This window comes from Lithobates pipiens, unplaced genomic scaffold (genome assembly GCF_037356315.1).
Source record: "Lithobates pipiens isolate NorthernLeopardFrog02 unplaced genomic scaffold, aLitPip1_a1.2 Scaffold_23, whole genome shotgun sequence".
NCBI lineage: Eukaryota > Metazoa > Chordata > Amphibia > Anura > Ranidae > Lithobates > Lithobates pipiens.
The window spans coordinates 169,769,232-169,837,197 of NW_027507785.1; the positions used below are offsets into that span (position 1 = coordinate 169,769,232).

A 67,966-nucleotide genomic window follows, 5' to 3' on the forward strand; every position below is an offset into this window, starting at 1 on the left:
GGGCCCACCCCCACCACACAGTGGTGGAATGCCAGGATCCCGTCGCAAGTGCGACTGTTGTGACCCTGGTAGTTCCGCCACTGCTACAGAGCTTTGCCTCTCCAGGGTCTGATGGGAACACACCTCTCCTGCCTTCTTCACCATTGAAACAGTGTCATCAGTAAAAGAACATGCCTCAATGGAGTAGAGGGCAGGAGAGGTGTGTGCCCGTTGGCTCATCTTTGGTACAGCTGAGCCAAGAGACCCAAAACTGTTAATTAGAAGCATGGCCAAAGCTTTTTTGGTCATACTCCTCTTACTTTTGTTGTGACCCAGAACCCTCTTATAGCGGGCTATTGCCCTCTGTCAGCTGATGCCACAGAGCCACTCCAGGCTCTGGAAGGATCCCAATCATATTGTCAGGATCCCCCCAACTGGTTTTTAGCGCATAGCCAGTTGTGGCCATGCACTCTCCAGCTTGGGGGTCTAGAGGGGCTTAGAGCCGACTTGGAACAGCTGCAGCATTACATCGATGCTGCAGCATGGAGATGAGTATATATGTTTATTTTTTATATACCCCAAATTTGTTCTTTAACCCCTACAGTGTCAGAAGATCAGCAGCAAGATGAGGACAGGGCAGCCCTGCAGTGAAGATTTCTACAGTATCCAGCAGCCTACACATCATGTGACATTTGTCATTCTCTACAGGGGTGTCAAACTCCATTTCATCACGGGCTGCTTCAGCAGTATGGCTGCCCTCAAAGGGCCGATTGTATCTGGAGTGTGCTATGTTCAGAGTGCAGAGTTTAGGATTATGCCACACACAGAGTGCAGAGTTTAGGAGTGTGCTACGTACAGAGTGTAGGGTTCAGGGGGTGTGCTATGTACAGAGTGCAGGGTTTAGAGGTGTGCTATATACAAAGTGCAGGCTTCAGGTGTATGCTGTGTACAGAATGGAGAGTTTAGGAGTATGCTAGGTACAGAGTTCAGGGGCGCACTGTTTACAGAGTGTAGGGTTTAGGGGTGTGCTATGCAGAGTGAGCATCCCCTCTCCCCCAAAGCTTCCTTGCATCTCTACTCTCTCCTACCTGCCCTGGCTCTACCTCCCCTCTCATAGCTCCCTGAGTAGATGGCTCTGCCTCACCTTGCAGGGAAATCATTCTCTCAGATTCTGGAGATCTGTTCCTGCCGTGAGTGCATGCAGGCATCTATTAGTTCTGGGAGCTGCTAAAGGAAACTGTCCCTTGTAAACACTGAAAGCACTGGAGTGAAAAGTGAAAGCCAGAGGTGGCGGAATGGAGTTCTGCCATGTTTTGGCTGCAAAACTGGGTGCAAGAGCCACATGACAAGGCCTGGCAGCTGGATACTGCTTGCTGGCCTTGTTGTTGACGTTTGTGCTCTACGTCATTAATACTGTAGAAAAAAAAAGTTTTTTAAGCTAATATACAGCTTTAAACCAATAAATGTTTTTTCTCACTGTATAACACATTTGGAAGTTTAATAGTACATTTTTTCAGAGGTCTCTACATTAGGTCAAAAAGAGGGACAACCGAGAAGGAAGGAGGGACAGGAATTTGCTTCCGAAAGAGAGACAGCCCCTCCAAATGATGGACAGTTGGGAGTTATGGCATTACACAAGGGAGAGAAAGAAAAAGAATTCTCAGAGACAAATTTACTACTTAGCACTATTACTGCATTTTGTTTTTGGTAACCTACAGATTAGTGTCATGAGATTAATCTCACTTCAATGGGAAAACTCACTGTGCAATTTATCTCCTAGTACCCGAATTAGCAGAGTTGCATTCATTTTATTATAGCGAGGGCGTGCTGAAAACCTAATAAATACTACTGGACGCCAGTTACCTGGAGTTTTATTGTCTCTAAAGTTCCAAGTGAAATGAGAAACCAAAAATGTTTTCATGTAACAAGAGAGCAGATAATTTGCCCAGATGGGTTTCATTTGCTTTAACATGTCATTTTACAGGAATTACCCAACACATTGCATAGTCATTTTTGTGTTCTCCTTCCGCTGGTCGCAGAGCTGGACATTTTACATTTTTGTTATCTGACACACATTTGTTTCTTTCAAATGTAAACAACAAAGAAGAGATTTATGGAATCCTAGGACAAGGAAAATAAACAACGTTGTTTGATAAGATCACAAACTGTATCTGGATGAGAAGTGTTTAAAGTAAAAGTCCAGTTTTGTTGAGATAAAATAAAACCCCTCCAAGTGCATTACATTTACTGCAAGGATATTAGCCAAATTTCTTGCAGATGCTTAAATCCTCGTACACATTACTACTTTTTTTTTTCGTTCAACCCAGTGGGCTTAATGAAAAAAACTGACCGCTCAGAACAGAGTCGATGTACTAACTATGTGATGTTAGTACAGCTATCTCTGCTGCTGTTCTATTGTGTTGTGACAGGGGGACGGCCCCCTGTCAGAACACTCCGGTCAGCGTTTTCAGCCATTGGCTGAAAACACTGATCGGGAGCCAATCGGCAGACCTTTTTTTGTCATGCCCCCTTTGACAGAAGCCAGCCGAACAGCTGTCTTCTGTCGGACCAGCTGCAGTACACACGAACCGAATGTTGGCCGGTTTTGAACTGACCAATGCCACCTGACATTCGGCCATGTTTATGAGGCTTAAAGGGGTTGTAAACCCTTGTGTTTTTTCACCTTAATGCATTCAATATGCATTAAGGTGAAAAAACATATGGCAGTGACCAACAGCCCCACCCGTTTTAATTACCTGAGCCCCTTCACTCACTCGGCGGAAATGTGTTCTCCCTCTCTGCATGGGGTCCTGGCTCTTGATTGGATAGACTGATAGCAGCGCAGCCATTGCTCCCACTGATGTCAATCAAATCCATTGATGTGGGTGCCGGGGGCAGGGCCAAGTCCGGCATTTGTGTCTATGGATGAGAGTGCTGGACTCAGGAGTGTGCCCGCAAGGTAACCCCCCCAGGAGAGTGCTTCTCCTGGGGGGTTATCTGATAGGAGGAGCCGCGAGAGCCACAGAGGGACCGCTGAAGTCGAGGTTTGGGGCCACTCTGTGCAAAATGTGCTGCACAGTGGAGGTAAGTATATCATGTTTGTTATATAAAAAAAAAAAAGAAGATGAAGCCTTACAATCACGTTAAGCCTCATACACACAATGAGAAGATTGGACGAATGATTGTCCGTTTTTTTTGCATGATAGTCTCATAACGAAAATGAAGAAGTTACTAAAATTACGAAAATTCTAGTACGACAGAATACAATTTCGGAAGTGATTTAATGCATTGTGCTCTATTGTACCGTAATGTATTCTGTCATTTCTGAACATCGTGGTCTTGGTCTACCAATTTTTTTTGGATGAATACTGTAGTGATTAAACAAAAATCGTATAATTTTCATGTTTGTCCCTTAGGATAATTTTGCATGAACTGTCATGATTGGCTCTTGAAAGCTGTGTACTAATGATCAGATTATCGTACGATCGCTTCGAAAGCAGTATTTTTTGTTTAATTCTCTGATCGTGTGTATTAGGGGTTACTGTTGTCTTGTTTTGGAGATACTGGTTTATATCTTATTTAATCACTTGCAAGTGTGCTGAAGAGAGTGTTTTAATGCAAGCCAACACGTGTTGCAATAAGGCTGCACTGACATCTGATAGTAAGCCTTTACAGCTGATTTTGGAGAATTTATTTCAGACGTGTTCAGGCTTGAACATTTTTGTTTTAGCCAATGAAAAGCTAGTTACCAGCAGGAGGAGACGGGTGTTCAAGCTTGAAAAACAAAGTCATTTTCAGATGCTCTAACTGATGTCTATTTGGAAAAAAACACTTCAAAGTAGATCATGTACCTTGTTGAACTTTAGGTGTTGAGTTAAAGGTGTCTGTGTAATCATATGTAAACTCATGGGATTTTGGTTGTTGAGTGTTTTTGCACTTTGAGCTTCAAGCTACAAAAATGCTCAAGTGTGAATCAGGACTAACTTGTGGTGTATGTTCTATAGGGTGACTCCTCTTTGATTTCTAGTGGCGCCCCAATAGGCATACACAAACACTTCTCTCAATGCAACACATGCAGTACTAAACATATGCGTCATCTTGTAATGTATTGGTAAAAGGGAAGTCAGCTGTGTTTTCTGGTCTGTGAATGCCTGTTAAAAGCCCATAAAACACTACTGAGTCCAAGCAACACAATACATTTTGCTGCACCGCAAATGCATACACAATAGTAAATAGGCCCTATGCAGGTTTATCAAACTGATTGCCGATTTCCAGACTACTATATGCCTATGCTGTATAAGCATTTTCTTTAAGGTCTGACACCTCTAAGCTTGTCTACTTTTCCTTGCTGCTACTTCTCCATATGTCTCTGTGGCCCCCAGAAAAGTATCACGATATGTCAGAACAGAAGATGCGTGCAAGAGCTGTGTGGCTGTGATAAACCTGTGGTGTGACTATCGATCAACATAATCACTTGGCGTTGTTTATATACAAAAGCCATGTGATAAGTATGTCCTCACTTGACCCAATCACATTTTTTTTTTTTAATTAGGGAGAACTTTATTAAAGCAAATACAGTTCAAGAGTGGCAAAAAAAGCCGTTTATCTGAAGAGTGACATAACATTGCATAGTAGAAAGCAAGTTAAAATGTTTCACACAGCCAGTCCAATGTAGTGTATACTTATTTACAGTAGCTTCACGAACAGCATGTCCTCATATGACCTCACTTGTTATTTAACCACTTCAGGACCGCCGTATTGCCATTGTACGTCAGCACAATGGCACAGGCAGGCAGAATCACGTACATCTACGTGATTGCCTTCCAGCGGGTGGGGGGTCCCATCGGACCCCCTCCCGCTGGTTACGGCAGTCCGATTCGGTCCAGGAGCGCTCCGTGATGAGGGGATGGCCGTTCGTTTTCGGCCACCCCCTCTGGATCGCTCCTGGCCAATGAGAAGCTTCCTCCCCTGTGTATTGTTTACACAGGAAGGAGGAAGTGATGTCATTCTCCTCGGGGCGGTCTTTTTGACCGGACTACGAGGAGAAGAGTAAAAGTAAGTCTGCACGAACACTACACTGACATGTAGGTACACACAGGCACACAAACCCCCCCCGATCCCCCCCCCGATCGCCCCCCCTCCCCCCCCAGTCACAGTGTCACTGATTGCATTGATCATTTCTTTACTGATCAATGCATTCAGTGTCAGTTGTGACAGTAAAAACTGTCAGGACAGTTAGTGTTAGGTCCAGGGTAGCCCCCTATCACCCCCCAATAAAGATTTAACCCCCTGATTGCCCCTAGAGTTAACCCTTTCACCCCCTTTTGCCAGTGTCACTAAGCGATCATTTTTCTGATCGCTGCATGTGTCGCTAGGTAGCTAGTTATTTTTTTAGGTTCACCGCCAGGTTTTTATATCGCTAGGTACCCCGATATACTACCCAATAATGTTTTTAACCCCCTGATTGCCGCTAGTTAACCCTTTCACCCCCTTTTGCCAGTGTCACTAAGCGATCGTTTTTCTGATCGCTGCATTAGTGTCGCTACAGTCGCTAGGTAGCTAGTTATTTTTTTAGGTTCACCGCCAGGTTTTTATAGCGCTAGGTACCCCGATATACTACCCAATAATGTTTTTAACCCCCTGATTGCCGCTAGTTAACCCTTTCACCCCCTTTTGCCAGTGTCACTAAGCGATCATTTTTCTGATCGCTGCATGTGTCGCTAGGTAGCTAGTTATTTTTTTAGGTTCACCGCCAGGTTTTTATATCGCTAGGTACCCCGATATACTACCCAATAATGTTTTTAACCCCCTGATTGCCGCTAGTTAACCCTTTCACCCCCTTTTGCCAGTGTCACTAAGCGATCATTTTTCTGATCGCTGCATGTGTCGCTAGGTAGCTAGTTATTTTTTTAGGTTCACCGCCAGGTTTTTATAGCGCTAGGTACCCCGATATACTACCCAATAATGGTTTTAACCCCCTGATTTCCGCTAGTTAACCCTTTCACCCCCTTTTGCCAGTGTCACTAAGCGATAATTTTTCTGAACGCTGCATCAGTGTCGCTAGTGTCGCTAGGTAGCTAGGCTCCCAAAAAGTCCCCCACATGTGGTATCCCCGTACTCGGGAGAAGCAGCAGAATTTATTTTGGGGTGTAATTTGACTTCTGCCCATAGCATGTGTGAGCAATATATCATTTAGTGACAACTTTGTGCAAAAAAAAAAAAGTTTTTAATATTCCCGCAACTTTTGGCAAAATATAAAATATTCCATGGACTCAACATGCCTCTCAGTAAATAGCTTGGGGTGTCTACTTTCCAAAATGGGGTCATTTGGGGGGGTTTTGTGCTATTTTGGCATTTTATGGCCTTCGAAACTGTGATAGGTAGTGAGGAGTTAAATCAAAAATTTGCACCCTTAGAAATCCTGAAGGTGGTGATTGGTTTTCGGGGTGCCGTGCGCGACTAGACTCCCAAAAAGTCCCACACATGTGGTATCCCCGTACTCGGGAGAAGCAGCAGAATGTATTTTGGGGTGTCATTTCACATATAACCATGGCATGTGTGAGCAATATATCATTTAGTGACAACTTTTTGTAAAAAAAATTTTTTTTTTTTTTTTTGTCATTATTCAATCCCTTAGGACAAAAAAAATAAATATTCAATGGGCTCAACATACCCATCAGCAATTTCCTTGGGGTGTCTACTTTCCAAAATGGGGTCATTTGGGGGGGATTTGTACTGCCCTGCCATTTTAGCACCTCAAGAAATGAGATCGGCAGTCATAAATTAAAAGCTGTGTAAATTCCAGAAAATGTACTCTAGTTTGTAGACGCTATAACTTTTGCGCAAACCAAAAAATATACGCTTATTAACATTTTTTTTACTAAAGACATGTGGCTGAATAAATTTTGCCCTCAATGTATGACTAAAATTTAGTTTATTCGATTTTTCTTATAACAAAAAGAAGAAAATATCTTTTTTTTTCAAAATTTTCGCTCTTTTTTCATTTATATCGCAAAAAAAAAAAAATCGCAGAGGCAATCAAATACCATCAAAAGAAAGCTCTATTTGTGGGAAGAAAAGGACGCAAATTTCGTTTGGGTGCAATATTGCATGACCGCGCAATTACCAGTTAAAGCAGCGCAGTGCGAAATTGCAAAAAGACCTCTGGTCCTTAAGGTGTTTATTGGTCCGGAACTGAAGTGGTTAAACAAAGCCACATCACACATCAACGGGGTGTTATATGACTTTGAACCAATGCATGTTGCTGAGATGGCAAATGTTTGGCAAAATGTTGCAGAAATCTCACATTTTCTGACAACATTTTTGGGCACACAAGGACAATTTTACTCACCCTACTAGCAGTATACCAAAGGAATCAACACTGGCCCTAGTTTTTTTTAATCTATTTATTATTACAGAAAGAGTGTCTGAAAGCAAACAGCTTCTGCTGTGCTCCATTTTTAGAAAAATGATAATGCTCTGTGAATTCTTTCATAGATGTACTTAGTAGTAGTAACTTCCTTAGCATTTACCCTGAATGTTACTCGGGCTCAGAATTCTGTGTTAAAACGTTTTTTGTTTTTTTTTACCAGAAACCTCACTTACGTTAACTGGAACTAACTCCAGACGTAGGGTCAAGACCAAATACTGCAGGGCAGTGTTCTGCTACCATCTAGTGACTAAAATAACATCATGCAGACAAAAAAATGTAATGTGTTATTTCATGGTATTTTATTATTTAATATTTCTGTTACATGTACTAAAAATTTTCCTTGTAGAAAAAAAAGAAACTTTATTTAAATGGTTTTCCAAGAGGAATCATAATGCTAAAATGTTTAAATAGTTCAGATAAAATTTCATATACCTACTAAAAAATACAGTGGTAGCTTCTAGGAGATTACCCAGGGGTTTCTGCTGGGAAAGTAAAGCGTAGCAAAGAGCTGCTGTATTTATACAAACCATTGACAGTGTTGGGCACTTGCTCCCAGTACTGTCAGTGGTTTATGTAAATGTTTCAGCGGTAGCTAATTTGATAATAGATAGGGGTTCCCTCTGTTAATATTCAGCCGGACAATGACCGAAAGGTTTAACAACCTGCCTAAGCACAGTTCTGTAAACAGTGGTGAGATTAGGGGACTGACATATCACCAAAAGGAAAGCTTCCAGAAAACTGGCACTTATGTGAAAGTGACAGTATGTGAAGGAAAGTAAAAAAATCCCATTTAAAATCTATGCAATTTTTTATACTGGTTAACCGAAAACAACCGCTGAGATGGCCGCTCCCCATCCCTCCACAGCTCATCACTTCAATGAGTGTGGAGGATCAGAGAGGAGAGATGCCGACTGACAGTCGGCAGCTTTCCTCTCGGGGATCTGTGAGGACCGAGCCATCGGCAATGTTCGGTGACTCTGTTCTCCGTACAGAGATGGTGGGGGACCGAGGTAAGTATTAATAAAAAATAAATAAATACTCTTTTATTTGAACAAGCTGAAGTTAGGATATTGGCTGCCATGCATAGCTGCACCAACCTTTGCACTCTTCAGTTTTAGTAAATGTAACCCCAAACAGTCAACAAATACTTTTTTTTTTTTTATAAAAGTCCAATTGTCATGGATAGAGTAAATATTTGTTTGCCAGCAGAAGGGAGCCCCTGAGGATGTGATTTTCTGCAGGACAACTTCCAGAGAGCAGAACCTTGGATTTCCTGGTAGGCAACAGCTGACAGTCTACGTAGGTACAGGGGAAGCATGCAAATTGGAGGTAGAGTTATGGTCAGATGACTGGGCAGAGGATTGAAGAAGGCAGCGGACAGAAGGAAGGAATTAAAAATCAGTTGTAACCAAGAATAACTGATTTCCATACGCAGGCTGTGTGTCAGGGATGTGCCTGGGCACACCCTATTCTCTAGGGTTACTAACCATGCAGCATCTGTAAAAATTCCAAGACTACACTGGCTCCTCCTCTATGCTGCCAATGGGAACAGCACTGTACCCACCCCCTTCCCCAAGGCACCTTATTTGACTTTACAACAGGATAGCCGGCAGCAGATGGAGGAGCCTGTAGCATGGGGCAAACTTCAGACTACCCAGAGAAGATAAGCTGGCCAGAGGACAATGTAGTCAGTGGCTTACCTTCGTTTTTTTTTTTGGTCTTCAAAGGTAACATACAGCCTGCTTCTCCTGGATGAAGGACATAATCTGAGATCTTCCACATTCTGCTAAACCTCCCTACTCATTAACTCCTTACTAACACAGACACAGGCTCCTCATCTGCATGACCACCTCAGATGTCTGTGAGCTGCTGGGGCACTACAAGTCTCAGCATGCCAGCAAATGAGAGGTGGCAGCAATGTGTTACATTAGGCTGACATTTCTATGAAAAGTGCTGGTGTGTGTGTGTATACTGTATACACTATATTACAAAAAGTATTAGGACACCTGCCTTTACACGCACATGAACTTTAATGGCATCCTGTTTGTAGGGTTCAATATTGAGTCGGCCCACCCTTTGCAACTATAACAGCTTCAACTCTTCTGGGAAGACTATCCACACAGTCTAGAAATGTGTTTATGGGAATGTTTTACCATTCTTTCAGAAGTGTAGTTGATGTTGGATGAGAAGGCCTGGCTTGCAGTCTTCACTTTAATTCATCCCTAAGGTGTTCTATCGGGTTGAAGTCAGGACTCTGTGCAGGACAGTCAAGTTCCTCCACCCATGTCAATATGGGCCTTGCTTTGTGCACTGGTCCAAATAATTTGGTGGAGGGGGGTATTATAGTGTGGGGTTGCTTTTCAGGGGTTATGCTCAGCCACTTAGTTCCAGGCATCAGCATACCAAGACATTTTGGACAATTTCATGCTCCCAACTTTGTGGGAACAGTTTGGAGATGGCCCCTTCCTGTTCCAACATGACTGTGCACCAGTGAACAAAGCAAGGAGCAGAATCATTAATAGACAAGTCAAACTAGGAGCAGGAAATCAACAGCAGATACTAGACACCAGCGATGTGTTGTTTTTTTTTTTTTTCAGATTAAGATAGGGCGGCAAGGGGTTATAACCACTATTGGAGTTTATTGCTGTGTAGCTGTTAAGAGGATTCAATCTCTCAAATTGATCACCGATGTCACCAGAAATGAAAGTGGGAGTAAATCCAAAATTCAGAGTTGCCACCAAAACAGAACTACAGGGGAAATATTTCAAAGGGGAAACTTATTCCCATTACAGCTGTCTAAAGGGAGATTTCCCTCACATTGGAAAGATTATAATCTCATATAGAGTCTACAGGTCAGGAAGGGAACACAATTCTCCCCAATAAGACACAGATGGCATAGAAAAATCTGTGACATTCTAGAGGCTTGATCTACCCCCAGCTCCACTTTTGGTCCCAAATAAGTCCCTTAGACCCTTTTAGGTTGGACACCACTAACATAAATAGGCAAGGGTAATAATGAGCACTGAAGGGGATACCCACAAAAAACAAGACATACACAAAGGTTATTTGATAAAATATTTGTTAGACTAAAGAAACACTTAATGTACTAAAATTGAGAAACTACAGTATAGCACCAGTCTACTCTATAGTGCAGATGAGGTCACTTATTCCCAAAACATTGGTGATTGAATTATCTTATCCTCTGAGAAATGTAACCACTTCTTAGCAGTTCTCATTTGCAACATACTGACATCTATGTGATGTTAATAAGATGAACATCAAAAGATTAAATCTGTGTAGTTCTAGAATCCCCGGAGTCAGATTCAAACAAACCGGCCTTGGAAGTTTTAATGTGATTGGTAAAGAAGGGTGGAGGGAAAAAGAAAGCGAGAGAAAGAAAGGAAAGAAAAAGATATCGGGGCAAAGCAAAAGTGAGAAATAGATGAATAGAAGATGCCACCTGCATGCCCATGTTATCTCACTCTCTGGATGGTTGCTGCGAGCGATTAAAGAGAATTTAGAGTACAATAATCTAAACAAAGGCGGGGTTGCAGGAGAGATTTGTATGATTCCTCCATCAACACAGACAGTGCTGAAAGGAAAATAGCTCCTGCCGAGCAATTGTCTGGCAGGGGGCAGGAGAAGACAGTGATTACTGCTAGCTGCTATAGCAGCTGCTAGCGATAATCCTAAGTGAATCCAGCAGGTTCGTTGTACCCAAGTTGATGGATTGATCAACTTGGTACTTTCAGCCTGTCCACACATGGTTTGAATCTCGGCCGGTTCCTGCTAAGGGATACAGTAACACATTCATTTCAACAGCAATCTTCCTATAAGATTATATAAGAATTTAAAATGTTTATTATATTTATTTATATTTAGCTGTTAAAGGATCCGTTATGTAGACACTGCTGCTGGGCATTGTCATCGTGGATGTGATGTCAGCAGTCCTAGAGAATCCGAGGAAGCCACCTGAGAAACTGGAATGGTTGTGTAGGGCCAAACTTAATTCTGCTTACTTATTCATTTTTGGGAAGGTCCATCAGTATGTAAACATAAAAAACAGCAAAGAAAATGCTAATAATAATAATAATAGGTACAACTGCCCATGAAATACAGTAGGTCTCTTTCAGATGAACGGTTGGGGGGTGCTAAAAATGAACAGCTGGGCAGTGATTTTACTACCCCCTGGACACCCACCCAAACTGTAAGATAACAGCCAGAAAAATGTCGTGGCATTTTTATCTCAGGGTACAGGGTCTCAAAAGCAGCACCACTTGTCAAACTCACCCACCGAGTTACATAGTTAGTAATGTTGAATAAAGACATCAGTCCATCCAGTTCAACCTGAGTGAGTGTCTACAATTGTCCCTATCCCTGTACATTGCACACTCACATCAGTCCCTACCCTCAAGGAGCCACAATCCAAGGTCCCCATCCAATGAGTTCAATGGGGCCAAGCTACAAATGCATTTCCACACGAATATGGCCTGGTAATGCAGCATTATAGTTTTAAATTGGACAGTGAGGAATTCATACAACAGCTCCTCACTGCCTGTCGAATGCCCTCTAAGGCTGGATTCACACCTATGCATTTTTAGCACTTTCTGCATTTTGCAGATTTGCACTACATAGGAAACCATGGTAAATGGACTGTAGTGCAAATCTGCAGAATGCAAAAAGCACAAAAAATGCATAGGTGTGAATCTATCCTAAGGCCTAATTCACACCTATGCAGGTTGCAGTTTACATATTCCAGGTGCATTTTTTGTTTTTCAATACACGCTTTTGATCCATTGAAGTCAATGGAACCAAAAAACAGAAAAAAAAAGTCTCTGGCCCTTTCCATAAAATGCACAGATGTGAACTACATCCATAGGAAACCATGTTAAATGGACTGTAGTGTGTTTCTGCAAAACTGAAAATGCACTATAAAATGCATAGGTGTGAACCGGGCCTGAAAAAGCACGGTGACTGGAAGGAGAGAGCCTGAGATCAGTCTATCAGGAATTTCTGCCGTTCCTGACCTGGAACAAGTGCATGGCTCGTGGGGTTTGCAGCATGCAGGCACTACCACAGAAAGAACTTGGCCAAGTAGAAACGTGGCAGGAGAGCGTCAGGATGTCTTCTAGACAATGCTCTCTTGCCAAAACTGAACCTCCCCGCTGTACCAATCAGCTCCTCAGGCCCTCTCCTCCCAGTTCTTACAGCTCTCCACATGGATGTGGATGTGTGCCTCTCTAAGGCCTCATGCACACGAGACGCAGATGAAACCTCTGTTAAAAAAAAAAGCTGAAACGCGCGTTTTGCCGCGTTTGCGTTTAAACGCGTTTATAAAGATAACATCATGTAGACCCTCCCCAAGCTCTCAAAGCATTTTTTTTAACTATTTCTGCTATTTTGATCAGAGTGAGCAGCAGCAGCATAGAGAGCAGTTGTACACTTGCATTTGCCGTGTCACTTGCCACCTCACCTGCCACAAGTTGTGGATTGTCCACTTGCCACGTCACTTGCCACATCACCTGCCACAAGTTGTGGATTGTCCACTTGCCACATCACCTGCCACGTCACTTGCCACGAGATGTGGATTGTCCACTTTCCACGTCATCTGCCATGCCACCTGCCACAAGCTGTGGATTGTCCACTTGCCACGTCACCAGCCACATCACCTGCCACAAGTTGTGGATTGTCCACTTGCCACGTGACTTGCCACATCACCTGCCACGTGACTTGCCACATCACCTGCCGCGTCACTTGCCACATCACCTGCCACGTCACTTGCCAGGTCACCTGCCACAAGTTGTGGATTGTTCACTTGCCACGTCACCTGCCACAAGTTGTGGATTGTCCACTTGCCACGTCACTTGCCACAAGCTGTGGATTGTCCACTTGCCACATCACTTGCCACGTCACCTGCCACAAGTTTTGGATTGTCCACTTGCCACGTCACTTGCCACGTCAGCTGCCACGTCACTTGCCACGAGATGTGGATTGTCCACTTTCCACGTCATCTGCCATGCCACCTGCCACAAGCTGTGGATTGTCCACTTGCCACGTCACCAGCCACATCACCTGCCACAAGTTGTGGATTGCCCACTTGCCACGTGACTTGCCACATCACCTGCCACGTCACTTGCCACATCACCTGCCACAAGTTGTGGATTGTCTACTTGCCGCGTCACTTGCCACTTCACCTGCCACGTCACCAGCCACATCACCTGCCACAAGTTGTGGATTGTCCACTTGCCACGTGACTTGCCACATCACCTGCCACGTGACTTGCCACATCACCTGCCGCGTCACTTGCCACATCACCTGCCACGTCACTTGCCAGGTCACCTGCCACAAGTTGTGGATTGTTCACTTGCCACGTCACCTGCCACAAGTTGTGGATTGTCCACTTGCCACGTCACTTGCCACAAGCTGTGGATTGTCCACTTGCCACATCACTTGCCACGTCACCTGCCACAAGTTTTGGATTGTCCACTTGCCACGTCACTTGCCACGTCAGCTGCCACGTCACTTGCCACGAGATGTGGATTGTCCACTTTCCACGTCATCTGCCATGCCACCTGCCACAAGCTGTGGATTGTCCACTTGCCACGTCACCAGCCACATCACCTGCCACAAGTTGTGGATTGCCCACTTGCCACGTGACTTGCCACATCACCTGCCACGTCACTTGCCACATCACCTGCCACAAGTTGTGGATTGACTACTTGCCGCGTCACTTGCCACTTCACCTGCCACGTCACTTGCCACAAGTTGTGGATTGTTCACTTGCCACGTCACCTGCCACGTCACCTGCCACAAGTTGTGGATTGTCCACTTGCCACGTCACTTGCCACAAGCTGTGGATTGTCCACTTGCCACATCACTTGCCACGTCACCTGCCACGTCACTTGCCACGTCACCTGCCACAAGTTTTGGATTGTCCACTTGCCACGTCACTTGCCACAAGCTGTGGATTGTCCACTTGCCACATCACTTGCCACGTCACCTGCCACGTCACTTGCCACGTCACCTGCCACAAGTTTTGGATTGTCCACTTGCCACGTCACTTGCCACGTCAGCTGCCACGTCACTTGCCACGAGATGTGGATTGTCCACTTTCCACGTCATCTGCCATGCCACCTGCCACAAGCTGTGGATTGCCCACTTGCCACGTGACTTGCCACATCACCTGCCACGTCACTTGCCACATCACCTGCCACAAGTTGTGGATTGTTCACTTGCCACGTCACCTGCCACAAGTTGTGGATTGTCCACTTGCCACGTCACTTGCCACAAGCTGTGGATTGTCCACTTGCCACATCACTTGCCACGTCACCTGCCACAAGTTTTGGATTGTCCACTTGCCACGTCACTTGCCACATCACCTGCCACGTCACCTGCCACAAGTTGTGGATTGTCCACTTGCCACGTCACTTGCCACATCACCTGCCACGTCACTTGCCACGAGATGTGGATTGTCCACTTGCCATGTCACTTGCCACGTCACTTGCCACAAGATGTGGATTGTCCACTTGTCACATCACCTGCCACATCACTTGCCACATCACCTGCCACAAGTTGTGGATTGTCCACTTTCCACGTCACTTGCCACTTCACCTGCCACGTCACTTGCCACAAGTTGTGGATTGTCCACTTGCCACATCACTTGCCACCTGCCATGTCACTTGCCACAAGTTGTGGATTGTCCACTTGCCACGTCACTTGCCACAAGTTGTGGATTGTCCACTTGCAATTGCAATTGTTTAAAATATTTTTCTAATGGTTTTTCATCATTTGCAATCATTTTTGAGATTTTTAATGTAAAAAAAAGGTCACCTTTAAAAACGCATATAATCGCAAACGCGGCTAAACGCGGGTGCCGCGTTTAGCCGCGTTTTGCGTCTGAAACGCAGAAATTTTTGTTTCTGAACGCATTTTTTTGCTTCTGGAAAAACGAGATTAAACGCAACTGCATATAAACGGAAAAAAACGAGACTGTGTGCATGGACACATAGGATAACATTGAATGAGTTCAGGTGCAGTTGAAAAAACTGTCCAACTGCATCTGAACGCGCGTTTAACTGCGTCTCGTGTGCATGAGGCCTAAGCCTGTCAGCTGCCTCACTGAAGAAGGGCCGGATGTGGCCAGAATGCCAAAGTTTGCCCAGGTCTGCTCTATAGTATTGCCCTATGCTCCTCACCCCTGAACTACATAAACTACATAGAAAGTTAACACTCCCATAAGGGTTATGACATGCAAAGAGGGAGGGGGCTGTATTAGGGAATTTACCATTTAAATTTTCTACAAAGTTTAAAGGCACATTGCAAGTAAATAAAAAAAAATAAAAATAATTATGAACAGGACAACAGCAGAAGCATTTAAATACCTGCAATTTAAGTTGATTAAAGGGTCTCTCACTAAAACCATGCCCGAAAGAAATATTTCCAATACTGTCAGGGCTGGGCTCAGCCCTTCCTTCTCAAAGCTGGCAGCTAATTGCCAGCTCCTTTCTCTCCACAGTGACTCCCCTGTTGATATCCTGCTCGTCAGTCCTGCCTACTTAAGCCGTCCAGCCCAGCTGATCTCTGCCTTCGCCTTGGTCACATCTCTAGAGACGCTCTCCTGTGCTCCTGTTAAAGACTTGCTTGGCTGACATTCCTTCTGGCTCCAGATCCTGCTTGCTGTTCTACTACACTCATCTCTGGCTCCCTGACATTTTGTCGTATCTGGCTATCCATTCCATTTCCTGAACTCTGGCTATGTTTTGACTAAGTTTACCTTTTTATTATTATTAAACAAGTGTGATTTAACTGTACTTCTGTCTCAGTCTGATTCATGGTTTCTGACAAATACGTAACAGTGCTTCTTGTGTCTGCTAGTACCTCTGTCTTTAAATGTATCCCTTATGACTTTGTAAATCCCAGGATCCTAGACCCAAGTTTGTACATGAAGCTTTAGGCTATGCCTGAATCAAAATTAAAAGCTGAAGATCAGTAAGATATAAAAAATGTACACATCACTATGGTTGGTAGTCTTTAATATAAACATTTTGGACAAGACATTTATACACAGAATCAGACAACATTCACACCACACATACCATTTCTTTAAAAGAAAACTACCTGAATTTAATTTGATATTACCTATTTAAAGTCCTTAAACAGCAATGTAACAGCAGCAACATAACAGATGGGGTGGGAGTATATTTCTTCATATTCATAAGAATATTCAATATTTAGCCATGTAGGTGACATGCATAAGGCTACTCTTCAGCTTTTCACCAAACTGACCAAGTCCTATTAAACCCTAAGGAAATTTAAATATATTGAAATATTTCTCTTCAGATCATTAGCCGCACTCAGATTTTTTTCCATATATTGCTTTTAAACGCTTTTTCTACCCTCTTCAGACTGCGACTGCCGTCTTTCTCCATTTCCCATCCGTCCCCTAAACTTCTGCCCATGAGCACGCACAGTGCAGTCACACAAAGACCACCCAACCTCCTGACATGGGGGAAACACGCAGGAGCAGACATTGGTTAGTCCATCTGTCAATCTAGAGCTGGTGGGTGGAATAGTTGGGCGGAGTATGTTACCAAGCAACCTGTTACTGAGAACCTGTACACAGAGTGCATGTTCTTGTCTGGCTGTAATCAGGAACGGGCATGTAAACAGAGCTCCAGGGAGACTTTGCAAGGGATCGGAGAGAGGGAGTACATTCTGCCAAAGCTTTAAAACAGTATTAATAAAGAAACTGCAGTCTGCTCCCATAATTTGTAATAAAAACATCTTTGCCATTCTGAAGCTGCCCTCCAAACACTTTGCAAATATATATATATATATATATATATATATATATATATATATATATATATATATATATATATATATATATATATTGTATACTGTGATTCTGTACTTGCAAAATATGCTGCAGAAATCTCCCACCACTAAGTTTGGCTGCATCCATTTTAACTGTGGGCAGCTGAAGCTGCTGCCTGTTCACTTCCTGGAATTAAAAGTGAAAAATCAAAATGAATACTGCGCTGTGACTAAAACCTACATATAAAAAAAGCAGCAAACATCACCGAAAGTATAGAAATGGAAAACAAAAAATGTTGCTCTAAAAAATATGTGTAAGCCTGTGAAAACTGTATAGAGAAATCACAAGAAATTACAATGAATCGCAAAGTGCAAATTATATGTGTAAATATGTGAAAACTACGTCAAGAAATCACAGAGTGCAAAGTGAATAATCCAATATTGATACCAGGCGAGTGGTACTAGTGTAAATCCCAAAAGGATGTAAACATTGAAAAACAGTAAACATTAAAATCAGTTAAAAAACTGTTCCATAAGCTGTGAAGAAAGATCCGTGTGAAGAGTGACTAATTCCACGTAGTTAGGTGATAAAACTTTATGGTGCCCGAAAAGAGGAATTACTGCCAACACCACCACCCGTAGGAATGAGGCTTACCGGAACTCAGACTTGGAAAAAGCGTATGCATCTCAAGTCGTGATTAGCTTTACAGTAAATGAGGCAGGTCTCTACTTCAAAGCGGCCACCAATGCTTCTCACAGTGTGGGGTTTGCAAAGTCTCAGGGGATAAGCAGCAGATTGATAGGCAGAGGGAGGGCGGTCATCAAAACTCCACCCACTCATGCGTAGTAAATCATGACAAGAAAACTCGTATAGTGCAGGCATACGCTTTTTCAAGTCTGAGTTCCGGTAAGCCTCATTCCTACGGGTGGTGGTGTTGGCAGCAATTTCTCTTTTCGGGCACCATAAAGTTTTATCTCCTAACTACGTGGAATCAGTCACTCTTCACACGGATCTTTCTTCACAGCTTATGGAACTGTTTTTTAACCGTTTTTGATGTTTACTGTTTTTCAATGCTTACATCCTTTTGGGATTTACACTAGTACCACTCGCCTGGTATCAATATTGGATTATTCACTTTGCACTTTATTGTGATTTCTTGACATAGTTTTCACATCTTTACACATATAATTTTCACTTTGCACTTTATTGTGATTCATTGTAATTTCTCGGTACAGTTTTTACAGGCTTACACATATAATTTTTTCTTTTCCATTTCTACACTTCATGGATTTACACAGACACACAGAGGCACACCTCCAGCTCTGCAGCTCTCATTGGCCCTCATGACTCATCGCCCCTCCCTTACTGGCAAACTCTCACAAGAGTGAGAGAGAGAGAGCTGTGCATGATATCATAATCCTAGGCTAATAGCCAGACAAAAAATGTTTTACTATCCACAGTTAAAACAACAAGGGCAGAACGTTTAATAGATGGAAAGTTGAAAAAAAATGACAGAAGGTCTGCTTTAAATTCAAAACCACAAATCTATTTTTTTTTTCTTACAGCTTACCAATTCTTATAGGTTTCTTTTTTTTGTCCTTTTCTCCGTTTTCAACGAATGATCTGACCAGTAACACACCTTTTGCATTAGTGAGACACAGCTCTGGAGGGATGAGAACAGGAGGCACAACAGGGGGGGGGGGGGTCAGTGTTAAATGTATTAGCAAATTTAGATAAACTGACAAATTGAACCCAAACTCCAGCTCACGCTTAAAAATCAGTTATAGGCAAACCGTTTTTTTCCTTTTGGGGTAAAGGTTTTGCATGAATAAATAAAAGCTAATTTTATACACCCCTTCCAGTGCTAAGTGGTTTGTCTCATCCATGTAAACTGATACATTCTGCTGGATAGTGTGAGCTTGTGAAACAACAGACTTGCTGCCTGGATCAAGAGATGAAAATAGAAGAAAGGCTAAAAAAAAGGAAATTAATACAGCCATCACATTTAAGAATTGGTAAGCTGCAATATAATAAAAATGTTTGCTTTTGAGGCTAATACCGCTTTAAGTTCACCTTGTGTAGATCTGATGACCACAAGAAAGAAATCATGTAAGCAAGCACAACATGTAAGTGTGGATAAAATATTATAATTGATATTAAGTTGGATAGCATTTTAAGCTGACTCTACACAGCTTCCTGCTGATTCTGCAAAATTCACGCCGTGGGTGGCCTGTCAGCCCCACCCAACTTGACAAAAATCAATTCAATCCACTTTTTTCTAAGAAAAAAGTAGATGCAGTCAATATTCAGGCATTCAGCACCCTGCTGACTACTATAGCCAACAGGGGAGATTCCCACTCTTACCTATGGACAGAACGAGAAATAACTCTGAGTGTATGACTAGCTTTACTGCTGTGCTGTGAACTGTCCTGGACTGCAGACTTTCAAATGACATAACAGCTGAATGAAGGTTAAGACAGGGTGTTGTCCCGTTATAAGTAGTCAACACATGAGCATAAAGCCCTTTAAACTCTCAGGGGAACACCCCGTGTTAAAATTGGTTAACTAAAATTGACCAAGATATTTCCTTTAAAAAAAAAAAAAAAAAAAAAAAAGTCTACTTATATTTTTACTCAAGAAAATGAAAGGGATATAGACAGTTCTGAGTAATAATGTACTATACATTTTATTTTACAGCGTATTCTTAATCCTGTCTAGCAATAAAATTCAAAAAATGGACATAATACAATGAATACAAGTATACATAGTAAAGAAACTAAGGAGTAAAATGTCACATTAAAGTCGTTGCTGTCCCTGTTTGTTTGGATCACAGTTATGGATTGCAAAGGTTTTCGGCTTCATACTTCTTAAGTAGTTTGTGGTCCAATAAGCTTATTGAGAAACGCTTCAACCTGATCATCATCTTTGACTCCCACAAACTGATCCACAACACAGCCATTTTTCATGGCAAGAACTGTCGGTACAGCACTGACCTGTAGAGAAAAAAAAAAAGGAGTTAAATATATGGAAGGCACTAATGGGATTAAAGTGGTTCTAAGCCTAAACATTTTTTTACCTTACTGCATTCATTAAGGTAAAAAACCTTCAGGCATTAACAATCGCCCCTCACCACCTTTTGTTTACCCGAGCCCTCATGCAATTCAGCGCCATGCACGTCTGCCTCTCTTCACTCCCCTCACTTCTGGGTCTCACTGGCTTTGCTGGCACACTGGGAGCCAATGAAGAGGGAGCGGGGGAAGGGCATAGTCCTGCTGTCTGTGTCAATGAATGCAGCAGCAGGGCTCAGGAGTGATCATGCACGATTGCCCCCATGGGAAGTGGCTTTCCATGGGGGCACTGGACAGAGAGGAGGGGCTAGCAGAGAAGAAGCAGCTTCCATCAATCCTCTCTGCTGAAACCATCCCACATGTAGACACAGCTGATCATGTGGGGAGGAGGGGAGGGCAAAGTGATGTAATTCACCCTACTGGAGCAAGTGGTCATATGCAGCAGTTTCCAGAAGCCAAATACAGAAGTGAACGGGCTTTCTAACTGGAAAGATTCGGAGCATGAGCACTGAGAGTGGCATCGCACCAGCAGAGGGTTAGCATTTATATCGCTGCCACTCACAGTAGACCAGATATTTAATATTACTAAATGTAAATGTAATGGGAAAGAAGGGATGCTATCAGAAATTGAACCTGCTTTCACTCGCACACTCCAAATAACAATAAGGACAACAACTCTTTTACTGGCCAGTATAGGAGGACACTCAGGCAGGAAACCATATTCTCCAGTAAGCTGCATATTCTCAGTAGTTCATTAGAATGCTAGAAGCATCTCTTCGACCCCTTTCACACTGACAACGGGCCGCTTTACCACCGTTTTAAGGGTGCTTTTCAGTCACTATCACGATAAGCGCCGCTGCCGAAGTGATTTGGCAGCGGTGTTCATTCATTTCAATTAGCGGGGGTGGTGGAGGAGAGATGTATACGCCGATCCTCCCCGTCCCAAAGATGCTTCTTTCAGGCCTTTTTCTAACATCCTGCAAGTGCATCGCTCCAGTGTGAAAGTATTCGGGCTATCACACTGGAGCTGCAGGGGAGGGCGTTTTTCAAGCGCTTTACAGGCGCTATTTTTAGCTCAAAACCGCCTGAAAAATACCCCAGTGTGAAAGGGGTCTTATACTAAGGGCTCTTAACTACTTCCCGACCGGCGCACACCGATGTACATTGGCAGAATGGCACGGACAGGCAAATGGGCGTACCTGTACGTCCCTTTAAATTTGGCGCCATGCCATCGCGTGCGCACCGGCCGGGACGTCCGCGAGTTGGATCGTGGGTCCTGCGATCATCTCATGGGGAGGAAGAATGGGGAGATGCTAAAACACGACCCAGGACACAACCCCTACACTGCCAGTGTCATTTACACAGGAATCAGCGCTTTTGCATAGCACTGATCACTGCATAAATGACAGTGGTCCCAAAAATGTCCGCCATAATGTTGCTGTCATAATAAAATTCGCTGAGCGCCGTCATTACTAGTAAAACTAAATTTGTAGAAGAATACGTATTGGACTAAACGGAGGAAAAATTATATTTATTTTTGGGGGATATTTATTATAGCAAAATGTAAAGAAAATAATGTTTTTTTTTTTCAAAGTTGTCGCTATTTTTTTGTTTATAGCGCAAAAAATAAAAACCGCAGGGGTGATCAAATACCACCAAAAGAAAGATCTATTTGTGGGGGAAAATAGGACATCAATGTTGTTTGGGAGCCACGATGCACGACCGCGCAATTGTCAGTTAAAGCGACGCAGTGCCGAATCGCAAAAAAATGATCTGGTCTTTGGCTAGGCAAATGGTCTGGGGCTTAAGTGGTTAAGAAGGGCGATCTGAACAGAGGGCTTATACAATCTCAATAGCTCTTAATTTCTTTTAATAATCTATGGCAGTACAAAATGTAAAAGTCCTTTTCGAAACATGGCAAATGGTCAAGCCTGGAAAACTGGTTTCGCTAAATGTTTAAGGGCTAAAGAAAAAACAGTGTGAGGGGAATTCACTAAAACTGGAGCAAGCAGATGCTGGAGCAGCAATGCACAGTAATAGTAACCAGCCTCTTGCTTCAGTTTCTCTAGAGTGGGGTGTTCATTTTTTCTGAAAAGGTAAACACTTTAAATATACTTGCACACTTTTTTTTTTAAACATGAATATTTTTGTTTTCTTAAGTTATTTAGCTTGTGTAATCCTCTTATCTACTTTCTTCATGTTTAAGGACATGTTTGGCTCTGGTATGTATACATTTAGCATGGGTCTGCTAAGCCAAAATTAAATTTTATTTGCTGTGTGTAGTGTGGTATTGCCTTCACATACTATAAAGTTTATGTTACAAACAAGTTGAAAAATAAAAGCTCCTTCACCTACATTACACAAAAGATAGGATTCATATATAGATAAAAGGAGGCTGCAATGTCCCAAATCCAGTTTGACAGGAATCTCAAATGACTGCACCCGAGGGAGTCTTTAAGTGAGATTAGTACACTGTTGACTTGATTATCTCACTGCAGGCTGCATATTACAATATAAAGTCATAGATAAACAGAAGATGAATGCATAAAGGCACTTTAGCTATAGGCATACATAAGTCACCAAATTGGCAGCACAAAAAAAAAAAAAAAAAAAAAAACAACACACACACACACAACATTCCATATCCCTCTTCTAGTTTTAGGCTGGATTTACATATGTACATTAACCACTTTCAGACCGGACCAATTTGCTGGTCAAAGACCAGACTACTTTTTGCGATTCGGCACTGCGTCGCTTTAACTGACAATTGCGCGGTCGCGCGACGTGGCTCTCAAACAAAATTGACGTCCTTTTTTTTCCCACAAATAGAGCTTTCTTTTGGTGGTATTTGATCACCCCTGCGGTTTTTATTTTTTGCGCTATAAACAAAAATAGAGCGATAATTTTGAAAAAAAACGCATTATTTTTTACTTTTTGTAATAATAAATATCCCCCAAAAATATATAAAAAAACATTTTTTTCCCTCAGTTTAGGCCGATACGTATTCTTCTACATATTTTTGGTTAAAAAAAAATCGCAATAAGCGATTATTGATTGGTTTGCACAAAAGTTATAGCGTTTACAAAATAGGGATAGTTTTATAGCATTTTTATTAATTTTTTATTATCTTTTTTTTTTACTAGTAATGGCGGCAATCTGCGATTTTTATTGTGACTGCGACATTGTGGGGGACCCATTGGACATTTTTGGGACCATTGTCATTTATACAGTAATCACTGCTATATAAATGCAGTGATTCCTGTTTAAATGACACTGGCAGTGAAAGAGTTAACCAGTGGGTGGCAGTGTAGGGGTTAAGTGTTCCTAGGGGTGTGTTACTAACTGTGGGGGGGTTGGGCTTTCATTTAGTGTACACTGATCTCTGCTCCAATCACATGGAGCAGAGATCAGCGTCACTAGTTGCTAGGCAGAATGGAAAAATGTTGTTTACACAGCATTTCCTCCATTCGGCCGCTCCGTGAGACGATCGCGGGGATGCCCGCGGCGATCGAGTCCGCGGGTCCCGCGACCGGACTCACGGGGGTCCCGACCAGCGCGGGATCACGCCGGCGCGCTCCCGATGGCACGGCGGCATCGAATATTGGACGTACATGTACGCCAATATGCCTGCCCGTGCCATTCTGTCGACGTACATCGTCGTGCGCTGGTCAGGAAGTGGTTAAAGTATGGAACTCAGGCCTGGTTTAGGTTTTCATAGTTTCTTCACAAATTATACTATAATTACTGTATATGGTCTTTGCTGTATTCTTTTGAACTTTGAACAGTCTGCGATTAGGTCTCTCAATCGTCTTCAGCTATTTAATAACTTGCCAACTGTCTATGTAATACATCTATGTAATGCATTCCTTCTGTGTATACTATATTGCAGAGACATTGTCTTATTTATTCCAGTATGTACAACATAGGTGCATGTCTGTCTCAGCATTGATATGGCTACTTTATGCCAAAAATCTTTTGGATTAAAAAATACTCTATTACTAGTGCCATAATGAATTTCTGTACTTCTTTATGCCAAATATTTCTAAAATTGGCTGGCGCTGAATTTTCAGACAGGTAGCCTGTTGCACATTTCCTAGCAGTTTAAACAACAAATGAGATAGAGAATGAACAAAATTGGGCCAAGAACTGACCCCTGGGGAACACCGCAAGTAACCATAAAATGACCCAGTGAAATATGTTCAGTCCTATTTGCAAGATATGATTTAAACCAACTGAGGGCTAAATCATTTAGTCCAGCATTATAATGAAGCCGGTCCAAAAGAACGCCATGATCGACAGTGTCGAAAGCAGCCCACAAGTGCAAAAGGATAATAAGGAAGGAAGAAGAACCGGCATCAGATGTCATAAGAAGGTCATTTGTAACTCTAACAAGAGCAGTCTCCGTGCTATGAGCAAAACGGAAGCCTGATTGAAATTTTTCAAAAAGGTTGTTATGCTAAAGATGATCCTGAAGATGACTTGCAACGGCTTTCTCAAGTACTTTTGATATAAAGGGAAGGCTAGAAATGGGCCTATAATTAGAAAGGACTTCCAGATCAAGGGTGGATTTTTTAAGCAAAGGTCTAATAATAGCACTTTTTAAAACTGAGGGAACATGGCCAGTTTGGAGAGAATGATTTATAACAGCAGTAATCTGGGGACTTAAAGCTGAGATATGAGTTTTTACCAGGGGAGTTGGAAAAGGGTCCAAGGAACAGGTGGAGCTTTTCATCTTCCTAAAAATGATTTGCACCTCTTCTAATGACACCCCTGGGAGACAATTCAATGGTTGGGACACACTGCAAGTTGGGAGGGACAATTTGAACGGGAGGACCGGACAAAGCAGAATGAATATGGTCAATTTTGGATCTAAAAAAAAATCCAATAAATTTATTGCTCCGCTCTTCTGAAATAACAGTAAGTGATGAAGAGTTGGGCTTAAAGTGGAAGTAAACCCATTGATTTAAACAGTTAAAAAAAAAGGCATGCCGGGAATGCTAACTGCACATTGGCTGTGCTCTCAGCCAAACTATCAAACCATCCAATGGCTGGTGTCATAACAAATCACATGTGCAGCACCATAGCAGTTGAAGATTAAACAGAGGCAAAGATGGCAGCTTGCTTGGCTGAAAACGATAGGGGAGTTTACTTCCACTTTAAGCAGTTGATTTATAGTTGAAAAAAGCGGCTTGGAATTTCCTGGACTATTTCGGATAACATTAGAATAAAACTGTGGCCTTGCCTCCTTAAGGGACTGTGCGTATAAGTATAGATTTGTTTGTGGACAGTGAGACCAGAGGCTTGAAAGCGCCGCTCAAGGATCCGCCCCACTGCCTTCATCTTACGAAGCTCATCCGTGAACCACGGAGCTGAGCGTGAAGGTAACAGCTCTTGTTTTAAGTGGGGCATGAAGGTCCAACAGACTGCTAAGTTGGCTATTATAATAAGCCACAGCATCATCAGAGGAAAAATGTGTAGAAAGATGTTGAAAGTCTGTTGCCAGAAGTTCTGGATTTATATTTTTTAAATTTCTAAAACTAAATGTTCCACTTAGGCTTGTAAAAACTAGATGAAGATGTCCGATCCATAGAAATAACCTTATGGTCTGACACACCTAGGTCATACACCTGCAAGTTGGTAAGTGGAGCAGAATTTGTAATGACCAAATCCAAAGTATGCCCCCTAGTATGTGTGGGGACATCAACAAGTTGTTTTAGATTAAAACAATCCAGCAGCTGAAGAAATTCTGCTGCAGGATGGCATGAAGGGTTATCAACATGAATATTCATATCACCTAAAATGATAACATTTGCAGAGGATGTACAAAAAGTTGTTAAGAAATTTGACGACTCAGCAATAAATGACAAATTCAATTTCGGTGGTCTATAGACAAGAAGAAACAGCACAGGAGAAAGAGATTTACATTTAAAAGCCAGGCATTCAAATGACACCAATTCAGGTAATGATTGCAGAGATAGCTTCAAACGGCTGCGATAAATAACTAACAGGCCTCCACCACGCCCTGTGCTACGGGCCATTTGAAGGTAACTATACCCTTTAGGGCAGCTCTCGTTTAAGGAAGAAAAAATATTTGGCTGATGCCAGGTCTCTGTAATGAACATAAAGTCCAAACATTTATCCAGAATGTGATCATGAATAAAACACGATTGGTTTATAATAGACTACGCATTTAAAAGTTCAATTTTGCTGCTTGGCGATGCAACAAGTCGTCACACCGGCTGCAGTAGACTAAAGTCCACCCCATGTTCCTCCTTCGACTCACTAATCGATTTTGCCACAGAAACATCCAAACTACATGACCGATGGACACCAGCACTCTGATGGTGCACACGTGGAGTGACAGTTCGCGTTGCTGACCAAAGAGTCGGGATGGTATAATTAGTCTGTGAATAAACAAACTTTCTATGAGAGTTTCTATGGATATAACGTGGGCGACAAAGAAGTCCCAACTGTGCAATCTAATACATGGTGGAGCAAAAAAAACTGGTGTAGCTCATCAGCTGTTTAACTGAATAGCTCAAACATAGTGATGGTACCAACGGCAGCATGGTAGAAGCACAGGTTGTTTTTAGTTATAACTGTAATTGACAGTAAAAAAACGAATATCCGCAGCAACTAAGTCAAAGGGCTATCAATCCATATTCCCTTAATTATTACATGAGATATGGTAATAAAAAAATAAAAAGGTCTATAAAATGATGCAAGTAACACAGTCAGGGTTATAATAACCTATACCCCTGGTAGCTGCAGCATAGTGCAGGGGTTCATTTGCAGTTCATATAAAATACACCAAGTTCACTGCAATCCTCCCAAATCGTACTATCCCCAAAAAAAAACAACAAAAAAAAAAAAACTGTGTTTGTGCAAAAGTGCAATGAGGATAAGGCAGAACACTCCGAGTCCCCACAACGTCCACGTCACCTGCCTACTGATCCGAAATGGAAACAACAAGTCACTGTATGGCCTGAGAGTGGGTGAGAAGGTGACTCGTTCGGCTGCTCGGCCGTTCGACCACTCGTCTGCTCGATTTCTCAGCCGATCGGCTACTCAGCTGCTCCTCGGTTCACATCCTAAGATCTGTCCAGGAAGTAATGAAGTAGTAGTTTTTTATACAACAAGCTGGACACTGAGGTAAAGGCTGTGTAGGATAAATAGAAGGCATTTTCTTGTCCTTCAATACTTTCAACTACATACTTGTAATAAACATAGCTTTTTTTTTTATCATAGCAGTTTTAGGAATTTTGTGTAGATTTTTGAAAACGGAGTTTCAAGTCTAGGTTCACATCTATCCAACTGAGCTTGATGCGTTTTTTCAGTGCATTTTGCATTTTTAAATCAGCGTTTATGCATCCCCCCCCTTTAAAACGCACTGTAAAACACACTGTATATAGTGGGTTGCTAAAGGGGGGGCCGAGAAGCCAGCCACCACGTCCTTCCCGATGAGCCACCAGCTGTCAGCAGGCTTCCCCCCAGGTCCATCAGGTCTAGTATGGATTCAGAGGGGACCCCAATGGCAATAAATAAATACATAAAAAAAAAAAAAACCCCAACACACACCAAACAAACGCGGCGTGGTGTCCACCCCCCCCCTCCAAAATCCATACCAGACCCTTATGCGAGCATGCCGTCCGGCAAGTCAGGAAAAGGAGGGGGGATGAGTGAGCCCCCTCCCTCCCTAAACCATACCAGGCCGCATGCCCTCAACATGGGGAGGATGGGTGCTTGGGACAGGGGATCTCTGCGCCCCTCCACCCCAAAGCACCTTGTCCCTATGTTGATGAGGATAAGGGCCTCTTCCCGACAACCCTAGCTGGTAGTTGTCGGGGTCTGCGGGCAGGGGGCTTGTCGGAATCTGGAAGCCCCCCTTTAAGAAGGAGGGCCCCAGATCCCCCCCCCATTGTAAATGGGTATCGGGTACCCATTCACCATAAAAGCAGTGAAATGTAATAAAAACAAAAAATTTGCAGTTTTTTGATAATTCCTTGGAAAAAATTAAAAACACTGCAAGATAAAGGCATAATGAGCTAGTATACATAGTATACTAGCTCATTACGAAATACTCACCTTAGATTGAAGCCCCCGCAGCAGTCCCAGTACATGTGCGTGGGAGCCGTCAGTAACGGCACACTAGCAGAAGCAGCATGACTCTTATATAGCAATGGGCGTGGCCATCTGATGACATCACCTGAAGGGCTCAATGGGTGATGACATTGGATGGCCACGCCCCATTGCTATACAAGAGTCGGAAGAGAGTGGGCGACAACAAAACAGATGAAGACATCAACAGAACAAAAGTGTCTTTTTTATAGCAGATAACCGGCAGTGAGTAAGAAGACAGCAGCGGGAAGAGATAGTTCGAGAAGACGGCGGGAAGGAGAAGACGGCAGGAAGAGACTATTAGAAAAGACAGAGCTATTAATAAAGGAATTGTCAAAAACCAGCTCTTGTGTTCTTATTGCATGTCGCTGCTTTTTTGGTGAATGGGTAGGGGTACGATACCCATTGACATGAGGAGGGGGCCTGGGATCTGGGGACCCCCTTCTTAAAAGGGAGGCTTCCAGATTCCGACAAGCCCCCTGCCCGCAGACCCAGACAACGACCGGCTGGGGTTGTTGGGAGGAGGCCCTTGTCCTCATCAACATGGGGGCAGGGTACTTTGGGGTGGGGGGCGCAGAGCATACGGCCTGGTATGGTTGGGGGGGGGGGGGCGCTCACTCGTCCCCGCCCTTTCCTGAGCTGCCGGGCGGCATGCTTGGATAAAAGTCTGGTATAGATTTTGGGGGGGGGACCCCACGCCTTATTTTTTGGCGTGGGAGTCCTCTCCGAATCCATACTAGACCTGAAGGGCCTGGTATGGACTTGGGGGGGGGGGACCCCATGCCATCTTTTTGCCAGCAATTTTTATTTTTAACATTCGGGTTTCAGTGGGGAACCCCATTGACAGCTGATGACTCATCAGTTAAAGATGTGGCGGCCAGCCCCCCTGCTTAGCAACCAGCTACAGTATATACAGTGGTAACATAAAAACCGCAAAACATCAAAAATTGCATCCCAAACGCACCACTTGCGTTTCTGGTGCGGTTCCATTGAAATCTATTAGCCGCAAATCGCTGTAAAAAAGACCCCGACGCCTTCCAAAAACACACTTGCCACAATATGCATAGATGTGAACTAGTACTATAGGAAACCATGTTAAATGGACTGTAGTGCGTTTCTGCAAACTGCAAAACACACTAAAAAACACATAGGTGTGAATGTAGGGTTAGAGAAATGGTTGCAACTTAAATAACCCAGGCTATCAGTATAGATCAGACTAAATGCAATTACAATATCAAATAGTCCTATGTAAAGAGGTTTAATTGGATGTCAGTATCCTTAATGGACTTTATTACTCTGCAGTCTAAAGTGTAACAAAACTGGAATTCATGCTGGGGGTTGTAGAGTACATGAAATACTGACTTGCAACAGACTGGCAAACAGGATAAGGGTGCTACTGTTTCTGACTCAGTTTTGGGTTGGCAAGACCTCATTACTGTCTCAAAGCTCAGTCCACCAGAAAACTTGTCAGTTTAGAGTTAGAATAATCACATCTGTTGCTACGCCACATCAATGGTGACTTAGCAGAGTGCAGAACCTGGATTGTGAGGAAAGAATATGCAGAGACCACCACTACCAGATAAAAAAGTACAAGTAAGTGCACAAAACACAATACACTGGTAACAATAAACACTCAAAAGAAAATGGAAGGAAAGGTGAAAGTTTCTCTACCAACAGCATCCTAAGCCACCACTTAGAAAGATAAACGCTGGTTAAGAGACATCTGTGCAGGCTGCCCAGTAATGCCGTGTACACACGACCGGACTTTCCATCAGGAAAGGTCAGACGGTTTTCCCAACGGACTTTCAACGGCGTTACGACGGACTTCCGACCAAACGGACTTGCCCCCACACGAATGGACCAAAGTCCATTAATTTTGAACATGATGACGTACGATGGGACTAGAAAAGGAAGTTCAACAGCCAGTAGCCAATCTTATTTAGCTGCCCTAGCATCTTATTTGGTCCGTCCCACCAGCATCCAGACGAACAGTTTTTCCAATAGAAATTGATTCCGTCAGACAGATTTGAAACATGTTCTATTTCTAGGTCCGTTGGATTTTTTGAAGAAAAAAAGTCAGATGAAGCCCACACATGATTGTAATATCCGACGGAATGATTCCGTCTGACCTTTTCTGCTGGAAAGTTTGGTCGCGTGTATGTGGCATAACGGCTGCATTGCTTAGCGCCATGACTCCCCAATGACACAGAGCATAGCCCTGGAGTGGCTTCCTCATTGGTGGATGTGCTTCAGCTTGCTTGGGGGAATATTCCGAGGTATCCCATCTTCCCCAAACCATGTGATCTGGAAGATTGGAGGATGCTGGAGTAGCAGCAGGACTAGTTGAAAGTAGGATATCCAAAACCTCTTTCATCATCAAAAACTCAGGGGAAGAACAAACGTTAAGAGGCATTTCTTCCATGGCTATACAAAACTAAAGGAAATGCCAGCCAAAAGACCTTGGAGGAACAGGCCTACCAGGCCTCAAGCTTTATCGCAAAGCTTCTTTACTTTTCTGCATCATAGACTGGTTCCATCATTCGTACAATAAACAATGGATTCAGTTGGAAATTGATTCTTCCCCATTAGACCCTAAGGGCCGGTTCACACTGCAGGCGAGGCGAGGCGACTCCGACTTGCCTCGCCGCGACCTGCCGCGACCTCAGCGGCAACTTGCAGATGACTTCTGTATAGAAGTCAATGCAAGTCGCCCCGAGGTCGCCCAAAAGTAGTACAGGAACCTTTTTTCTGAGTCGGAGCGACTCGAGTCGCTCCTCTCAGAACGGTTCCATTGTACAGAACGGGGGCGACTTGCGAGAGTGAGGCGAGTCGTGTCGCCTCGCATCGCCCGCTGTGTGAACCGGCTCTAAGGCTGGATCCCCGCCAAAGACAATGGAACTCACGCTTCTTGGCCTTGGTTCACTCGCATTGTTCTTGATTACTGGCATTGACATTTACAATCTTTCCGCTTATTGTAAATAGAGGGCCCCTTCACTCCGCTATTCGATAACTCCTCCTTTTCAGTTTATTTCCATTCAGCCACCTTTCAGTGTTGGGACAAATCCCTCTAGCCACAGCATATGTTCTTACTGCTGATTGCCTGCTTTTATTCTTGCCATTTCAGGCCCTACAAGGGAAAGCTAGGAGTCTATGGTTTCCGTACCTTCAACTACAGAGCTTTTACTGCACTCTTCTGTCTAGAACTGCCATACATCGTTCTCTTGCGAAGTTCCATACATTTTTTATTTTTTCTTCACCCCTGCTCACATTATTTTCAAGATATAGGCTATGCTTTTTACCTACACTATATTGTCAAACGTATTGAGATATCTGCCTTTACACGCACATGAACTTTAATGGCATCCCAGTCCGTAGGGTTCAATATTGAGTTTGTCCACCCTTTTCAGCTATAACAAGCTTCAACTCTTCTGGGAAGGCTGTCCACAAGGTTCAGGAGGGTGTCTATGGAAATATTTGACCATTCTTCCTGAAGCACATTTGAGATGACAGGCATTGTTGATGGAAGAGAAGGCCTGGCTCGCAGTCTCAGCTGTTATTCATTCCAAAGGTGTGCTATCAGGTTGAGGTCAGGAATCTGTGCAGGCCAGTCAAGTTCCTCCATCCCAAACTTGCCCATTAATGTCTTTATGGACTTTGCTCTGTGCACTGGTGCACAGTCATGTTAGAATAAGGGGCCATTCCCAAACTGTTACCATAAAGTTGAGAGCATGAAATTGTCCAAAATATCTTGGTCTGCTGACACCTTAAGAGTTTCCTTCACTGGAACCAAGGAGCCAAGCCCAAATCCTGAAAAACAACCCGACACCATAAACCCCCTCCAAATGATTTGGACCAGTGTACAAAGCAAAGTCCATTAAAACATGGATGAGTGAGTTTGGGGTGGAGAAACTTAACTGGCCTGAGAGTCCTGACTCCCAACCCGATAGAACACTTTTGGGATGTATTCGAGCAGAGCCTGTGAGCCAGGCCTTCTTATACAACATCAGTGCCTCACAAATGTCCTTCTGGAAGAATGGTAAAACATTCCCATAGACACACTCCTAAACCTTGTGGACAGCCTTCCCAGAAGAGTTAAAGCTGCTATAGCTGCAAAAGGCGGGCAAACTCACTATTGGAGACTGGGATGACATTTAAGTTCTTGTGCGTGTAAAGGCAGGCGTCATAATAGTTCTGACAATACAGTGTCCCCTGGTCTTCCTCCCTCCCTACACTACTACACGGTCACACAAAAGTTCTCGGAACTTTTGACCGTCAAGAACGCGGTGACGTACAACACTATGATGAGCTGAGAAAATTAAGTTCAATGCTTCAGAGCATGTGTAGGAATTTTGCGTGTCGGAATTGGTACAGACTATCAGGATTTCCGATCTGAACTTTTTCCTACCTAAAAATTGAGAACCTGCTCTCAATTCGGGAAATCCACCAGCAAAAGTCTGATGGAGCATACACACGTTCAGAATTTCCAACCAAAAGCTCACATCGGAATTTTGCTGGCGGAATTTCCGAATGCGCGTACAGGGCATTAGTCTTTAAAGTGGAGTTCCACCCTCAAAAAAAAAAGAAAAAAAAAAAGCTTTTTTAAGAGTCAGCAGCTACAAACACTGTAGCTGCTGAATTTTAATAAGGACACTTACCTGTCCAGGGAGCCCTTGATGTTGGCCCCCCAAGGCCAATCCGTCCATCGGATCGGGTGCAAGCACCACCATTGTAACTTAGGGAAGCCGGCAGTGGAGCCTTCAGGCTTCACAGCCAGCTTCAAACTCCGCATGCGCGAGTCACGCTTTGCTTTCTGAATGGACCCGTTGTCTTCTGGGACACACACAGGTCCCAGAAGGCCGTTGGGGAGAAGGAGGGGGGCTCGCCATAGAAGAGGACATGACATCCTGCGCCGCGGCTGAGCTAGGACGGAAGTACACCATGTACTTCTAAAAGGGTAAGAAAAACAAAAATAAATAGATATTCAAAAAACGAGGGGTGGTCTTTAGTTTAAGACCAAGTTGTAAAAGTGGGTGGAACTCAGCTTTAAAGTGGTTAAACTGAACTCATTTACAGACCGAAGTTCATCCCCAAGATCTTAAAGAACCAAATGATACATGTTTTCTTTTTTTCCTCTCAGTGCGGAGCAACGTTGGGATAAACGCTGCCAGCTCTGACCAGAGAACGGCTCTGCACTTGTTACATTACATGAATCGTGGAAATGCCAGATAAAGATCGGGAGGGTGGTTGAATTGAGATTGCAATTTTTTTTAAATGATTAACTGTGCAGATAAAATAATTATATATACTGTTTATTTTATAAGTTATACAAAAATATTGGAAAACAAATACCTCATATTCAAGAGCAAGGTCTGTATTATCATCTATATCCACCTTTGCCATCAACACTTTTCCCTGATGCTTGGCAACTGCTTTCTCTAATCGGGGAGCCAATATCTTGCATGGGCCACACCACCTGAGGAGTAAAATAATAAGCTGTCATTTGTAACATTGAAAAGTGATGACAAAAAAAACAAACAAACAAAAAAAAAAAAAACTCAAACAAGTGATCCATCGGGTGTGCCCCATTTTGTCTGAGTATATCTCTACTTTAGGTTTGTTCCAGGCATGTTTGAATCCACTTACTGTTGACTGACTCACTACCTCGGCTGGAGGTTTATTCTAAATATCAACTACTCTTTTGGTAAAAGTATACTTTCTAAGATTAGTTTTGAACTTTCCTCCACTTAGTTTGAGGTCATGTCTCCGTGTTCTTGATCTTGGCTTCATATTGAAAATACTGCCTTCCTGAATCTTATTCACCCCCCTTGATGTTTTTTTAAAGGTTTCAGTGTGGTCTCCTTTCCCTTCAGACTGTACATATTACATTTACATTTAATTTACCCTAGTGAGACTAACTATTCTTCAGAAAAGTTACAAGAAAAAAATATGTAGCAGACTATTTAGTTATAAACAGTGATTTACTATAATCTTTCTTTTTTATGATGCAAACCTGAACATGCATTATACACTTGCTGAAAATTTTTAGCACTAGAGATGAACTCGAGTGTTAAGATCATAGTCTGAACCCACGAGTGAGCCCACCAGGAGGCGGTCACTGTACTGGGCCAATTAAAAGAACTACTTAAAATTGGCCCAGTCAGTGACAGTCTCACTCACATACTATGTACTAGGATCTGAACATTCCAGAGCTCATCCCTAGTCAGCATGCATTTTGAACCTTTTTACACCTGTACAAAAAGCTCTTTCTTAAAGAAAACACCCAGGATGCTCAGAGTGCTTTGACACGCACTGTGTATCGGGTTGATGAATCAGTAATCTGCCCTGCACTTTAATAAAAGCAAGCCTCACTTTTAAAAAGGTTGTTCATCATTGTAAGGACCAATAGAAAAGCTTATAAGATGGCAAGGATTGAGGTTGGTCTTAAAACCCAAATCCATTCTGTAATCCATTTTATAGTGGAATTCAAACCAGTAGAGGGAGGAGTAGAATGAGCAGGTGTGCCTAATGCATATTTGCTGACAATGAACATATTACAATTAGTAGTTCAATGTGGAGCTCAGTTAGATTCTGTTCCCTTACTGTCCAATCACAAGCTAGAACAGGGAGTGACAAGCCAGTATTACTTAACTGCAAAAGACGGGACGCCAGGCTCTGCCGTCTGGCAGGCCTTTGAAAACGTCAGTGCTGAATGGTTAGACACTATTTTGCTGGTATTTTAAAACAAATCCCACACGTTTTTCAAATGTTTATCTGAAGTTTAGCGTTACCGTACAACCCAAATTCTAAAAAAGTTGTTACACTGTGTAAAATCTACATAAAAACAGAATGCAATGATCTACAAATCTCATAAACCCATATTTTATTCACAATAGAAAACATATCAAATGTTTAAACTGAGAAAATTGACCATTTTAAAAAGGAGAAGTATGTCTTTTTGGCTATTCTTCTATGGATCACAGGAGCGCAGTTTGTGCTGCACTGCATTCAACTGTTGCAGGCTCTGGATTGAGCTCGACTACAGTTGGGATCCACCCAAATGCCGGGACCAGTAGCTGGCTCAGCCTCTCAGTGAGCTGCTGGGAGACAGACAGCAGCTACCACCCCCTACACAGCCTGCCACAGCAGTGAGTGCTGGAGAGGTAGAGCAGAGAAGATTGAGAACCGAGCGATCAGAAGTCTGAACGCTCATTCCTCAGTCTTAGAAGCAGGTGTTCACTGAGACGAGTATAGGATTTATTTATTTTTAACAAACCCATACTTCTCTTTTAAGAAAAAAAATAAGAGCATTTTTAAATTGATGGCAGTAACACATCTTAAAAAAAAAAAAAAAAAAAAAAAAACTGGGACAGGGTAACACAAATCTGGTAAAGTGCATTTGTATTTCTCAACTCTAGATCTCAAGTACCCCCAACAGGTCATGTTTTTAGGATTTCCCTCAGATGCAACGGCTGTGGTAATTACTAAGGCAATGAAACGGATTAATTCTTGTGTGCAAAAGGAGATTATGCCTGAAAACATGACCTGTTGGGGTACTTGAAGACTGGAGTTGAGAAACAATGGCTTAAAGCACGCTGCCACTGGACTATAGAGCAGTGAAGACATGTTCTCTGGAGTGACGAATCACGCTTCCCTGTCTGGCAAACTGATAGACGTGTTTGGGTTTGGCGGTTTCCAGGAGAATGGTACTTGCCTGACTGCATTGTGCCAAGTTTAAAGTTTGGTGGAGGGGGGATTATGTTGTGGGGTTGTTTTTCAGGGGTTGGGCTTGGCCTCTTAGTTCCAGTGAAGGGAACTCTTAAGGCGGCAGAATACCAAGACAATTTGGACAATTTCATGCTCCCAACTTTGTGGGAACAGTTTAGATATGGTCCCTTCCTGTTCCAACATGACTGCGCACCAGTGCACAAAAACGAGGTCCATAAAGACATGGATGAGCGAGTTTGGTGTGGAGGAACTTGACTGGCCTGCACAGAGTACTAACCTCAACCAGATATAACCTTTGGGATGAATTAGAGCCGAAACTGCTAGCCAGGCCTTCCCGTCCAACATCAGTGCCTGAACTCACAAATGCGCTTCTGGAAGAATGGTCAAACATTCCCATAGACACCATCCCAAACCTTGACAGCCTTCCCAGGACATTTGAAGCAGTTATAGCTGCAAAGGGTGGGCCAATGAAATATTGAACCCTACAAACTAAGACTGGGATGCAATTAATGTTCATATGCATGTAAAGGCAGGTGTCCCTATACTTTTGGCAATATAGTGCAGTTCTGAAATAGTTCAACAATTTTTAGAAGCAGATTTTCACATATTAGTGAACCTCTATCTCTATCTTTACATTTGAGACACTTATTCTATAAGATGCTCTTTTTATACCCAATCAAGTTACCGACCTGTTGTCAATTAACCGAATTAGTTGCAAAATGTTCTTCCAGCTCTTCCATGTTAGTCTCACTTGCCAGTTATTTTGTTGCCCTGTCACAACTTTTTAAGAGATATTGCTGACATCAATTTCGAAATTACCTTATTCTTTTTCTTAAAATGGTATATTTCTCAGTTTGATATGTTTTCTAATGTGAATGTAATAGGGGTTTGTGAGATTTGCAAATCGTTGCATTCTGTTTTTATGTACATGTTACACAACATCCCAACTTTTTTTGGATTCGGGATGTACCATATTTATCGGCGTATAACACGCACCTTTTCCCCTTAAAATCAGGGTAAAAATCACAGGTATGTGTTATACGCCGTTCCTCCACCATTTTGAGCCTCTGGGCGGCTTTCGGCCGCCTTCTGCCCTTCTCTGCGGCCGAAAACCGCAGAGAGTAGGCGAAAGCTGACGAGACCGGCCGAAGGTGGCCGAGAACTACCGAGTGCCGCAGAGATACACAGGACATCCGGCTCTGTATCTTGGCGGCGCAATAAAAAAAAAAAAAAAAGCTGCAAATAAAACTGACAAGGCTGCAATTGACACTGACAAGTATACAACGATGGACAAGGCTGCATGACAAGGCTGCAATGATGGATAAGGCTGCAATGATGGATAAGGCTGCAAATGGACACTGATAAGGCTGCATTGATGGGCATATAACTAAGTTTTTTTTTTCCTTAAACTTCCCTCCTAAACTTGGGGTGCGTGTTATACGCCGGCGCGCTTTATACACCGATAAATACGGTAGATACAACTCTATCAGGCACTATATAGTATCATTTTTTACTTATACAAATGTACATACAGATTTAAATATTACTTTATGCACAATAAACTGTGACTTACTGAGCATGAAAATCCACCACCACTGGAATCTCACTTTCAATAACCCGTTCCTGAAAGTCATCTTTATTCTGAACACTGAACGTTACTCTGTGTGAGGACGACGTAGAAAACTGACGAGCAGCAGTAGTAAATTTAGTAGACCGAGAAAAGGGCAAAGTTGTAAAATGTGGAACATGCGTTTGTGCGCATTTTACAGATAAGCTGGAGAAAGATTGCACTTGACTAGTCAGACATCTTCCAGGCAAAGAAAGAAAGCGTTTTAAAAGTAACCTCTGGGCCATCTATAATGAAAAAAAAAAAGCGTAAGTGTTTTAAAACAAGCAGACCATGCAGAGATACATCGAAGGATAATGGCACTATATACCACAGATATAGTGATTTTGTTTGCAATTCATGGGCAACAGCTAAAAGAATATAGGCATATAAAGGTTACCGTGTAAACCAGTGGTAGCATGTACTTTTGTAAACTCACACCTTGCGATAAGCCCTGACAAACTCCAACCCCCAATTTTTGCAGGCTGCATCCCAGAAGGCTAAAAATTTCCAGTTCTAGTGCCTAATCAGTTAGAGGTGCGCATGCGTAGCTCCCTCGTAACATTTCACCTTCACCCTTTTCTGCCTCAGTTACCCATTACAAATCACTCTACATTTGTCAAGACTGGGAGAACCATGAGAAATACGTTCATGACAAAACTGTACTCTGCAAGAAGAACAGAAGAAGGCCTCAAGGGCAAGTCTATCACATTTGGTTTACAGAAAGCTACCTGCAGAGGCAGCTTTAAAACTTAAAAGGATAAAGTTCACCTTTTTTTTTTTCTTTTGAAAAGGAGAAAAAAAAAAGTGAACAAATATCATGGACACCCCTCCACACTCCGCTGCACCTATCTGTAGTGATACCCTGTGCTGTAGATGCATCAGCCCATACAAAGAATACCAAAAACACAGCCGCGGAGTGAGTATCCATCATAATGCTTGCAATTGCAAGATCGCTTATTGGTCAACGCAGCCATGTGATCGTGCTGACCAATAAAAAGGTACATCTGTGGCTTCTTCTTCTTCTGGTAAAGTATTCCAGGATTAAAAAGAATCACTTGGATGACACCAACTTTTTTCCTGTTCTTTTATTCATACTAAATCTAAAGTTGCAATTCTGTTTTGTAAAATACCGACTTTGGCATTACATTATGTTAATCAATTTGAACATTCTAAAAAAGGTAAAATGAATGACTTTGGAATCTTGTGTTGATATGTACACAGGTATCCACATATTGTACCAAAGTTAAGAATTATTATGATAAACAAAATTATCACTAACTATAACCTGAAATTTCATATATAGATTCACCTTGAAATTCTATCAAAAACAGCAAATTGGCATGGAAAAAAAAAAAAAAAAAAAAGTGACTGACTCAAGAGATAAAGTGATAATTCTCCTGCTCTACAAGATTCTGGTCCGGCCGCACCTCGAGTATGCTGTCCAGTTCTGTGCACCAGTCCTCAGGAAGGATGTAGTGGAAATGGAGCGAGTACAAAGAAGTGCAACAAAGCTAATAAAGGATCTGGAGGATATTAGTTATAAGGAAAGGTTACGAGCACTGAACTTATTCTCTCTGGAGTAGAGACGCTAGAGAGGGGATATGATTTCAATATACAAATACCGTACTGGTGACCCCACAATAGGGATAAAACTTTTCCAGGGAAGGAAGTTTAATAAAACACGTGGCCACTCATTAAAATTAGAAGAAAAGAGGTTTAACCTTAAACTGCGTAGCAGGTTCTTTAACCTCCCTGGCGGTATGATTCAGTCTGGAATTAGGTGCTGAAAGCAGTACAATTATTTTGCACGAAATCTGGCTTTTATATTGTAGTCCTGTAATTCTTAGGAATAACGCTCCTAAATCTGTTCAAACCAGAGTCTAGCAGACATCCCGGGTATGATAAAGTTTAATATATAATAAAGAATAATACAAATTATTCAATAAATGTAATCAAATCCAAAAACACTGAAAAATTGACACTTTTTGGTTGCTATGGACAATCTCCAAATTCCAGGCAGTAAAAAACAGTATTTATAATATAGAAGTGCATGCAGGGCACTGCACAGACCACTAGGGACAAAGGGGGTGTGTATTTTTTAATACAGCACTGTAATCTGTAAGATTACAGTACTGTGTGTGTTTTGTGTCTTTTTACATTTTAAAATTTGCCGCCGTTCTCCGCTCCCGTGCGCCATAACGCCACAGGGAACGGAGCTCGGCGGCATTCGGCACTGTGAATCGAGCGGAGGACAACTCGATCACACAGCGCGGCGGACATCGCTGGATCCAGGGGACAAGGTAAGTAACTCTCCCTGTGTCCTCCCCTGCATCGAGCGAAGCCATCCCGAGTCTGGCTCGGGGTTACCGCTCCTATCAGTATATTCCTACCCCGAGCCAGACTCGGGATTACCGCTAGGGGGGTTAATGTAAGAGCGGTAAGGATGTGGAATTCCCTTCCACAGGCGGTGATCTCAGCGGGGAGCATCAATAGTTTCAAAAAAACTATTAGATAAGCACCTGAACGACCACAGCATACAGGGATATACAATGTAATACTGACACACACATAGGTTGGACTTATAGACTTGTGTCTTTTTTCAACCTCACCTACTATGTAAAGAACATAATCCTATCTTTAATTACATAATAAAGTTGAACGTCCTTTTTACCATTGGAGGTGAATTATAGGAGCTCTTCACACTCCTTATATCTTCTGGCACAGAGGGACTTGCCCTAATGGTTTGTGCTTTTACACTCCTCACTACTTCCTCTGAATAACAGCCCACCACCATAACTCCTACACATACTGCCAACCATCAGTACAGTCAAACCACACTGCATCAGTGTGAAAGGGGCCTTAAAATTGTAACAGTTTTTTTACCCTTAGTTAATTTCTAACATAAGTTGGTATTTACAAAAGATGCTCTTATTGTATGTTCACTGTATCTAGCACCATCTAGTGTTATATTAGTATTATTTCGATCCTGATTAGTTGCTAATTATTTTGAGGGACAGCTCTCATTTTATTTCAAATATTTATATTGTTTCAACACCACTTGTCTTAATTATACATTTTTGGAATATTTGCTTTTAAAAACTATTTTAAAAATAATTTTCATTTATTAAAATGTCAGCTTTATCGTTTGATTATTATACATATTTATTTATGATCTTAATGTTCAAAAGGATGTAATTGTCTTTAAAGCGGTAGTAAACCCGCATTTTTTTTTTTTTTTTTTTAAAACCTGCAAAGCAAAAGGCATAATGAGCTAGTATGCACCGCATACTAGCTCATTATGAAATACTTACCTTAGAACGAGGCCCCGACATCTCGCCCGATCCACGCCGAGGAACCCGACATGCTCCCTCGGCGTCTCTTCCGGGTATCGCGGCTCCGGCGCTGTGAGTGGCCGGAGCCGCGATATCGTCACTCCCGCGCATGCGCGCGGGAGATTTAAATCCGGCCGGACGAGCGCTGCCGGATTTTCGCGGAGAGAACCCCCTTGTGCGCATGCGCCGCGGCAGTCAGCGGCGCATACCGAGGGGAATATCTCCTAAACCGTACAGGTTTAGGAGATATTTTTTTTACCTACAGGTAAGCCTTATTATAGGCTTTCCTGTAGGTAAAAGTTAAAAAAGTGGGTTTACTTCCACTTTAAGTTTCAAAATGCAAAAGTGAGTACACGCCTCACATTTTTGTAAATATTTTATTATATCTTTTCATGTGACAACACTGAAGAAATGACACTATACTACAATGTAAAGTACTGAGTGTAAAGCTGATATAACAGTGTAAATTTGCTGTCCCCTCAAAATAACGCAACACACAGCCATTAATGTCTAAACCGCTGGCAACAAAAGTGAGTACACCCCTAAGTGAAAATGCCCAAAGTGTCAATATTTTGTGTGGGCACCGTTTTTTTCCAGCAGTGCCTTAACCCACTTGGGCATGGAGTTCACCAGAGCTTCACAGTTTGCCACTGGAGTCCTCTTCCACTCCTCCATGATGACATCACAGAGCTGGTGGATGTTAGAGACCTTGCGCTCCTCCATCTTCCGTTTGAGGATGCCCCACAGATGCTCAGTGGGGTTTAGGTCTGGAGACATGCTTGGCCAGTCCATCACCTTTACCAAGGCAGTGGTCACCTTGGAGTTGTGTTTGGGGTTGTTATACTGCCCTGCGGCCCAGTCTCTGAAGGTAGGGGATCATGATCTGCTTCAGTATGTCACAGTACATGTTGGCGTTCATGGTTCCCTCAATGAACTGTAGCTCCCCAGTGCGGCAGCACTCATGCAGCACCAGACCTTGACACTCCCACCACCATGCTTGACTGCAGGCAAGACACACTTGGTCATTGTACTCCTCACCGGGTATTGGGCAGGAGAAGGAAGGGAGTGATTCTAAAAGGCACAACGCTCTACAGACAGACAGAAAAATAGGATTTTCCTCCGTCTGCAGAATCGGACAGTTGCGGAGGCGGACAATAGTGGGTGTCTGCGGATGCTCATCCGCAGACACCCGCTATCCCATAGGGATGAATGTATGCCCGTATTTCATCCGCAAACAGATGGATGAAATACGGACATACCATCCGCATGTGTGAAAGGGGCCTTAGGAGAAAACTAGGCATTACTTGTTATGTAAACACACAGAACTTTCCAGTTCCGTCCAGGGGGCGGTCCCTTAGGTAACAACCCTCCAGCCTGCTCTGCAGTAATCAGTATGTCAACAAGCAGTATAACGTAAAGAGAAAAAGGAGGGGCGGGTGCTGTGTCGGTCAGTGAATTACAGAGAAAAGGATTTTTCGGTGAGTACAAAAAAATCCTATTTTCTCTTATATTCACCAACCGACACAGCTCCTCTCTTAGCCATTGGGACGTCCCCAAGCAGTGGCAAAACGAGGGGTGGGAAAAACAGCATACAAAAACTTCATCCACCATGACAAGTGGGAACTAGTGAAACTTTACCCACAAAAAAACAACGGTGTGTGGACAATCCACCACTAAACCAGGGTACCCTCAACAGGAGTGACTACCCACAACCACACCAAAAACTGCGGACTGTAATGCAAAAGTGCATTAACTTAACGGTACTGTGTTTTTTATTGAAAAACCGGGGAAAAATAAAAAATAAAAAAGGGAAGAAAAAAATATTGCATACTCAATTGCAACTATATGGCCGCCTGCAAAACTTTGCGGCCAAAACAGGCATCAGCCGATGCACTGACGTCTACCTTGTAGAACTTGGTAAACGTGTGGACAGATGACGAGGTGGCCGCTTTACACACCCGAGCGACAGACACCTGGTGTCGGAAGGCCCAAGACGTTTCGATTGCCCTCGTGGAGTGGGCCGCGACCAGAAAGGGGGGCACTTGCCCCTTTAAGGCATAGGCTTGTACTGCAATCTGTCTGATCCACCTGGAAATGGTGGCCGACGAGACCGCCATGCCTTTCTTTGGACCAGCCACCAAAACAGAGTCTGACTTCTGAAAGGGAGCCGTTGCCGACAAATACACCTACAGAGCCTGAACTACGTCCAGAGCGTGAAGGGCCACCTCCTATGATGTGTCGGCTTAGGACATAGAGATGGTAACACAATGTCCTCATTGATGTGAAACGCCGAAACCACCTTTGGCAGGAAGGATGGTTGCGGACGCAACACCACCTTATCCTTGTGGATAACCAGGTAGGGCGACTTGCAGGACAAGTCCTCCTGGCCGATGTAATGATGTGGAACTGGGCATACGGTACTGCCACAAAGGAGGCCACCATGAGTCCCAGGACTCGCATGCAGAAGCGAAGCGATGACCACTTGCGGTTCATCTGAGAGTCTGCAGCTTGTCTGAAGGGAGAAAAACTCACTTCCCTGGAGTCCAGCAGCAAGCCTAGGTACTCCAAACGTACCACCACCAACTTTTTTAGGTTCAACAGCCACCCAAATTCTTGCAGGGTCTGCATGGCGATCGCCACATCCTCCTCTAACTCTGAACCAGAAGCTGCTCTCAGGAGGAAATCGTCTGGGCATCTCACGATCGTGATCCCACTTTGCCACAGCAACACCAAAACTAGAGTCAATACCTTGGTAAAGACTCGGGGGGGGGGGGGGGCTGATGCCAGACCAAAAAGGGAGAGCCACAAACTGATAGTGGGCTTTCCCGACTGCAAATCGCAGAAACCTCTGATGCCGGAGGCATACGGGTAAGTGCAGGTATGCATCCTGGATGTCCAAAGACAACAGGGAGTCCCCTTGATGGAGTGCAGCGACTACTGAGCGAACTGATTCCATTCTGAACCTCTGCACTTTCACAAAGTGATTGAGGGCTTTTTGGACGTATCCCTTCCTTCTTGGGAACTACAAACAGATTTGAGTAGAATCCCTGGAAACGTTCCGATTCTGGTACCGGTACAACCACCCCGCGATTCAGCAGGTCCCTTACAGCCCCCCAAGAGGGCCTCTCGGCGAGCCAGAGATACAGGTATGCTGGAGGGGAAAAATCTGTTTGGTGGCCAAGAGAGAAACTCGACCTTGTAGCCTGAGGAATTCAGATCGCAGACCCATTGGTCGGATAGTCGAGAGGACCACCGGGCTGTAAACTCCCGAAGGCAACCCCCCACCCGAGACATGGGTGGGGGCAAACCTTCATGCCGGGCTGGGGGCGTTTGGCCAAAGCTCTGGGTGGACAAAAAAGGCCTTTGTCAGCGGAAGAAGAGGGCCCTTGCCTACGGCGTGGCTCCTTAGCCTTCCTGGCCTGTGGGAGTAGCGTACTCTTACCACCTGTGGCATTTTTAATAATGTCATCCAAAGAGGCTCCAAAGAGCCGGTCGCCAAGGAAGGGAAGATTCGTCAGGGCTTTTTTAGATGCCTGGTCAGCAGACCGGCATTTCAACCAAATCAGGTGCCTCAGCACCACTGCTGACACTGAAGCCCTGGATAACAGGGGAAGAGTAACCAGAGCCGTGTCACAAACGTACTTAAGGCCTTGCAATAGTTGGTCTGCTAGTTCCACGCAGACAGGAGAAGCCCGTTCTCCCAATTCACAGTGCAACAGTTTTGCCCACTCAGTGTCTGCGACGCAAGTGCGGATGCCAGTACTGGTCGCACGGCTGACCCCACAACCGTAAACAAGGAACGAGCCACTGCCTCTGCCTTCCTGTCCGTGGGATCCTTAATTCAGGAGTCCCTGCTACCGGGATCGTGGTTACTTTGTTTAACCTGGATACTGGGGAGCCCACTTTTTGAGAAGGCACCGCAATGTATTTGGGGACCGAAAAGGTCCGTTGCGGTCGACCCCATTCCTTGTAAATGAACTTGCCAAAATAAGTCAGATACAGGAACACCTTAGGTGAACGGGCTGGCTTATGGGACCCAAAAGGGACCGCCACCTCGGGAGAGGAATCTGCTGGCTCCTGAATCTTTAGGGTATCACGCACAGCTGTGATAAGTGCTCCAACAATCGCTTTGTCGCGCACGGACCCAGACGGGGAATCATCCTCACTGTCCGAACGGTCCTGTTCAGCGTCATCTGACACGACAGAGCAGGGGTCACCAGCCTCAGCGGGACCCGAGTCTGTGTCAGAGCTCTCCCTAGAGGACGGGGGCGGGCGTAGGGTGCTTTTGCCTCCATCTTAGCAACGAACGAATTGAGGACCGCCGACAAGGTGTCCAAGGGCACCGCGCAGTACGCAGGTGACCCAGTTGCAACTGCCTGGATTTCAGGGGAAGAAACACCAGTTTCTGAAGCCATGCTGACCCTACCCTGTCTGCCACCCGAAGGGGACTTAGGACAGCGACAGTCCCACCCTCCTTACTGCTGCTGGGCGAGGGGTTCTTTCCTGCAGGACTCACCACCGAGGGGTTCTGCCCTATCCAGCAGGTAGTGCCTGTAGTCTCTGTTGTCTCCCAGGTGCAGAGGAAACAGCTGAAACCGCTCTCAAGTGTGCTCAGGCTCAAAGAAAAACAATGGCGGTGAACACAGCGCTGCACAGGACACAAGCACAGCCTCACAGGCACCTCCAGGGACATGAAAAAAAAGAGGACCCATGACACAGCCAGAGCAACCCCCCCCCCCCCCCCCGGAGAACCCCTGCACAGACAGACACACACACACACCGCTCTGCAGGGGGGGGGGGGGAGAAATGAACAGGGAGAGAAGAGAGGGAGATGAGGGACCCCCGAATCGAACTCCCAGGGAATGCCCAGCTGCTCAGCCCACGAGGCAGCGAGAGCTGTACTTACCAGTCCTGAAGAGCTGGGAGACATTCCATCCATTACAGACCCACTCTCTGATCAGTACAGGGTGGCTGCTGGCCCGGCACACTGTGATGCAGACATCAGTAGCCCGGTCATATGTGTGCCCCGGACCATAAAAGCTCACCGACCACCTCTGGAGCTGAGGTTTCGTTGTGGCCGGCCTATCGCGGAGCTGCAACGTGCACACGATCGATGGCCAGGCTGGGGAGACTACGAGGATAAGGGTATCCAGCCTGTCACCCAGCTGCCTGTTGATAGCAGATGACAGGATCTATCATCTTGCGCAAAAAGCCAAGCTTCTGCAGAAAAAAAAAAAAAAACACGAACCGATGGGCCCATCCGGGTTCCTAGGTCCTTCTCCTTCACTAGGCAAAATAAAACTGATGACTGCATGGAAGGCTGGAGGGTTGTTACCTAAGGTACCGCCCCCTGGGCGGAACTGTAAAGTTCTGTGTGTTACATAACAACTAATGCCTAGTATTCTCCTAAAGGTGGGCGCCTTAGCCACAACCCAATGGCTAAGAGAGGAGCTGTGTCGGTCGGTGAATATAAGAGAAAAACATTCTGTGACTAGGTCCCCTTGTATACTTACCTGATCTTGATCTAGCACTGTACCTGACAGCAGCAGCACTTCTCTCTCTCCCTGTCCTTACAAACTTAGATGACTTAGTCATTGGCTCCTCTTCTGAGGAAGGACCGGGGAAGGCCGAGACGCACTGTGAGAGTCAACAGAAGCACACAGTGTGGCTAGGGATGGAGCATGCATAAGTATCCGATAGCAACCTTGCTATGGGGGCACTCTGAAAGCAGGAGGAGCCAGAAACGCTGGTAGGGGACCCCATAAGAGGACTGAGGCGGCTCTGTGTGAAGCATTGCACGGAGCAGATATGACAAGTTGGTGGCTTAACCGCTTCAGCCCCAGAAGATTTGGCTGCTTAATGACCAGGCCATTTTTTGCGATTCGGCACTGCGTCGCTTAAACTGACAACTGCGCGGTCGTGCAACGCTATACCCAAACAAAATTGACGTATTTTTTCCCACAAATAGAGCTTTCATTTGGTGGTATTCGATCACCTCTGCGGTTTATATTTTTTGCGCTATAAACAAAAAAAGAGCGACAATTTTTACTTTTTGCTACAATAAATATCTCCAAAAAAGTTTTTAAAAAACAAATCTCTTCATCAGTTTAGGCCATTAGTCTTCTACATATTTTTGGTAAATAAATTGCAATAAGTGTATATTGATTGATTTGCGCAAAAGTTATAGCATCTACAAACTACGGGAAAGATTTATGGCATTTTGTTTATTTATTTTTTTACTAGTAATGACGGTGTTCTGCGATTTTTAGCAGAACTACGATGGACAGATCGGACACTTGACACATTTTTGGGACCACTGGCATTTATACAGCAATCAGTGCTAGAAAAATGCACTGATTACTGTGTAAATGTCACTGGTAGGAAAGGGGTTAACACTGGGGGAGATCAAGGAGTTAAATGTGTGTTCCCTAGATGTGTTTTAACTGTATGGGGATGTGACTGACTGGGGGAGGAGACTAATTAGTAGGAACAATCAATATGTCCCTCTCCCCTGACAGAACAGGGATTAATGTTTACACACACTTGTGCCCACAATCGCGCCCGCGGGCCATGTGCATCGGGTCCTCTACCATGCAGGTGGTGCGCCCTCTGGAGGCTCTAAAAGGATAAAACGTATGCATATGGGGTTACGCCCAGGAGAGCCATTCTGCCAACGTATATCTGCGTGAGCTGGTTGGCAAGCGGTTAAAAAAAATTCAGTAGATATCCATTGAATGGTGTCAGCTGAAAAAGGTTAGCCACTTGACCACTGGGCACTTAAACCCCCTTCCTAACCAGACCAATTTTCAGCTTTCGATGCTCTCAGACTTTGAATAACAATTACTCAGTCATGCCACACTGTACCCATATGAAATGTTTGTCCTTTTTTCCCCACAAATAGAGCTTTCTTTTGGTGGTATTTAATCACCGCTTGGTTTTTTATTTTTTGCGCTATAAATCAAAAAATACTGAAAATTTGGTAAAAAAAGAAAAAAAAGGGATGTGTTTCTGTTAAAATTTATTGCAGATTACTGCAGGGTATGGGCACTGAGCAGCGCTGTGGGTACTACAGATCCAGCCCACAGCCTGCTGAAAACAATCTCTCCCCTCACACTGTACAGATCAGTAGAGAGGGGAGGGAGGAACCGGCGTCATGTCATGACACCGGTTTGTTTACAAGTGATCACTCCGTCACTTATTTTTCTGGGAGCGTGCCCCAGGGGGCATGCGGGAGCAAGATTCTGGGAGGAGGTCCCATGGGTGTCCTCCCAAAATAAGCCGACCTCGCTGTAGCCGTCTTTTTCGGCTATGGCCCGGTCGGCAAGTGGTTAAAGCAAACTAAACCCTCATATCCTTTACAACCAAGGAAGCTGCCTGATCTTAGCTTGTTTGATCTGCAGGCTGTCATGGTGATATATGAAATTAAATGATATGATCAGTTATGACACCAGCCATTTGGAGGCTTGGCAGTTTGGTTGAGAGCACAAGCAACTATGAGTTATCCTTGAATGTAACGGTTGTGGGAAACAGTAAAGTAAACCCTCCTATCGTTTCCAGCCAAGAAAGCTGCCATCTTGGCCTATGTTTAATCTTCAACTGCCATGATGCTGCACATGTGATCGGTTACGACCAGAGATTGGATGGTTTGACAGTTTGCTTGAGAGTACAAACAATGTGACAGTTACATTTCCGGCATGTGCTGGGAATGTAACCGTTTTTTGAAACTGTTAAATTGATGGGTTTGCTTCCACATTAAAATGTTAATGCTTATATAACATTTTAGTAATTAGGATTAGATCTCAACATAAAAAGACAGGAGTGCAACTGCACTGAAAGTACAATTATACTTTAAAGCAAACCTTTCATAGTGAACTTATTTATTAGTTCACAGTGAATATTTCACAGTGCGTGCTGTCAGAAATCACACAAGACATTTCCAAAAAAAACATAGTATACAGTGGGAATTTTTTTCTACCATCTATAAAAATATTATCAGGTATAAAGTTAACAGAAGCACATACACCGGAAAAAATATATCAAATGTGCAAAAACAACTGGGCATGAGCTAATTTGGGTAAAAGTTGAGAGAAACCTGGAGGCTGCCATTAATGACCTCTCAGTCTATAAATGTTCATTGCCAGGCTGTCATGCTGATTGAATATCTTCAGTTATTTTGAGTCACTGGCCTAGAATAAGCACGCAGATCAGGTGACTTTACTTTTCTGTGATTTAATTTGCTGCGTGCTTCTTCCAGTTCAGTGGCTAAGAATGTACTGAAGATCATTATCACTGACAAGATATCTAGCCTACAGGCTTCTTTTAGTATAGGTTTCCTTTAAAGCAGAGGTGTATTTATCGGGGGGGGGGGGCGCATCAGCAGTTTGGCTACCCTCAAAGGGCCGGTCTGATCAGTCGCCAATAAAGTTTTCTTGTGGATGATACCAGCGGTGTGCAACCTTCCTTTTCAACTGGCATGGAATTGTATTATTCTCATAATAATTATAAGCAGACATCCAGAGCATCCCACCCCCCCCCACCCCCCATACATCAGATGTCAAGAGCCCCCTACCATCAGACGTCAAGAGCATGCTATGCACAGAATGAAGGGTTCAGGTGTGCACTACCTACGGAGTGCAAGGTTAAGGAGTAAAAAGAGGAATATTGCGCCACCACACTCAATAGATGAGTTGAGTGACACTACAATTAGACAAATTGTGTAAAGAAAGTGGAGGATTTAAGTGCAGCGCTAAGTAGCTAGTAGAGCTGCACGATTCTGGCTAAAATGAGAATCACAATTTTTTTTTGCTTAGAATAAAAGATCACGATTCACATTATACAAAAAAAAAAAAAAAAAATTGCTTTACTGTTTCGTTTATTTAAAATTAAAGTGTATCTTTTTTCATAAAAATTGCGTTTGAAAAAATCGCTACAGAAATACGGTGTGACAAAAAATATTGCAACAACCACCATTTTATTCTCTAGGGTCTCTGCAAAAAATAAATAAAATATAATATATATATATATATATATATATATATATATATATATATATATTATATATATATTTTTTTTTGTTTGGTGCTCCAAGTAATTTTCTAGCATAAAATAATGAGTTTTACTTGTAAGCAACAAATGTCAGAAAAGGTTTGGTCTTTAAATGGTTAAAAACTTCTCCTCATCTAGTGTTGTAATAAAACTTGGCAGGCAGCCCCGATTTTTTTTTTCCAGCTGTGAGAACTCTCTGCACTTGTTAGAAAGATTGTGACATGCTGTTTTGAAGATGGGAAGGAAAAAAGATTGCGATTTTGATTCTTACCGATTAATCGTGCAGCTCTAATAGCTAGTGATATATGTAATAATGCAAACATAAGTGACAGTGCGCAATTTAACATACATTAATGACATTGCGTGCAAAGCAAAACAACATATACATAAACATATTGGGGACCTATATGTCCATGTTAAACTGCGTCGAGACACCTAGATGAGTCCAAAGTAAAAAAAAAAACTTAATTTTTCAAATGGTGCAAAATGGGTGGATATTCGGACTTCAGCTCAATTCAGCAAGGAAACAATAATCACCATCAAATGTGCTACCACCACCAGTGAAGGTAATAGGGTACCCTTGCCAAATGGTGTGGGCTACCTGCCAGCAGCAGAGAGCTGAACAAGCAAAACTGATGGGGTCCCTAACATCACAGGAACCAGCATGTGGATTGTACAACAGTACAGATTCGGCAATCAAGCTTTCAGGGCCCAACATCAAGAAAGCATAACAATCCAAGTTCAGCATACAGAGACTCATCAGTTCCACCAGTCAACAGAAAAAAAAAATTGCCTCCGTGACCAGCCGCATGTTCGATCAAACAAAGCCGGCCCGCTGGTGTGATGGAGGAGGTTTACTCATTGTCTGGGAGAAATAGACGGCAGTGACAAAAAGGAGGTGGAGGTCGGGAGTCGCTGCGCGGGCCACTGGCTATAAAATCACAACTTAATTTAAGTAGAACTATAGCGAAAACTTTTTTTTTTTTTTCCACATTTTGGATAGAGCAAGAGAGGGTTATAACACCTGTTTTTTTTGCCATCTGTGTCCCATTGCAGAGATTTACTTTCATTTCCTAACTAGTGCCCCCATTGGAAGATTCCTCTTCTTTTACATTTCTGGGGACAACCCAAATTTTGTATTTTCTTTTACTTTCAATGTTTGCCGCTTTTACATACCGCGTTTGCGTTTAGAAGAGTTTCTAAGAATAAAAAAAAAAAAAAAAAAAAAAAAAAATTCTAACGCCCAAAAACCAAAACACACCTATAAAACAAAATGCGGCTAAACGCGGGTTGCCGCATTTGGCATCTGAAATGTCGGAAACGTTGGCATCTGAACTCATTTTTTTACCTTAAAAAAAAAGGCCTATAAAACACAACTGCCTAAAAATGACAGTAAACGAACCTGTGTACATGTACACAAAAGATAACATATTAGTTCGGGGGCAGTTGAAAAAAAAAGCGTCCAACTGCCTCTGAATGTCCGTTTAGCAGCAGCAGTGTATATGAGGCCTAACACACGCACAGACAGCAACAAAAACTGACAAGCATTCTAGCCCCTCTGCACTCTATCCAAAATTAAAAATAAAAGTTTTGCCTTTAGTTATACTTTAACCACCTTCAGACCGGACCATTTTGCTGGTCAATGACCAGAGGTCTTTTTACAATTTGGCACTGCGCTGCTTTAACTGGTAATTGCGCGGTCATGCAATGTTGTACCCAAACAAAATTTGCGTCCTTTTCTTCCCACAAATAGAGCTTTCTTTTGATGGTATTTGATTGCCTCTGCGATTTTTATTTTTTGCGATATAAACGTAAAAAGACCGCAAATTTTGAAAAAAAATGATATTTTCTACTTTTTGTTATTAGAAAAATCCAATAAACTCAATTTTAGTCATACATTTAGGCCAAAATGTATTCAGCCACATGTCTTTGGTAAAAAAAAAGTCAATAATTGTATATTTATTGGTTTGCGCAAAAGTTGTCACATCTACAAACTAAGGTACGTTTTCTGGAATTTACGCAGCTTTTAGTTTACGACTGCCTATCTCATTTCTTGAGGTGCTAAAATGGCAGGGCAGTACAAAACCCCCCCAAATGACCCCATTTTGGAAAGTAGACCCCCTAAGGAAATTGATAAGTGGCATGTTGAGCCCATTGAATATTTTATTTTTTTGCCTCAAGCGATTGAATAATGACAAAAAATATATATATTTTTTTTTTTTTACACAAAGTTGTCACTAAATGATATATTGCTCACACATGCTATGGGCATATGTGAAATGACACCCCAAAATAAATTTTGCTGCTTCTCCTGAGTACGGGGATACCACATATGTGGGACTTTTTGGGAGCCTAGCCACGTACGGGGCCCCGAAAACCAAGAACCGCCTTCAGGTTTTCTAAGGGCGTAAATATTTGACTTCACTCCTCACTACCTATTACAGTTTTGAAGGCCATAAAATGCCAAGATGGCACAAAACCCCCACAAATGACCCCATTTTAGAAAGTAGACACCCCAAGCTATTTGCTGAGAGGCATTTTGAGTCCATGGAATATTTTATATTTTGTCACAAGTTGCGGGAAAATTACAAACTTTTTTTTTTTTTTTTTTTCACAAAGTTGTCACTAAATGATATATTGCTCACGCATGCCATGGGCATATGTGAAATGACACCCCAAAATAAATTTTGCTGCTTCTCCTGAGTACGGGGATACCACATATGTGGGACTTTTTGGGAGCCTAGCCGCGTACGGGGCCCCGAAAACCAAGCACCGCCTTCAGGCTTTCTAAGGGCGTTACAGTTTTGAAGGCCATAAAATGCCAAGATGGCACAACCCCCCCACCCCCCAAATGACCCCATTTTGGAAAGTAGACACCCCTAAATTTAGGGGTACACTAGTGAGACTAGGTAATAAATGGCGGGTGCCCTGAAACTATAAAAAAAATAACTAACCAACCAGCGTCACCTGTAACAGTTATATGGTGATCACTGGTGAAAGGGTTAACTAGGGGGCAATCAGGGGGCTTTATGCGGTAGTATATGGGGGTCCCTGGCGCTATAAAAAGCTGCGGCGAACCTAAATACCTACCTGCCTAACTAGCGTCACCTGTGACACTAATACAGCGATCAGAAAAACTATCGCTTATTAGGCTGGGTTCACACTGGAGCGATGCGGGAACGCCATGAATCCGCGGCGGGTTCCCGCATCGCATGCCTCCCGGCGGCAGTTCACACTGCCCTATGCGAACTGCTGGGAGTGTCAGTGAAATGTTAATGACACCCCCAGATCAGTTCGCATATCGCAGTGCGATCTGCAAACTCGGATCGCATGGTGTGAACACCCATGCGATCCGATTCTGCTGCGGGCCAAAAAAAGGGTCCCGTGCGAATTTGCGGCGGGTGCGACACAAATTCAGCCATACTATCTGTATGGCTGAACTCGAATCGCACAGAGATCGGATGTGATTTGCACTGCAGTGCGGTGCGAATCACATTCGTTCTCATAAACCGCTGCAATGTGAACCCAGCCTTAGTGACACTGGCGACGGGGGGTGATCACGGGGTTAAACCTTTATTGGTGGGGTTAGGGGGGCACATTAGAACTAAAGGGGGCTAACCCTAACTGCCCTAACAGTTATTACAGTCACAAATGACACCAATGCAAAAAAAAAAAAAAAAAAAAAAGCAATTGGTGTCACTGTGACTGGGGGGGGCAGGGGTAATTGGGGGGTAAACGGGGGGTAAAGGGGGGGTGTGAGTGTGCCTGGCATGTTCTACTGTGTAGTGTAGTGCTTGTGCAACTCACCAATGCTCTCTCCTCGGTGCCGGAATGAAAAATACCGACACGGAGGAGAGAATACATCACTTCCTCTCCTGTGTTTACATTACAGGAGAGGAAGTGATGTCGCGGGACATTTTCATTCGTCGGGAGCGATCGCGAGGGGGTGGCCATGAATGAATGGCCGTCCCCTCGTCCGGGATCGCTCCCGAACGAATACCGACCGCCGCAGGCACCGGGCGGGGGCCCGATCGGGCCCCCGACCGTCGGGCAGGCAAGGACGTACATGTAAGCCCTTATGCCTGCCCGTGCCATTCTGTCGACGTACATCGTCGTGCGGCGGTCGGCAAGTGGTTAAGCTCAAACTTTTTATTTTTTTATTTTTATTTTTTTTTACTTTTTTGCCTCTTTCATCCTGTGGCAATTTGATGTAGCACATGTACCTTTCGCAAATCATTGTTTGATAGCAGGGTGGGGATTAGTTTCTGCATGTGATGAATTTCTGGACTCAAGCCTTACACAAAATTACACTTTACCATGCTCTTTACTGCTATACATTGCATTACTAAAGGCTTGACCACCCTATCTGCTGATCAGTTGCTTGATCAGACCTGATGGTATCTGGCCCTTAGGTTTGTTTTAGGTGTGTGTGTGTTGGGTATCTGGTTCCCTGTAGCGCTTTAGGAACTAATGGGTACAATGCAGGCTCATTATATGGCACACGTGCATATGTCAGATACCAGCGCTGCCTACCACTCTTTAAGAGAGTAAAGATATAACTTGCCACTTCCAAACTGATAGTGGGCTTCCCAAACTGCGAATCGCAGAAACCTCTGATGCCGGAGGCATATGGGTATGTGTAGGTACGCATCCTGGATGTCCAAAGACGCCAGGGAGTCCCCTTGATGGAGTGCAGTGACTACTGAGCGAACTGATTCCATTCTGAACCTCTGTACTTTTACAAAGCAGTTGAGGGCTTTTAGATCAAAGACTGGATGCACCCCTTCCTTTTTGGGGACTACAAACAGATTTGAGTAGAACCCCTGGAACCTTTCCGAATCCGGTACTATCACCCCGCGGCTTAGCAGGTCCCTTACCACCCCCATGAGGGCCTCCCGGCAGGCCGGGAGTAAGGGTATGCTGGAGGGGAAAAATCTGTTTGGTGGCCAAAAGAGGAACTCTATCTTGTAGCCAGAGGATATCAGTTCCCAGACCCATTGGTCGGACAGCCCAGAGACCCACCGGGCTGCAAACTCCTGAAAGTGACCCCCCACCCGAGAGACAGGCGGGGCAAACCTTCATGCGGTAGCACTTTTGCTCGCAGGCTTGTGGTTCCAGGGACACTTTTGTCCCTCAAAGGTCGTCCTGACTGGCTGGCATTTAGCCGAAGACCCAGGCGGGCGAAAAAGCCGCTTATGAGCGGAAAGAGAGGGCCCTTGCCTACGGCGTGGCTCCTTAGTCTTCCTGGTCTGTGGGAGTAAGATACTCTTCCCACCGGTGCCATTCTTAATGATGTCATCCAACGAGGCTCCAAAGAGCCGCTCATCAAGGAGGGTAGATCCGTCAGGGCTTTTTTTTTAGATGCCTGGTCCGCAGAGCAGCATTTTAGCCAAGTCACGCACCTCAGCAACACTGCTGACACTGAAGCCCTGGATAGCAGAGGAAGCATAGCCAGGGCTGCGTCACAAATGTACTTAAGGCCTTACACTAACTGGTCTGCTAGTTCCACGCAGACAGGAGAGGCCTGTTGCTCCCCCAATTCGCGGTGCAAAAGTTTTGCCCACTCAGTAAGTGTCTGCGACTCAAGTGCAGAGGCCAGTACTGGTCGCATTGCTGACCCCACAAATGTAAACAAGGAACGGGCCACTGCCTTGGCCTTCCTGTCCGTGGTGTCCTTAAACGCAGGAGTCCCCTCTACCGAAATCGTGGTTACTTTGTTTAACCTGGATTCTGGGGGGTTCACAACCGGAGGAGCCAACCATTTTTTAAGAAGGCTTTCCTCAAAAGGGGTAATGCACCGCCATACTTTTTGGGACCAAAAAGGTCAGTTGCAGTCTACCCCATTCCTTGTATATGAACTTATCGAAATAAGTCAGATACGGAAACACCTTAGGTGTATGGACTGGCTTACGGGACCCAAAAGGGACCGCTACTTCAGCAGAAGGGTCTGCTGTATCTTGAATTTTCAGGGTATCAAGCACAGCTGTGATATGTGCTCCAACAAGCGCTTTGTCACACATGGACCCGGACGGGGAATCATCCTCACTGTCCGATCGGTCCTGGTCAGCGTCATCTGAAACGACAGAGCAGGGGCCACCAGTCTCAGCTGGGCCCGAGTCTGCGCCAGAGCTCTCCCCAGAGGACAGGGGCCACTTTTTACGACCTTTGCGCCTGCTCACCGCCTCCATCCTGGCAACGAACGTATCAAGGACTGCCGACAAAGCGTCCAAAGGCACTGCATTGTTTGCAGTCGATCCGGTTGCAATTGCCGGGAGTTCGGGGGAAGAAACACCACTTTCTGAAGCCATGCTGACCCACCCTGTCTGCCACCCTTGAGGACTTAGGACAGGTGCACAGTCCCATCCTCCTAGCTGCTGCACACTGAGGGGCCCCCACTGCAGGACTCACTACCCTGACCGAGTTCTGCGCCGTTCAACTACTAGTGCCTGTGTCAGCTCCCAGGTGTTCTGAGCCTCAGGTACCAGCGCTGAGCATAAAAACCGTGCTGGGCTACAACAAAATGGCCACCGGGCATCCAGTATAAGGGACAAAATCACAGGGAAAATGGCTGCTGAACCACAGTAAAATGGTTCTTGACCATGCTTCCCACTGAGGCACATGAAACATGGCCAGCAAACAACTGTACCCAGAGAAGGACAGTGAAAACGTCGTCAGAACAGCGCTATGGCGATCAGCATGTGCAGACCTCCAGACACCCAGGGACACAGCCACCCAGCGCAGCCCCCCATCCAGGTGAGAGCCACCCAGGGAACCACCCCTAGCTATAGGCACACACCACTCAGCAGCCCATCATACAGCATCCCCCCCGGGGGGGGGGGGGGGGTGGTTTAGGGAGAGAAGAGAGGGAGTAGAGGGACCCCCGAATCGGCCTCCCAGGGAATGCCCAGCTGCTCAACCCCACCGAGGCAGGGAGAGCTGTACTTACCATCACGACCCACTCCCAAAGAATACGGGGAATCACGATCACAGACCCACTCCCAAAGAATACGGGGTGGCTGCTGACCATGGCACACTGCGACGCAGACATCAGTAGCCCGGTCATATGTGTGCCCCGGAGCGTTGCACCCACCGGCCGTCCCGGAGCCTGAGGGGCATGTCATGGCCGACCCAGTGCGTAGCTATGGTCTGCACACGCTTGATGGCCAGGCTGGGGAGACTACAAGGATAAGGGTATCCAGCCTGTCACCCAGCCGGCTGTTGATAGCAGATCACAGGATCTTGAAATCTTGCACAAAAGGCAAACATTCAGCAAAAAAATCCCAGGACCAATGGTCCGCAGGGTTCCTAGGTCCATCTCCTTCACTAGGCAGAAAAAAAACTGAAGCTGCAGGAAGCAGGCTGGGGGGTTGTTACTGAAGGGACCACCCCCTGGGCGGAACTAGAGAGTTCTTTTTTTTTTTTACATGTATAACATGTTCTGCCTAGTCCTCTCCTGAAGGTGGCCCAACAACTCTATGGTCAAGAATAATGGAGCTGTGTCAGTCAGTGAACGAAAGAGAAATTGTATTTTTCTTTAGCCAGCAACACAGTCACTTTAAAGTGAACGTTTGATGATACATCAAACTTTGAGATAAGCCTCCCACACCCACGAGATGAAGCTCAAACCAACCATTCAACAGTCCAAGGCAGACCTCCGGTGGCCAGCACTCACTCTGGATTGTTAGGACCCATGGTCCCCAAACTACAGTCTGCAGGCAGGCCTGCAGGTTTCCACAAACAACCAATCAACAATGAGAAGGCCCTGCATGGAGAGCTTCTTTACAGGAAGCCAAATAGAAGAGGACAAAGATGAGGAGTGATGTGGGACAAGGCGCCTACAAGGTGGTAAATGACACTATGTATGAAGTACAACAATGGGGCACCATTCCTTTCACTGAGGAGCATTTATAATTTCCACTAGTGGCAGGACATAAAAAAAAAAAAAAAGGGGGGACTGTGACATCTCCCAGTGACCCTGCCCCTTGTCCCTATATAAGTCGCCTCACAACTTGTCCCTGCCATTGCGGCCAGAGAGAGCGTTGCGTCAACATCGCAAGGAAGAAGAAGAGAAGAAGGCGACGGAAGACCAGGCCAATGCTAGTAAAAGAGCTATAAGATAGCGGAGGCACGGCAAGAAGAACCGAAGAGGGGGACAAGACCCCCGAAGAGCGGGACAAGACCCCGAAGTCGGAAGAAGACCCCTGGACAGCGTCGATGAAGAAGAAAGCCGGGCTCCTCCGCTAGCAAAAGAGCAGAAGATAGAGGAAGAGTCCAGTGAGAAGACCGCTCCCCCCCCCAAGAGGGAAGAAGAGAAGACCACCGGAGCTGTCTAAATTATTTTTAAAACTTGTGTTTTTTTATTTACACTTTTTTTCACCAGGTGAATGGGTGAGGGTACATCCTACACCATACCCATTCACATAGGGTGGGGGGCCGGAATCTGGGGGCCCCCTTATTAAAGGTGGCTCCCAGATTCCGATAAGCCCCCCCACCCGCAGACCCTGACAACCAACGGCCAGGGTTGTCCGGAAGAGGCCCTTGTCCTCATCAACATAGGGACAAGGTGCTTCGGGGTGGGGGTGCCGCAGGCCCCCCCCTTCCCCAAAGCACCCTTCCATGTTGAGGGCACGTGGCGGGGGGCGCTCAGGAGGGGGGCGCTCGCTCGTCCCCACCCCATTTCCTGACCGGCCGGGCTGCGTGCTCGGATAAGGGTCTACTATGGACTTTGGGGGGACCCCCACGCCATTTTTTCGGCGTAGGGCTTCCCCTTTAAGTCCATACCAGGTGACGGGGCCAGCGAGGTGTCAATCTCGCCAATGGAGGCGGCGACATTCACTTCCTTCGCTAGTCCCGTCTAATCGGAGTCACGTTCAAAATGAACTGACTTTTCTCCGTGTGTGGGCAAGTTCGTTCATTTCAAAAGTCCGGCGGATTGACCTAGTCCGCAGAAAAAGTCCGGTCATGTGTGGGCAGGTCCGCTCGTTCGGAAAGTCCGGCGGACCTCCGCTGCAAAGATAGTCCGATCGTGTGTACGCGGCATCACTGATTGCTGGGCATTATATATTCCAAACAGGTGCAGGGCCATTTAATAATCAGATTGATGCTGAAACATGCATTACCCCCCCCGGACGCACATTACCCCCCGACACCGGAAAGCGCATTACCCCTGCCGAGACACCGGAACGCGCATTACCCCCGCCGAGACACCGGAACGCGCATTACCCCCCGACACCAGAACGCGCATTACCCCCCCCCCGACAACGGAACGCGCATTACCCCCCCCCGGAACGCGCATTACCCCCCCGACACCGGAACGCGCATTACCCCCCGACACCGGAACGCGCATTACACCCCCCCCCCCGACACCGGAACGCGCATTACACCCCCCCCCGACACCGGAACGCGCATTACACCCCCCCCGACACCGGAACGCGCATTACACCCCCCGACACCGGAACGCGCATTACACCCCCCCGACACCGGAACGCGCATTACACCCCCCGACACCGGAACGCGCATTACACCCCCCGACACCGGAACGCGCATTACACCCCCCCGACACCGGAACGCGCATTACCCCCCCCCGACACCGGAACGCGCATTACCCCCCCCGACACCGGAACGCGCATTACCCCCCCGACACCGGAACGCGCATTACCCCCCCCCCCCGACACCGGAACACGCATTACCCCCCCCGACACCGGAACATGCATTACCCCCCCCCCCCCCGACACCGGAACACGCATTACCCCCCCCCCCCGACACCGGAACACGCATTACCCCCCTGACACCGGAACATGCATTACCCCCCCCCCCCACTTACACTGGAACGTGCATTACCCCCCACTGACAACAGAACATGTATTACCCCCACCGACACTGCAGTCTGTATTCCCTCTACTGAGCTCCAATGCATACGATTCTTTCTCTCCTAGTGGCCCCAGTCTGATGGACAATGAACTGACCCTTTGCCTATAGAGTGGATGTGAGCCTGGGACTCCTCATACCAGTATTGCACATGTCTAGGACTCTACATGATGTGTGTATGAGGAGGTCACAGGGTCCTCACACTCATCCTCTTCTCTGCTTAGCTCCAAGCAGATGATTATTATGGGTAATATACACATCATGTGACCAGAGCATGCCTGTACCTCCCTTCACAGCCACTCTCACCATGTTCGGTTCGGCCACTTATTACTGTTCACAAATAATATCTACCTACCTAAGAGGTGAGCCCACTTCCAGGACCCCTCAGCACCCTATACCAGCCCTGCACACCCCCACCCCCCTCCGTACTCACACCTGCACCATGCGTCCTTACTTTTCTCCTTGTAGATCCTCCTTCTTCCTACCCACAGAAGGGACCTTGATGACATCACACGGTCATGTGACCAATATCCAACCCGCACAGCCGCTCCTCGCTGGGCTAGAGAACATCAGGAAGTGCCCAGACACCTGAGCGGAGAGAGAGAGACCAGGGATCTCTGGTGACAGCTAGACCTGGTCACGTGACGGCCATGTCACCCAGGTCCTGTGTGTACAAAGCACACTGATCACCCCCTACACCTATCACCTGACCCTGGACTCCTACAACTACAGCTCTATTCTCATCAGTAGAGATGTTACATTCAGAATCAGGAAACACAAATCTACTGTTCTGTTATTATCAGTCCTCATTATTATCCCTTTCATGACTAAGCCTATTTCTGACATTCGTTGCTTGCAAGTTAAATCCGTATTTTTTGCTAGAAAATTACTTAGAACTCCCATTTTATATATATATATATATATATATATATATATATATATATATATATATATATATATATATAATTTTATTAATTATTTTATTATTATATTATTATTATTATTTTTTTTTGCAGAGAATCTAGAGAATTAAATGGCGATTGTTGCAAAATTTTATGTCACACTGTATTTGGGCAGCAGTCTTTCAAATCCAATTTTTTGGGAAAAAAACTTTCATGAATAAAAAAAAATGAAAATAAACAGTAGTCAGCTCAATTTTTTTGTATAATGTGAACGATGATGTTACGGCAAGTAAATAGATACCTAACATGTCATGCTTTGAAAAAAAATAAATAAATAAATAATAAGTACCAAGTTAGAGTTACAGAGGTCTAGAATTATTGCTCTCGCTCTGACGATTGCAGCGATACCTCACATGTGTGATTTAAACACCGTTTACATATGCAGGCGTGACTTACGTGTGCATTTTTTTTGCTGCAGGAGCTCGCGGGGAAGGGGGCGCTTTTCTTTTATTTTATTATTATTTATTTTATTTATTATTTTTTTACATTGTCACTTTAAAAAAAAAAGTGATCACTTTTATTGCTGTCACAAATAATGTAAACATCCTTCGTGACAGTAATAGGTGGTGACAGGTACTCTTTATGGAGGGCTCGGGGGTCTGAAAGACCCAAAGTCCCTCCTTTGCACTTCAAAGTATTCAGATCGCCAAAAACGGTGATTCTGAATACTGTATTTTTTTTTTAAACTTTGCCATCGGCAGCCAAGTAAACTGGAAGGGATGTTGTGACGTTGCTTCCATGTTTACACTAAGGAGACTGGATCAAAGCTGTTTCCGGCTTCCTTCCAGTCTCACTCTAGCCGGTGGAAGTGCCGGATTGTGTCTAGGGTCTCCCGGTGGGAAGAGCGGTGGGGGGGGGGGGGGGGACACTCCACTGGAATAACAGCTTTCGGTTGTTATCCCTGAAGAGCCGAACGCACGCTTTAAAAACCGGTACCACAGCTGCAGGCATCATCCCAGTATAACCCCTTAAAGCGGTAGTAAACCCGCAAATTTTTTATTTATTTTTTAAACCTGCAAAGCAAAAGGCATAATGAGCTAGTATGCACCGCATACTAGCTCATTATGAAATACTTACCTTAGAACGAGGCCCCGACATCTGGCCCGATCCACGCCGAGGGAGCCGATATGCTCCCTCGGCGTTTCTTCCGGGTATCGCGGCTTCGGCGCTGTGAGTGGCCGGAGCCGCGATATCGTCACTCCCGCACATGCGCGCGGGAGATTTCATTCCAGCCGGCCGGCCACTGCCGGATTTTCAGGCCGAGAATCCCCTTGTGCACATGCGCCGCTGCAGTGGCAGCGGCGCATACCGAGGGGAATATCTCCTAAACCGTACAGGTTTAGGAGATATTTTTTTTACCTACAGGTAAGCCTTATTATAGGCTTTCCTGTAGGTAAAAGTTAAAAAATTGAGTATACAACCACTTTAAGGCTGAGGCCGCATATGTGCGCATATGTGCGTGCGGTCGGCGGGAAGGGGTTAAATAGGATTTCTATAACGCCAACAGTTTGTGTAGTACACAGGGGCTGACTGTACAATTACAATACAATTTAATAGAGTAGGAATCAGAGGGCCCTAGATTGCACACATTTCTGCATATTTAGTGAATAAAACATTTTTAATATGCTTTTTTAATATGTGTTATTCTGCCATCACTACAAGCAGCATAATGGCTCATCAGCCTCATCTATAGCCGGTGTTCCATAAGAATCAGCATCACATCAGATTAAGTAACGGAAGTGATGTTCTGTCAGCTGTGCATGTGTCCACCGCTACCAGGTTTGCTCATCTGACAGAATGCCTGCAGTCAGAAGAAGGCAGCGGACATCTTACTACACCCAGGTGCGTCTTGAATTTCACAGTAATTTTAGCAATAAAGTGAGTGTATATAGATAAATATAGTATATTCATATCTGTGATGGGGTTTGGATGTTACATTTTGAAAGCCTAAAGGTTTAACGCTGAGCAGTGCGGGGTGTATGAACATGGCCTCCGTCACCTTCCTACTGCTGGCGTCCAGCTTCTTTCAAAATGTAACATCCAAACAACATCACAGATGTCAACATACTATATTTATTTCTATATGCTCACTGCATAGGTAAAATTACTGTGAAATTTAAGACGTAGGTGGATGTAGTAAGATGTCCACTGCCTTCTTCTGACTGCAGGTGTTCTGTCAGATGAGCAAACCTGGTAGCGGTGGACACATGCGCAGCTGACAGAATGTCACTTCCATTACCTAACCTGATGGGACGCTGATTCTGACAGAACACCAGCCATACACGCTGCAAATTTCTTTCCTGCAACCACGGGTTGTTGACCAGACAGTACTGACAGGGGAATCCGTGATTATCACTTGCGGCTATAGCAGCTAATCGTAAGAGACTCCAGCAGACTGGTTGTACCCAAGTTGATCAATCAACTTGATATATTCAGCCTGCCCATTAACGGTTCGAATCTCGGCCGGTTCCTGCAAAACCAACCGAGATACGAACAACCGTGTATGGCCTGCCTATATCATACACATACAAAGCGCAGGTCTTCGTGTGACTTCCAGAAGGCCTTCATTGCAGAGACATTGACTGCCCCCACTACACACACCAGTCTTCTGCTTCCTTTGAAAGGCCCCATTTTCAATTGGTTTTGCAGGTTTTTTATTTTTTTTAGAGTTTTTGTGGGCATCTGAGGCTTTTATTGTTATTATTTTTAGCCAATAGAAAGCTAGTTACTAGAGAAAAACATGTGCGTTTTGCACCCTTTTTGTGTGTTTTTTAGGCACTCCTATTTCATTTATTTGGCCCAAAATACCTCAAAAGAAGCATGTACTTTTTTGTAAACTTCATGCAGAACTATTCTCAGATGTGAACAGGCAGAATTACAAACCATGGCATTTTGGATGTTGAGTGTTTTGGGTGCTATAAAATGGTCAGGTGTGAATGGAGCCTTTGATCATAGAAAATAAAAGAAGGAATAAATCACAAAAAAATAGATCTCTGTAGGTCGATAATGCAACTCATACTAGCACATTATTAACAAGACTTATCTTAGAATGAAGCCCTCCAGTGGCACGCTGCCAGGGCTTCCATCTTCACCCAGTCTTCCTTCAGTGTTTGTGTATGCCGGCCAATTGAATCATCAAGCTATGATGACGTCACTCCTACGGCACAGCTGTCAATGGATGTCACACTGTCCATTGAGAGCAGTACTCATGCGCCAGTGATGTCACCAGCTGCTACTAAAGTAAATATCTCCTAAATGGTGCACGTTTAGGAGCTGTTTACTGTATCTACAGGTAAGCCTTATTATAGGCTTACCTGTAGGTACAAAACAACAAGGAGAACTTTACTACCACTTTAAAGAATAAGCTCAGCTTTCATAACATGTTACACCCATATTCAAAGTTTAACATGTTACTAAATCAGCAGCCCCAGTGGCCCCCCAGACCCCATTGTGACAGCGGATGGGGGATCTTCTTCCCACATCCGCTGTCACAATTTAAAAAGAGCATGGCAGTGTAAGGACAGCTCTAGTAGTTCATTGATCTTCCTGCCATTCAGTAATTGCCCATACTAGGTAGGGGCAGACAGCTACACTGACAGTCTGCAGGAATCTGACACAGCAGGTACAATGCTTTACAGGCTCCTAAAAAAAATAATAAGGGCACATATTTTTACCTGAAAGAAGATGTTAATTTTTTTTTTTTTAAACGTGAACTTAGCCTTTAAGTTCTCGGTTGTGACTTGGAAGTGCAGTATCTGTTCTAAAGCCTGCCATTTCATGCCATCTTTATATAACCTGTCCTCTATCAGGAACAATTTACTCACAATGCCATGGGTCAATTCTTGCATGGAAGAGCACCCAATTTTCTTTATTGAGCTCTACGGTGCAATACATCTTGCCAAACCCTGTGAGCAAAAAAAAAAAAGAAGTGAACTGTGGAATCACAGTACACAAAAAAGTGCACATGAATTCTTGTCCATGGCCTCGATCCATGAACATCCACTTTTTTCTACAACATACTACTTTCTATCATGTCTGTCATTCCCAAGTTTTAAAGTTGGGAAGTATGTGTTACATACTTCTTCCCCTTACACTCTGTGTGTTACACAGTCCTAACCGCTGCAGTCTATACACTATGTTGTACATTACATACCCTGACTACTGAACTCCATTTTGCACTGGTGTACGTTACATACTCCTGAACATTGCACTCTATACACTATGTTATATGTTACATATTTCGAATTAAATTATTTATTGCCTTAAAGCGTAGAGTTTTTTAGGATGCTTAATTTTTTCCCTCTAAGGCTTATTTAGAGTGTGATTAATTGGGGCTCGATTGCCGATTTCATAGAGGAACGTATCTTATATTCCTCTTTTGTGGCAGTTTACATAGTGCTTGTGGGCATGTGAAGCCCACAAGCACTATCTTCTGGGCTCTGGTGCAGCTGAGCGACCAGCATGCACTGCCCGTTCTTGCACATGCGCCGTATGTACACCTTTGACGTTGCCATCACAACAAGCGTTGTCGTCAGAGGTGCCTGCCCCATTGTCTTGGCAATGAAGCCCTCTCGCTGCCCAGTGACTCCTGGAAAATGATGACAGACATCTCCCAGGAGCGCTAACGAGCACGGGCGCAGAGGGAAATGAGGACAGGCACCTTGGAGAGGAAGATTACGAGGGACCCCCTAGCAACAGACTTATTTGTATTTATTGTAGATGATATGTATTTATTGTAGATGACTACTGTAAAAAAAAAAAAAAACTCTGCTTTAACTGGTTGCTAAGTAGTTCCAAACTATTTTAAAGTGTTTAGCCTAACCTTACATTTACCGGTATGATAGGTTGAAACAAAGTGTCAGTAACTTGTGTAAAGAAAGGCAAAACCCATGAAAGAGTTTGTATTTTTAAAAATGATCAGAACGATACCACATATGTGTGCTATCTGCTGTTTGTACCAGTAGTAGGGCGCAAAAACAATAGTGCACATTTTATTTTATTATACTTAAAACACACTGACACAAAAAAAAAAATTGCCCTTTTTTAACCCTACCTATAAAAAAACTGACTCTGACACAAACCTAGATCAAGCACGTCTATGACCGGCTTAAAGTGGTTGTAAAGCCTTAAAGGAGTTATAAAGTCAGAAGGTTTTTTATCTTAATGCATTCTATGCATTAAGATAAAAAGCCTTCTGTGTGTAGCAGCCGCCCTAATACTTACGTGAGCCCCATCTCTGTCCAGGGATGTCCACGGGTGTCTCGGCCCTCCGAGATGCTCCCTCCTGATTGGCTGAGACAGTTGTCAGTTAAAGCAACACAGTGCCATATCGCAAAAAATGGCTGGTCAGGAAGGGGGTAAATTCTTCCAGGGCTGAAGTAGTTAATGCATTCTATGCATTAAGTTGTAGGTAGTAATGACAAAGGAAGATTTCTTCTAAACACAAAGAAACACCACAAGGTACCCTTCATATTAAATGGAAGTTATGTCCCTTGTTTGATTTTCCTCTTTAATTTAGGCTAAACTTAGACTTTAAAGCAGAGTTTATACTTTACACAATGGCCATTTTTTTTAAATGCTTGTAAATACCTTATTATTAGTTTGTTCTCCACGACTTCCGCCTCTAATCTCCTAGGCGATTACGTCACTAGGCGAGATAACGCGAGATTTCGGCAATAAGCGATTCGCAAGGACTCCTGGGATACATGACGACACTATCCCAGGAGTCCTTGCGAATCGCCTATTGCCGAAATCTCGTTTTATTTCCAGACCGTTTTATCGCTTTATTTACAGACTCAAATCTCGCTTTATTTCCAGACCGTTGCTACGGCAACATAGGATGGAGTGGCGTTGTAACGACATATTCAGTGACCCATCGCAGTTTGCTACGGAAGTGACGTTCCGTCGCCGCCATCTTGCAAAACCCCACACTCGTCCACAGTAAGGATACACTAAGAAGGGGGAAAGCGGACATGTTGTTACACCCTCCGGAGTTTTGCATTTTACACTTATTTATAACAGTTTATATAGTGAAATACAGTACTTACAACTCCGTCTGACTACTAAGATCTTGAATTTTAAAAGCAGCGGCAACCCTGCTCATCTCACAGGTTTGCTAATCTAACAGAAGTTCGTTGCTATTAAAATTCAAGATCTAAGCAGTCAAACTGAGTTTTAAATATTGTATTTCACAATACGTCTAAAATGCAAAACTCCGGTGGATGTAACAACATGTCCGCTTTCCCCCTTCTTAGTGTATCCTTACTGTGGACGAGTGTGGGGTGTAGCAAGGTGGCGGCGACGGAAAGTCATTTCCGTAGCAAACTGCGATGGGTCGCCGAATATGCCATTACACCGTGCAGGTGACATTACTGCGCAGGCACGAGATCGGGAGGTGTGTGTTGGGAATCCAGCTGCACCTAGTCCTGGAAATAGATACCAGGGGGCTTCAGATGACCACAGTGGACATGGCCCCTGCCAGCTTCTAAGATCAAGGTAGTCTCTTTATTTTAAACTGAAATTGACCATAATACACTATAGGCACTAGCTAAATGTGTCAGATAAAGTTTAACAAATGACAGCGGCATTTAAAAAAAAAAACTTGGGGGACTGGAACGTTGCTTTAAGGACTCCAGAATAACATAATCAAAGAGCCAATGGGAACTTTCAGACTTGCTTGTGCAGTCAGATGAAGGAAAATGTGAAAGTAGCTCAATAGCCCTAGAGTTCCAGTGCTGATCAGCAACTGCTGTCAGTTTTTATCCAGATTTTATCTTGTGTTGAGCCCTGATGAAGGGGGAAATGGCATTGATTCTGAAACGCATTGGTTGTTTTTATATGACTTATTTACCAACAACTAAAATTATCCTGGACTCATCTGGCACTCCTTGCTATATTTCAAAGGTTTTAACAAACAAAGACAGGTGTTGGATATACTGTACATGAATGTGAGCTGATGGATGACATCTATGCAAATAATTTAAATCTGACGTAAGATGATGATAACCAATGG

At 44.3% G+C, this 67,966-nt stretch overlaps 1 protein-coding gene across 2 annotated transcripts; it reads right to left on the bottom strand.

Moving 5' to 3' along the window:
- Positions 1–19,888: 19,888 nt before the first annotated feature.
- TXN2 (thioredoxin 2) lies at positions 19,889–60,602 on the bottom strand. Of its 2 annotated transcripts, none has more exons than XM_077452592.1 (4): positions 60,447–60,602; positions 37,713–37,993; positions 33,764–33,887; positions 19,889–20,221 (listed from the first exon to the last, which is right to left on the bottom strand). In XM_077452592.1, the coding sequence occupies exons 2-4, from the start codon at positions 37,991–37,993 to the stop codon at positions 20,096–20,098; spliced, it is 531 nt and encodes a 176-aa protein (XP_077308718.1). In that variant the 5' UTR covers positions 60,447–60,602; the 3' UTR covers positions 19,889–20,095. The 2 variants fall into 2 exon arrangements, with proteins under 2 accessions (XP_077308718.1, XP_077308717.1); XM_077452591.1 differs by having other exon boundaries at positions 60,428–60,451.
- Between the last annotated feature and the right edge of the window lie 7,364 nt (positions 60,603–67,966).

Excerpts from the sequence above, each read along its gene's own strand:
- TXN2 (XM_077452591.1), bottom strand. Across the intron at positions 33,888-37,712 it reads GTGGTGGATTTTCATGCTCA|GTGGTGTGGCCCATGCAAGA; the intron begins GTAAGTCACAGT and ends TTTACTCCTCAG. Across the intron at positions 20,222-33,763 it reads ACCTTGCTCTTGAATATGAG|GTCAGTGCTGTACCGACAGT; the intron begins GTATTTGTTTTC and ends TTTTCTCTACAG.